Here is a 71751-nt window from a genome sequence, read left to right as displayed (position 1 = left end):
ACGGGCTTTGTTGCTCCATGGCATGTGGGATCTTCCTGGACCAGGGCTCGAACCCGTGTCCTCTGCGTTGGCAGGTGGATTCTTAACCACTGTGCCACCAGGGAAGTCCCATAAAGATTTTTTGAAAAGGGAATTTTATGAGGTTAAGCAGTGGAAGGAAGGGCCTAGGTATAAATTTGGCCAACAGTTGCCTGGGCAAAGGAGCTCTAGGGTGTTGAGTGAACCCAGCTCATCTCCAGTCCATTTTTACTAATATTTTTTTTTTTTTTTTTTTTTTTTTTTTTTTTTTTGCGGTACGCGGGCCTCTCACTGCTGTGGCCTCTCCCACTGCGGAGCACAGGCTCCAGACGCGCAGGCTCAGCGGCCATGGCTCACGGGCCCAGCCGCTCCGCGGCCTGTGGGATCTTCCCGGACTGGGGCACGAACCCGTGTCCCCTGCATCGGCAGGCGGACTCTCAACCACTGCGCCACCAGGGAAGCCCCATTTTTACTAATATTTTGAGGACAACAGAAAGCCCCTGAGGGTGGATGGGAACCAGTAAACATGCAAAGGTGAGGGGCTGTCCCTCCTGTAACCACGGTACGTCCTGTAAGACGCTGTCTGAGCTTGGCCCTGCTGGTCCTGAAGAAGCAAGCCGCCATCGTGAGAAGGCCTGTGGGAAGGCCCCAGGGCAGGGGACGGCGGTGGCCTCTCGGGGCCGAGAGCAGCCAGAAAGAAAATGGGACCTCAGTCCCACAGCTGCAGGGAGACAAATTCTGCCTGAGGGTCCGGCCCTGGTCAAGCCTCAGATGAGAACTCAGCCCACCTGACTGCAGCCTGGGGGCCCTGAGCAGGACCCAGCTCAGCTGTGCTTAGGCCAGCGTCCCACAGAGACCATGAGATAACAAATGTGTGTTGTTTTGAGCCACTAAGTTTGTGGTGATTTGTTGCTCAGTGTAGAAGAACGTAGGTGGTGAAGGAAAGGGTGGCGGGCTGTAAGATTGAAAATATTTTTAGAATCAGCAGTTACCTGAAAGGCGTTCCTGTGTCTGCTTTAGCAGGTCTTCACTGAGAGTAACCTGAGACCAACAGCGCCTCTCCAGGTCCACACAGGTGCTCTTGATCAGGACCAGGGGAGAAGCACAGCAGCCAGAGCTCAGGAATCTCCTTTAAGGTCTGTGCCAGTCGATCCTGAATGTCTGTACAAGTGGCAAATCCCCGTATCATCAATTTTATTGATACTCTCAAAGAACCAGCATTTGGTTTCATTGATTTTCTCTCTTTTTTTTCTGTGCTCTATTTCACTGATATCTGCTCTGATCTTTATTATTTCCTTTATTCTGCTTATTTTTGTGCTTAGTTTATTATTATATTTCTAGTTTCTTAATATGGAAGCTGATATCATTGATTTAAGGTCTTTCTTCTTTTCTAACATAGGTGTTTGATGCTATGAATTTCCCTGAGTACTGCTCTAGGAGAATCCCACAATTTTTGATATGTTGTGTTTTTATATTCATTAAAAACATTTTCTTATTTCTCTTGATTTCTCATTTAACTAACAAGTTATTTAGAAGTGTACTGTTTCCAAATATTTGGAGATTTCCCGGATATCTTATTCTTGTATTGGTTTCTATTTTAATTCTATTATGATCAGAAACATACACTGTATCACTTTCAATTCTTTTAAGTTTGAGACTTGTTTTACAGCCTAGAATAAGGGTCTGTCTTGGTAAGTGTTCCATGTGCACTTGAAAAGCATGTATTCTTCTGTGTCTTGTGGCGTGTCCTCTAAGTGTCAGTGAGGTCAAGTCGATGGCGGTTCAGTCTACTGTGTCCGCGCGCTTCTACTTGTCCTGCCTCCTTGGGTTTTGTAAGCAGCGCTGTTCCGTCGAGCTTTTCCTGAGTCCTGTGCTGGCAGCTGCTCATTATCTTGCACTTCTTCACGCGCCTCTTGTCTTTGATTTTGTGCTGAAGGTGATATTTGAAGCAATATTTGAGGGAATGATTGGCATTACTCTGATGTAATCCCTCCCTCCAGGAGGGATTTTTGTTGGTTTTTACTTCTTCCAGACACATGGTGGTGCTGGTTGTTTAGAATCCTGTGACTCCGAGTTCAAAGTCTGCACTTTCATGCTCTGCGGATTCTCGACTTGTGGTTGTCCTGGGCCCCAGGGAGCTGGATCTTGCCTGAGTCACCCTCGTTCCCAGGGTGCAGCCCCTCCCTAGGCAGGCTGTGGGTTTGCAGGGCCACCGTGTTTGTGGGGTCTGTAGGGCCTCAGCTGGCCTGAGGGCCGAGTCTGGGCTCCCCGCACTAGACACCGGTGGTCTTTGTTCCTCAGCCTGGCACTTTCTCACTGACTCTTGTCCCTTTGCTGCTTTTAGGATTAAAACGTGGTTCACTCCCCTTATCTGGTTGTCCTCCAGGAAAAGGTTAATCTGAAGTGCTCAGTTCTCCAGCCTGGGTCTGGAGCTCCCCATGGTTTCCTCTGCGTCTCTGGTACTCTTGCTTAGATATCAGATCTCCGGGCCAATTCCCTGATTTTAAAACGTGTTTGGTATCCATTTTGCATGTCAATTCTTGCCTTGATTTTCTGAACGATTTCTTCAATTCACTTCCAATCCTTACTGAAATTTTATTTCTGCCATCATATTTCCAGTTTGCAAGAGTTTCTCCCTCTCACTCTCTCTCTCTCTCTCTTTTTAAAAAGTTTCTATTGTTTCAACAACGCAATCCATGTTTTCTCATGTCCGAGGATATTCACAAAATTCTCTCCCTTTGAGCTCTGCTTCCTCTGACTTCCAGTCTTTCCTTAGTTTCGCTCCATCTTGCCTGCTAGAGGCTCTCATCAGATGTCTGGTGACCCTCAGCTCTCAGCCTGCACTGGAGAGGCCCAAAATGCTGACTATACCCAGGAAGGGTCACTGGGCTGGGGCACCCCAGTGTCAGTGTCCTTGGTTCTGGGCATTCGTGGGAAGTTTTCTCAGAGAAGTTCCATCCAAGCTCCCATCTGGAGGGACCAGGGTGCAGGACTGGGGTCTCGCCATCAGATATCTGGGTGTGTCCTCCCTGGGCCTCTGTCTCTGGAGTTCTGGGCACGTGTCACCACCAGAGCAGCTGCTCTGCTCCCTCCTGTTGGGTCCCCACCCCCTGCCCCACCGTCCCAAGAACGGGCCCTCCAGACATCCTAGTGAGCTTCCAGGTCTCCAAAGCCCATTTAAAAGTCAGTCCAGGGACTTCCCTGGTGGTCCAGTCGTTAGGACTCCACACTTCCGCTGCAGGGGTCGCGGCTTCGATCCCTGGTTGGGGAACTAAGATCCCACATGCCACGTGGCGCGGGCGGAATAAAAGTCAGTCCACTCATTTGTAGTCTGGCTGGGGTTTTAGCTTTTTGTCTGCACTGTACGGGACTCAGAACGGGGCGCTGTGTGGGTCCACACACTTGACGTTGAAGTAACACCCAGTCGAGAGCCGGCTGCCCAGCGAGGGCGGGAGGGGAGCCGACTTCTGTCTTTAGGATCTGGTCCTTTCAAGCCTGTGAAGACAATTCCTTGTAACAGGGGAGAAGCTTCCGCCAGCCCTGGCCCCCTGCTAGAACAGGCTGGATCACGTGTGCAGGATGTATCTGGAGAACAGAAACCTCAGCTTCGTATATCTGCCCTTGTTTCGTGTCTGCTCCAGGCGGCAGGAACCCCCCGTTTTCATCCTGCAAAGACTTTAGGAGGTAGCAGGGCCCCGAGCTCCAGGGTGTGGGCTCTGGGGTGGGCAGCTCGGGTTCAAACCCTGCCCTCCCCCGGCCACCTGAGCCTTGGACAGGACAGCTGCCCTCCCCGCGCCTCTGCTCTCTCAGCTGTCCCGCGGGGTCATGGCAGGACCCTGGCTGAGCTCACCTGCTACAGACCCTGGGGTGCCTGGTGGCTACAGGGGCGGCGGTGACTCCAGGCAGAAGAGGGAGCCTGGTCAGACCTCGGTGGTGTGGTGTCAGCCGCCGGTGTGGCCAGGGCCTGGGTACCACTACCCTGGGCCCCCGTCTCCACTCTCCCACTATGGCTCCTGACAGCCGTGTCTGCTCTGAGCTGCCGCTGACTGGCTGTGGGACTTGGAACAGAGATCTGTACTCACCCAGCTCCTGTTTCTCAGTCTGAAAGATGGAGCAGAAGGGCCACTTCTTTGATAGGGTGGGAGGTGGGCCTGAGTTCTCATCACACAGGTGCATGGGGACAAACCACAAGGTCCCCGTCTTGCACCACCATGTACCAGTCAACACACGTGCTCCCCAAACCCAGCACGAGCGCAAGAGCCACACACCGTCCCCCAGACTTAGATTCACTCACAGGTGCCTGCACCCCCCGCGCCCAGCCCACAGGCCCCCGAGCGGAGCAGGCATTCACGTGGACACCACAGCCCCAGGCAGATGAAGACACAGAGACGGCAGAGCCCGGGCCCCAGAGAGACACTCAGACGTCCCTGTACACACGCCACCTGCACAGAAACACATGGACAAACACGGCTCTGACACAAGGGTAAACCCCCTACCACAGACACGCTGCCCTGCACACGGGAGCCAGTCAAGACACGTACCCGGCTGCCGACAGCCCTGGCTGGCTCGCTGCCCATTGTTGCGGGAATGGGCACACACAGGCATGCGCTCGACACGGGAACACAGGCACACACACCCTCAGCTCCACCTGTGCTAAGACTGACGCAGTCTCAGGCGGTGGGGCTGGGTTCATCTCCCAGCCCTGCCCACGCTCTGCTCACCTGTCATGGGGCGCCCGACAGTTCTCTGGGGCAGGGGCCTGGCAGACGCGGCTCCTTACCTGGTCCCGAGCGCTCAGAGGGACTCAGGTTCTGCACGGGTGTTCGGTTGGGTCAGGGCAGGCAGAGGCTGACCAGGGGCTCCTGCAGCGTGTGTCTGGCTGACAGCTGAACCCAGATCTGGACGCCAGGCCTGCGGATCTCTCCATCCCAGGACTGTTGTGTTCCCTGCGACCATCCAGGTGCATTCCTCCCAGGACAGAGCTCTGAGGATGCAAAAGGGATGAGCCTGGCTGCAGAGATTCCCTCCACAATAAAGAGACCCGTCTGAGGGGAGACAGCAGTCGATGCCTGAGATGGAAGCGGGTGCCTCCTCCGAGGTCCCTGTTTCACAGGAACGGGAGTCTGGTCTTCTGGGGGAAAGCACAGGGGACCACAGTCTCCTCTGCACGGGGAGAGCGGCCGGGGGCTGGGCAGCCTGGGAGCCCACACCACCCGCCTCCCAGGCCACGAGTGTGTTTCCAAAGGATAACCGAGTCTTAAATGGGAGGCTGACGTCGGTCCTCAGTCACTTTCTTCTCACGTGAAAAGAGGCCACAGAAGGGAGAGGCAGGCGGAGGAGGACAGGGCCAGGCTCTTCCCCCCACCCCCCCGCCCGTCCCAGGGGCCGGTGCACAAGACACCCACACGGCCCGCAGCTCCTCCTGGGAGGCCAGGCCTCCGCCCAGGGGCCTTCCTGTCCTGTGATTAGCTCTGTCAGCCAGAGTGTTGGGAATCAGAGCCCAGAGGGAAACCTGCCTTCCCCCGCTGTCCTTGTGGGACCACAGACGGTGTGACAGAGGTAGGATGTGGGTGCAGGTGGACACCCTGCCATCCAGCGGCCGCTCAGTGAAGCAGAGGGGGCTCTGGTAGAAACCACTGCCCACCCCTGGCCAGAGCTAGGGGCACAGGAGCGGCCTGGGCCGTGCCCCAGACCCTGCTGTCCTGGGTGGGCTCCACGCTGCCTGCTCCGAGTGGCTGGGGCTCCCGGCCGGCCGCCTGGTCACCTACCTCCCTGCTCTCCGGTGGTCCACTGTGAGGGTCACATGAGGTGGACGGAGAAACCCTTTAGTGAGGCACGAAGAGGTATCGGCCCTAGGACCCTCCGCCCGGGAGCCCGCAAGGGGCCTCGGCCGCTTCCTGGCACGTGGGGCGCACACCTCGCCATCAGTCTCTGTGCTGAATCAGAGAAGGGGTCCCACAGGCTGCAGGGGACAGCTTACCGGCCCCTTAAAGGTGGGAGAGGGCCCTGCTGCCACTCCAGCTGCCCCGCTGGGCCCGGGTGGGGACAGCTCGGCTGTGTGTCCCTCTGCCCCGAAGTCATTTTACAGAAGTCCTTTACTCCTTCATCATTCAGCGGCGTTTGCTGGGTCCTCACTGGTCTCGGCCTGGGCTCTCAGCTTCAGATGCAGCAGCGAACAGACAAGTTCCTGCCACGTGGAGCTGGGGTGCTGGAGGAGGTGGATGGCAGGCTGGTGAGCAGGCCCTCCTGGGGCCCACGGGTGGTGACACGTGCCGGGTGCAGGGCAGGGCTGTGGCTCGTGCCGACTCCTGAGGGCCCAGGGGCACTGGAGATAGCAGGGAAAGGAGGGTCAGGCAGAGCAAACGGTGACTGCAAAGGCCTCAGGGTGCTGGGGGTGCGGCTCAGAGTGGGGGCGGCGTGGGCCTGGGGCAGAATCACGGCCGAGCTCAGAGGGGGGTGCCCCTCAGTGGTCAGTACACATAGCCTGCTGGTGTCCTCGGCGCTTGGCTTTCTCAGGGAGAAGCGCAGGGCTCTGACCAGAGGAGCGGCCAGATGCATCTTCGCTTTAAAGGAACGAAGTGCCGAGGGTCTGGTCTGGGGCTGTGGTTGCAGGTTGTAGAGTGTACTCTAGTGTGACTGTGCTGGGTCAGTCACATCCATCACAGGATGGATTCTGGGGCAGGGCTCGTGGGCTTGGCTGATGGATTGGACGTAGGTGTGGAAGAGCCAGGAGTCCCAGGCTCTGGGAGCAGTGGGATTGAGGGGTTCGGTGGAAGTCAGAAGTAAGTTTTCTGCGTGCTTATTTGGAGATGAAAGGACAGTCAGGTGGAGACGTGGACGTGTGAGACTGGAGTCCAGAGCTGGGCTGGGGGTGGAGGTGAGCCTTCGGGGGTCCGTCTGGGCACGATGGCATTTCCTCACGAGGCTGAGAAGAGGCCCAAGGCCTGGGGCCTCCCACGGCCGAGGGTGTGGGATGGGAAAGGAGCCTGGAGCGGGCAGGTTGGGGGGAGGAGTGAGCCCCGGCGAGGCTGGTGAGGTTGGTCTTCTTTAGCTGTTGATGGTGTCCTTAACCTCGCCTGGTCCACCGTGTTCTCAGGATGCCAGAGCTAATGTATTCAGGATGTAATTTTAAGTGATTGAGAACGTGGCCAGCCCTGATGACCGCGGGAGGACGCTGAGACGTGGTGGTGGTGTGGGCGGTGTGTCCACTCTCACTCTCTTCCTGCTGGGCCTGGGTGCAGCGGCGCAGCGGTGCAGCTGTGGGTTCCAATGCAGGGCTGCCCACCCTGTGGACCTCTGTCTGCAGCACCGTGGCCTCAGCTTCCCCCGGCTCTGCCTGCGGCAGAGAGGCCGCTAGAACCTTCCAGGGGGTGTGGCTCCGGCCCCACGTGAGCCTCCCTGGCTGCCCGCCCGCGCCACCCGTCTGCTCAGGGCTTGCTCTCCTAGGGCAGGTCTCCCCACCGCTGCGCCATCCCACCTCCCTGGGACCTGGCAGTGCCGCGCACCCACAGAGACTCACGGGTCGGATGTCTCTCCTGGAGGCCTGTTCGGCACGGGCTGCCTCAGGCTGCAGAACTGCTGGGACTTCTCGCTTGTTTGTTGACGATTTTGGCGCACGGTTGGAGATTTTCTTCTTGGGAGCCCAGGCATCCGTGGACAGCCCTCTCAGCTCATGGCCTCTGGTTCAACCTCCACTTCCCAGGGTCCTGGACCCCACGCCTCGTCAGCCCCTCCGCACTGACACCCCGGCTTCCCATGGCCCACAGCTTCCGCTCTTGGCCTGCCTGTTTCTTGGGTCACAGCACCCCTGGTCCCACCGCAGTGAGCGCCGCCCCCCCCCCACCTCCAGGGTTGGCACTCACCCACCCCCTGCAGAGCCCCCATCTCTGGCTCTGCAGCATGAGCTGCCTTCCCGGAAGGCTTCCTAAACTCTACCCCCCACCCCTTCTCGGAAAGCAAGCCACAGGCTGGCCGGACTTCCTGCCTCCCCCAGAGACCTTATCTTTACCCAGTAGTTCCTGCGCCAGGGCACGCTGAGCTCTCCACCCCAGCCCCACACCTCAAGGGCTCTCGTCCATCTCGGCTCCTGGGTCTTCACCTCCTTTCCTTCCAGCATCAGCATGGAAATTCCCACCTCTGCCCCTTGGTAACCGGCACCCTCACTTCCTCACCCCACGGAGGCCTGCCTGGCCCCTGGAGGTGCCTGGTGGTGTCTGCGGGGAGGAGGGAATCTACTCCTAGACGCTGCTCTCTGCTTCCACCCCACGCTGCCCAGCTGGCCCTTGTAGGAGACCCCCGACCACCACGGACCGTGTCCAAAAGGGGCTGCTGAGGGCTGCTTCTAGTTGACTTGGGTGATATTCCCACTCATTGGATTCCGTGTAAATTTTAGAACCATTCTGTCGTCTAGTCCCCCTCCTTCAATAGTTTAATTTGGGAAAATTTTACGTCTTTGCAAGACTGAGTCTTCTGTGAACTTGGTGCCTTTCCTTCCTTCCTTAAACTTTCCTTCAGTGTCACTCAGTTTTCTCATAAAACCTCCACCTCTTTCATTAGAGTAATTCCTAGATATTTAATATTTTTGTTGCTTTTATAAAGTGTATCTAGTTAAAAGAATTCATTTTCTGTTTATTCTCACATATAGAAAAACGAGTGACTTGTTTATTGACAAGTTATCCAGTTATCTCGATAAACTTTCTTCTGAGTTCTGCTAACCTATTTGTAGATGCTTCTGGATTTTCACATTCCCAGTGGCCTTGTCTGTGAGAATGACAGTTTCCAACACTTATGATTTTCTTCTTAACTTACTGCGCTGGCTAAGACCTCCAGGGCAAAGTCAGATAGAAATGGTGAGAGTAGCCTGTTTTTGATCTCAGAAAGTAGGACGTTGGCCGTCAGCTGTGTTCTGGTGACACTTCTTATCAGATTAAGGAAATTCCCTCCCACTTCTAGTTTACAAAGTCTTACCTTATTTATTTATTATCAAATGTATATTGAATGTTATATACTTTTTTTGCGTCTCTGAAGATGACTGTGATTTTTCTCTCGTAGTATTTCAATGTGGGAGTTTACAGTGATTTTCTAACGTTAAACCGACATTGCGCTCCGGGAGAAAAGCCACCTTGGACGTAATTAGTATGTTTTGCACACATTGCTGATTCTGTTGCTTCTGGGCCTGGGGTTTTCTCTGTAGGAGGCTTTTCCTTCTTTAAACACAGCATTCTTGAGGTGTAATTGACACACACTAAATAGCACACATATAAAGCATACAGTTTGGTCAGTTTCGACGTATGTGCACACCCAGGAAACCCTCACCACGACCAAGAGAACACGCATTTCCACCAGCCCAGAGCTTCCTCCTCTCCGCCCCCGCCCCCTCCTCTCCAGGCAATACTGACCTGTTTTCTGTCCCTGTCAGTCAGTTTTATGTAAATGGAATCATGTCCCTGTGGCCGTGTAGTTCACCCTTTTTATTCTGTTGTATGGATTTGCCACATTTGCCTGTTGACAGCCATTTTTGTTGCTTGAGTTTTCGGCTGTTGTGAATAATGCAGCTGTGAACATTCCTGTACAAGGCCTTTCATACGCACAGGCTTTAATTCCTCCTGGGTAACTACCTAGGAGTGAGATGGCGGGATCGCGTGGTGGGGTGTGTGTAACTCGCTGTGAAATGCCACACCCTCCCCGGGCGGCTGCAGACCGTGAGCGCGGCTGCCCCACGTCTTCACCGACGACACTAGGCCGGTCTTTGAATTCCAGTCCTTCTGACAGGCCTGTAGGGGCTGCATTGTTGTTTTAATTTGAAATTCCCCAGAGAGTTATTTGCCATCCATGTTTCTTCTTTGGTGAAGTTCAAATAATTTGCCTATTAGATCATTGGGTGATTTTCTTATCCTTGAGTATTAGGGTACATTATATCTTCTGAATATAAGTCCTTTATTAGATGTATACTTTTCAAATATTTTCTCTTGGTCTGTAGTTTGTCTTTTTGTTCTATTTCAAAGAAAAGTTTTAAATTTTGATGTAGTCCATTTATCTATTGGTTCTTTATTTTGTATTTTGGGGTCACATCTAAAAAATACTTGCATAATCCCAGGTCACAAAGGTTTTCTCCTATGTTTTCTTCTAGAAGTTTTATAATTTTAGATTTTACATTTAGGTCTGTAATGCATTTTGAGTTAATTTTTGCATATGGTATGAGGTATGGATCAAAGTTCACTGTTTTCTACTGAGCTGCTTTGATAAAAATCCATTGTCCATACATTTGTGGATCTATTTCTGGTCTCCCTATTCAGTTCCATTTGTCTGTTTGTCTGTCTTAACACAAATGCATTTTTCCTGATTCCTGTAGCTTTATAATAAATCTGAAATCAGGTGGTGTCAGTCCTCCAAATTTGTTACCCTTTTTCAAAGTTGTTTTGGCTCTTCTAGGTCCTTTGAATTTCCACGTGAGTCTTAGGATAAACTTGTCGATTTCTACAGACAAGTTTTCTGGAGGCTTTGGATGAGATTACATTGAATCTAGAGATCAGTTTGGTGAGAAGCGACGTATTAACGATGTTGAGGCTTCTGGTCCAGGGACACAGAACATCTCTTGATTTATTTAGGCCTTTAATTTGCCCCAGTGGTCATCTGTAGTTCTCAGTGTGTAGATCTTTCATGTCTTTCGTTGGGTATATTCCTAAGTAGTTCATATTCTTGGTGATATTGTAATTGGTATTTTCAAGTTTTAATTTGCAATTGTTTGTTGCTAGAATATAGAAGTACAGTTGATTTTTTGTGCATTGATCTCATGTCATGCAACTCACTTAGTGTCCAAAAAGTGAAGCAGAGACATGGAAGATACATAAAAGATCCACACCAAACTTCTGGAGATGAAACCAAATGTATGAGATGAAAGTTACACTGGATGGGACAATATATATATGTTAAATAAATTATAAGAAAAGATGAATATAATGTGTAAGGAGAGGAGAGTTTCAGTAAGACACGGATAAACAAGAAGAAAAACAAATGAAAATCTTCCAACTGAAAAATATAGTATTTGCTATTAAAAATCATTAACAGAATTAGTATCAGGTAGGATGTGAAATAAACGGATCATGTGAAATACTACAATATTAATTCAAGACACGCTGTCGTGGGTTTGGGATGCTTATTGTATAAGAAACATAGCTAAAAAGTCAACAGAAATAAAATGGAATACTAAAAAAGCAACCCAAAAGACGTTAGGGGAAGAGGAACAAAGAGTAGCTGGACAAATAGAAAACAACGGTATGGCAGACTTACACTCTACCATGTCAATAATTGCGTTTATTGTAAATGGACCAAACAATCTAATTAAATGGTGGAATGGCTGAAGAAACAAGGCCACGTTTCATGCTATTTATAAGAGATGTACTTTAAATAGAATGACACAAATAGGATAAAAATTAAAAGATGAAAAATGTATACCATGCAAACAGTAAGTATATGAAAGCTGGTGTGGCCACATGAATGGCAGATAAAATAAACCTCAAGATGAGGCGTATTACTGAGATTGAGGAGCGTCTTGTAATGACAACAGGGCCACCTCTCCAGAACGACAAGGTAATCTTACAGGTGAATGCAGCTATCAACAGTTTCAAGATACGTGAAATGAAAATGGACATAACTAAGAGCAGAAATAGACAAAACCACATCATAGTTGGAGGACTTACTGTTCCACATGCTCAACCATTGCTAGAAAGTGAAGACAAAAGAGTCAGTTATTCCTCGGAAAAGTAAACAACACTACCAACCAAAATGACCTAATAAAAATTCATAAACCTTACACTGAACCCCTGCACAGTACATATTCTTTTCAAGAGCACGTGGAATAGTCACCAATGTAGACTGTATGAGGCAATACAGTAACTGTCAATAAATTAGAAAGGGTTGAAATCATAAGAGTATATTCCCAGACCACACAGAATTAAACTAGAAATAAATAACAGAAATATATTTAGAAACTCCCCCAAATACTTGGAAATTAAGCAACATACTTCTCAGAAACCATGGGTCAAAGAAGAAATCACAAAAGAAATTAGAAAATATTTCAACTTGAGTGATGAGGAATACAAAACAAGGCTTTTGACAAAGATGACTTCACTGGTGAATTCTGTCAAACACTTAAGGAAAAATATTGCCAGTCACCCACAAATTGGAGACAAGGAATAGAGGAAAAGGAAATACTTCCCAAATCTTTCCATTAGGCCAGCACAGCCCTCAAAATCGACCAGGAAATACAGAGCAATATACTTTGTGAACATAATATTTGCAATTAGACTTTAGCAACATATGAAACAGATAATATAACATATAAAACAGATAATATAGCACAACCAGTTTCAGTTTGGCCCAGGAATGGAAGATCAGTTTAACATGCACAAGTCACCACAGTAATCTTTGACAAAACTGAACGTCGTTTTGAGCGCCAGAGATGGAGGAGAGAAGACGGATTGCCAGCAAGTCGGGTCACTCCTCTGGATGAGGGACAGCACGGCCCTGACAAGTTCATTACCCCATGTTTCCTTGGGTGGTTAGCTAAGGTCCCCCCATTCAGTGGAGGGGTGTGAAATTTAAAGAAGACTGTGTATTGTTAGACTGGGCCAGAGTCTCTCGTGAGACATGTAAGTCTCGTTCCCAAATCCCCCATCCCTGAGATAGGCTTTGGGTATATGGAAGCCAATAGCAGCCCCACCAGTGACCCTTTGGTCTCTGCCAGTTGGCCTTTAATACATTATACAGGAAACCAGGGTAGCGACATCAGTGTCCAACAAAACAGACTATGAGGCAGAAGGTATTATCTATACTAATGTCAACATGCCTGATAAAACGGTCGCAAAGTCTCTAAACGAAAACCTGATCGGCCTACTGGGAGACATCTGAAGCTACTAAATAGTGCTCTGTCCATCACGAAGTCAAGCCAACAAGCAAGTATTTTTAATAGCAAGAAAGACATTTGAATAACCTCCCCATCACAGCACATGTAGCTGTTCACGCGTTACCTGAACAATTACATAAATGGGCCTCATTTGGGCCAGTGCCTCTCTGACTATCTGTAGTAAGGAGTTGGTGTATTGCATGGTTTTTGTTATTTTGCAACCTGTTATGAGCCAATATTTTTTCAAAACATAATAGAAGTGACTTACTGGAAAAAAAATCATGTGCTTGGTAAGCACAGCAATGTCAAAGTTTCTATGTCACTGCTTCCTCTCAGTTTCTGTCCTGGTCTCAGCAGAGACAGAGCAGACCATTCACAGACAGCATCAGTCTGTGCGCCACACTTAAATTGCATGTACGAGCCATAAAGCCTAGTTGATTGTCCTGGGATGATTAATATCTATACGGGAAAAACAGATTTTACCCTTAGCCCTTACCGTACACAAAAATCAGTTCCGCATGGATTTAAGATGTAAATGTGAAAAGTAAAACTTTAAATATGGGCAACTATCTTTCTGATCTTTCCAGGGCAAGGACAGATTTTTAAACCCAAAAAAGTGCTAGCTCCAAAATATAAGACCAATAATTTTAAAGTATCCATTTATTTTTTAAAAATGCCATAGTGTGAAAAGGAGGCCCCCAAAGAGGAAACATATCATTGCAACACATAAAACTGAAAAAGGGTCATTAGCTACAATACATAAAGCAGTGCTACAAACCACGAGAATAAGACAGAAACCACAAGAGAAGAGCATGTACACGAGCAGGCATTTTACAGAAGATACAAGTCTGATGAATAAACATATATAAAGAGATTCTCTACTTCATTCATAATCAGAGAAATGCAAATTGGGACCAGAATTAAATACCATTTTGTGCCCATTAGTCGGGTAAAAATTAGGAACTCCGTTAGTATTAAGTGTTGTGAATGGACAGGAACACTTGGACATGCTGGTAAGAGTTAAATGGGTTCAAACACTTAAGAAGTGACATGGTGTCATGTATGACGTAGACCTTGAGACTCCTGGCCTAGAGATACTCCTGCAAGGTGTTCCAGGAAGCGTGCATTAACGGCCTGAGCATCGCTCTTTGCAGCAGCAGAAACATGGGAATAATCTGATGGGTAGTGGACAGTCCTGGTCACTGACTCCCAGCCACAGCTCACAGGGCGCCTAGAGGTAATGATGGAATCATTTCTAGAAATTCAAAAATAAGAAAAATGAAACAATGTGAAAACATTGGCAAGAAAACCACCGAGAATATCAGAAGGGAAATTCGGGGCAGTGGTCACCTCTGGAGGCACAGGGACAGGACGGAGGCAGGCAGGTGCAGCTGGAAGCGAGGTGCTCGTTCTGGGATTAGCAGCGGACTGCTTGGTGTTCACTGTTCTTATACCTTGATTTACATGAGGAATTCCTCATACATTCTTTTCAATGTACCAAGGATGATATGAAAGATAATAAAGGACAAGCTTGCTTTAGGCTTTTTCCTTTTGCCTCTCCTCTGGGCCCTCTGGTGGGTCCTGCAGTGGCTGGTCCTCTCTCTGGGTCCGTCCAGCTTCCACAGGCGTCACTGCCCTTTGGGGGACCCTTCTGTTGCCAAGCCCCACCACCGCTCTGTGCTGGCATCTCCTTTGGAGTCTCAGTAAGCAGAAGCCACACCCCTGGAATTCAGGAGAGCCCCTTCCTCCACCACGCGGGGCTAACTCTTCTGCACGTAGGGAAACTGTGTTGCTTGCTCCCGGAATTTTAAAACAGCACCTCTGAGATGAATGCAGAGCCAGGGGACAGATGAGAGAACACACACTTATAATCCCCAGTCCCTTTGATGTGAAAAATTCTCCTCCTGGGCCAAGCCAGCTCACCCTTTGGACCCTGGGAGGTTGTGTGTTCTCTGCTTTTGTTTTACTTGGAAGAGATTTTGGCTTTGTCAAGGTCATTCTTTTTAGCCCAGAGTGCATTAAATGTCACATACTCACCTGCCCATATTTCTATGTGGCTCTTCGCAAACCTTTTACCTACAAAGGAAGAGGGAATTTCCAGGAGAGCATCCTATTTTCAGCTCCAACTCTACTCCACTCCTTCTTGCTTATCCACAGCCTTTTGGGTGCCCAGAGAAGCAATACTTTTTACGTCTGTGGTCTAAGGATTCATGGCTACTGGGTTGCCTCTTAAGGAACTTCTGGGATAGTTGTGTGTCTTCTTGTGAGTAAGAAGGAACGGGAAGTCAGTGCACGAAATCAACCTGGTAGAAAATACTGTTACCACAGAATCTACCGCTAAGGAGAGCTTGGCCCATGGAGGGAGGTCAAGGAGCCTGTGGGGGTTACAGCCCAGGAGCAATCTTGAGGGGAAAAGGCTCACTGGATATTGCAAACATGTAGTCCATCCTCTCCCCGTAAGACTTGTTTGAGTGTAGATTTTACACTTCTAGGAGCCTGAATCCAAGAAAAAGATGTAATGTAAAATTAACAGGCAAAGAGACCAGTAAAGTGTATATTTAAAGGAAAATAATGACTTGATAAGATGGCTATAAATATTCATGCAATTGCAAAAGTTGACTTTCAAAAATAGAAGAAAATAGGAATTTCCCTGGTGGTCCAGTGGTTCAGACTCCACGCTCCCAATGCAGGGGGCCCAGGTTCAATCCCTCGTCGGGGAACTAGATCCCGCGTGCTGCAACAAAGACACGGTGCAGGCAAATAAATAAATGTTAAAAAAAAACAGAAGAAAATACACTTAAACATACTTAGAACTAATATTATGAAACTAAAATTCCTGAGTTGGGGCAGAGTGGTATATTGCATGGAAAGTGGAGAGGAAAAGTATGCTAAAGGTCTCTTTTTGCTCAGATCAAAAGAACTCTTCAGGTTAATAAGTCTATGTGTACTTTCAGACTTAAGGGTAATCATTAGTAGAATGACAACAGAACATAAAGACACCAAAGCATCACAGAAGAAAAGGAACAAACAGAATATGGCAAATCCAGCAAATAATAAGGAAAGGATATATGTCATAAAGCCATATTTACCAGCAGTCACAATAAATGTGACATAATTCTCCTGTTAAAAAGAAAGAATTTTTAATTATATCAAAGCTATTGGATTGTACCAGGCATTTCTCAAGGACAAAATGGCATAGAGATCTTAAAATGCTGGCATGAACAAAAGAAAATATGTGTCAACAATTATCAAAGGGGACAAAAATATGTTTCTGCTGCTAAAAGGTACAATTCGTTAAAAGATAAATCACCAGTCTTTTTTTTTTTTTTTTTTTTTTTTTTTTTTTCCTTTTTTGCGGTACGTGGGCCTCTCACGGCTGTGGCCTCTCCCGTCGCGGAGCACAGGCTCCGGACGCGCAGGCCCAGCGGCCATGGCCCACGGGCCCAGCCGCTCCGCGGCACGCGGGATCCTCCCGGACCGGGGCACGAACCCGTGTCCCCTGCATCGGCAGGCGGACTCCCAACCACTGCGCCACCAGGGGAGCCCAAATCACCAGTCTTAATGTGCATTGAATATATCAAAGTAACTTTTAAAATAAAGCAGCATTTAACAAAACATGATTATAATGTGAGAAATCAGCACAGCTTACTTAGAAATGACAAGATCACATTGATTTAAGACAAGCGTTAAATCACACGATTAAAAAGTAATTAACAGAGACAAAAATATAACAGACGTGTTTTGTAATCTCAAGATAGAGGTCTTTGTTTTTTTTTTCTTTTACTATTTATTTAGGCTGCACTGTGTCTTGGTTGCAGCAGGCATGCAGGATCTAGTTCCCTGACCAGGGATGGAAACTGGGCCCCCTGCATTGGGAGCGCGGGGTCTTAACCACTGGACCGCCAGGAAAGTCTGAGAAAGTCTTTTAAAGCATGATTTAAAATTTGAAAGCCATAAAGGAAAAGTTCTGAAATTTTTAACTACATAAAAATCTAAGTGTCTATATGACAAATCAAACAAGAGACTGGGAGAAATTATTTTCAACGCATAAAACAGGAAAATAACAAATATTTATTTGATATGGATATATAAAGAGTTCTAGGACAACCGGCAGTCCAGGGAGCGGGACCCATCGGAATCGCTGGGCGGCTGGGACTTGTCGCCGAACCCCCTGGCGCAGGGCCTGGTCTGGATCCTCTTGGCGTGCATTTCTTTACTGGGGGCCTCCGACTGGGGGCCAGGGACCAGGCAACATTTTTTCCGAACGTTCCCGGGCGCGGTACGACTGCCAGGGAAGGGATGGAATTCTCTTCCAAGGTTCACCGCAGGCCGCCCTCAGCCCGCGAGAGCAAACTGAGCAATTTTTGCCCTGTCCTCTTGGGTCGATATCACACCCTTTGCGCAGGAAGAAAGTTTCCTTTTTTTCCTCCCTCCCTGACGCCACAATGTTTTCATAAATGAAACAAGTAAAAGTATGATAATATTTAAAATAAACCTATACCTATTTTTTAAAAGTTCTAAAAACCTCATAAGAAATATATTAAACATGATGAGGATATGGGGAGGAGGAGGGGTGAGCTGTGACAGGGCGAGAGAGAGTCATGGACATATACACACTAACAAACGTAAGGTAGATAGCTAGTGGGAAGCAGCCGCATAGCACAGGGAGATCAGCTCAGTGCTTTGTGACCACCTAGAGGGGTGGGATAGGGAGGGTGGGAGGGAGGGAGACGCAGAAGGGAAGAGATATGGGAACATATGTATATGTATAACTGATTCACTTTGTTATAAAGCAGAAACTAACACACCATTGTAAAGCAATTATATCCCAATAAAGATGTTAAAAAAAAAGAAATATATTAAACACGAATATAAAAAGGGAAAAATATATAGATATTTTATTAAATTAAAAATTAAAATAGCTAATAAATGAGTGAAAAGCTGATGAACTTTATTGATCAGAGAAATGCAAAATAGAGTAACGGGATAGCATTTTCTCAGTTGTCAGTAACTGACAGCATCCAGTGTCAGAAAAAATGTGTGGAAATTAGCACGCCTATACTACTATGGAAGGATTTTGAAGTACTTCAACCTTTCTGAGGAGCAAGTTTATGTATCTATTCACATCTTAAGTCTGCATGCCTCGTGATCTAACAGCCTCACTCTCACAGAACTATCTTACGGAAATATATGCACTTCTGAACACAAATACATGTGCAAGGACATCATTGCAGCACTGTTTGTAATGGCAAAAGGTTGGGGGAAAACTAACTGTTCATCAACTCAAAATCGACAAAGTGGGCTTCCCTGGTGGCGCAGTGGTTGAGAGTCCGCCTGCCGATGCAGGGGACACGGGTTCGTGCCCCGGTCTGGGAAGGTCCCACGTGCCGCGGAGCGGCTGGGCCCGTGAGCCATGGCCACTGAGCCTGCGCGTCCGGAGCCTGTCCTCCGCAGCGGGAGAGGCCACAACAGTGAGAGGCCCGCGTAACGCATAAAAAAAAAAAAAAAAAAAAAAAAATCGACAAAGTATGAAATATTCACAAAATGAAATATTCTCCAGTCATTAAGATGAATGATGAAGAGTTGTATGTTCCACGTCTAAAAATACATACCTGGGGTAGAATTATTGCTAAGAAGATAATTTTGTGATTACTGTGATACAATTCTCTAGGAGGGAAATGTGTGTGTGTGTGTATTTATATAAGTTTTTAAAAATCGGAAGAATACACAGAAGACTGCTAACCGTAACAGGGCACACGCTATTAACTGATAATCTAACATCCATTTCCAATCACTTTCTTCTTTGAACACATCCACTTTTTAAAGTCTGGAAAAGCTAAATGCTCATATTCCAACCTCTTTTGCATATAGGAGTCGCTACGTTCTAACCAATAATAAAAGCAATTTCAAGTTTCCTGGACGTTTTTTGGAAAGCTCTCAAATAAGCGCTGACAAAGAGATAAAGGGAGAGGCAAGAGAAGCACTTCCAGAATGTGGTGGATTAAGAACTCTGAAAATCTGCTCCTTCATAACTGTGATGAAAACACTACCAAAATGTCAAAATAAAGAAAGATGAACACTGCCTCGGAGAACTGCAGGACATCATCAAGAATACCTACGTATGCATAATGGAAGCCTCAGGAGGAGAGAAAAGAAGAAGGGGAGAGAAAGACTATTGGAAGAGATAACTGCTAAAAACTTCCAAAGTCGATGAAAAACGTTCACCTGCGTATGCAAGAAACTTAACAAACTCCAAGTAAAATAAACTGGAGTGCCACACCTACACACCTCATGGTCACACTGTCAGAGACAAAGACAAAGAGGGAACCGTGGAAGCAGCAGGAGAAAGTGAGCCCCATGTGTAAGCAATCCTCCATAGAATAACAGTTGACTTCTCACCAGAAACCGTGGAGGCCAGAGGCAGTGGAATGACATAATCCAAGTGCAGAAAGAAGAATACAGTTGACCCTTGAACAACGCTGGGGTTAGGGGTTCCCACTCTCCACACAGTCAAAAATTCGCACATAAGTTATAGATGCTCCTCTGTACCCTCGATCCCTCCGTATCCATGGTTCCAAATCTGAGAACTCAACCAACTGCAGCTCGTGTAGCGTGGTAGTATTTACTATTTTTTATCGAGGTAATTTGCTGTGCAGTGTATGTAAGTTACCGGTGTGCGATATAATGACCCACAATTTTTTTTTTTTTTTGCGGTACGCGGGCCTCTCACTGTTGTGGCCTCTCCTGCTGCGGAGCACAGGCTCCGGACGCGCAGGCTCAGCGGCCATGGCTCACGGGCCCAGCCGCTCCGCGGCATGTGGGATCTTCCCGGACCGGGGCACGAACCTGTGTCCCCTGCATCGGCAGGCGGACTCTCAACCACTGCGCCACCAGGGAAGCCCATGATCCACAATTTTTAAAGGTTACACTCCAGTTATAGTTACTATAAAATATTGGCTATATTCCCTGTAGCTTATTTTATACCTAATAATCTGTACCTTTCCCTCCCCTCCCCCTCTATTGCTCCTTCCCCCTTCCCTCTCTCCACTGGAAACGACTAGTTTGAGTATTTACTATTTTTAAAAATCCACAAAGGGCTTCCCTGGTGGTCCAGTGGCTAAGACTCTGTCTGCGCTCCCAATGCAGGGGGCCTGGGTTCAATCCCTGATCAGGGAACTAGATCCCACATGCCACACCTAAGATTTCACATGCTGCAGCTAAAAATCCCACATGCTGCAACAAAAACAGAAGATCCCGCGAGCCACAACTAAGACCAAGCACAGCCAAATAAATAAATAAATATTAAAAAAACCCCATAAACCAAAACAAAAAAAATCCACACAGAAGTAAGTGGACCCACACATGTTGCTCACCCATGTTGTTCATGTGTCAACTGTACTGTCAGTCAAGAATTCTATATCCAGAAACACAATCCTTCAAAAAAGAAGGAGAGGGGGCTTCCCTGGTGGCGCAGTGGTTGAGAGTCCGCCTGCCGATGCAGGGGACACGGGTTCGTGCCCCGGTCTGGGAAGATCCCACATGCCGCGGAGCGGCTGGGCCCGTGAGCCATGGCCACTGAACCTGCGCGTCCGGAGCCTGTGCTCCGCAACGGGAGAGGCCACAGCGGTGAGAGGCCCGCGTACCGCAAAAAAAAAAAAAAAAAGAAGGAGAGATTCAAACATTCTCAGATAAACCCAAATTGTAAGGCAGGCCTGCCTTACAAGAAATCTTAAAGGGAGAACTTCAGGATAAAATGAAAAGATACTAGACAGCAATTTAAATCCACCTGAAAAATGGAAATTGACAGTAAAAGTAACTACATATGGCATAAATGAATTTTCATTTGTAACTCTTTTCTTCTAATTTAAAACACATAACTCAATAATTATAAAAGTGTCAATAGACTTACTATGTATAAAGATGTCATTTGTATGACAAAAATTACACTAAAGCGGGAGAGAAAACAAGGTCAAATTGGGGCAAATTTTGAATAATATTGAAATTAAGTCGGTATTAATAAAACTAGATCATTTTAAGTTAAGATGGTCATTGTAGTCTCCAGGGCAACCAATAAGAAAATAACTCATAATCATAATATAATAATATATATAATTTATAGTCTATTATAATACATTAATTATATTATAAAGTAATGTAATGTATATGAATATATAGCTTAAACAAAGAATGGAATTAAAATAGCATACTTGAAAATATCAATTTCATACACACACACACACACACACACACACACACACACACACACATGAATAGAGGTTAGAGGACCAAAGAAGACATCAGACACACATAAAACGAACAGAAAAATGGTAGATGTAAATCTTACCTTATCGGTAACTTTATTAAATGTAAACAGACTATACACTCAAATCAAAGGCAGAGATTGGCAGAATGGATGTTTTTTAATGATTTTTTTCACACGATCTATAAGGCATACATTTTAGATTCAAAGACAGCAAAAGGTTGAAAGTAAAGGATAGAAAAAGGTGTTATGCAAACAGTAACCAAAAAGAGCTGAAGTTCTATAGTAATATCCCACAAAATAGATTCTATGACAAAAATTATTGCTGGAGACAACAAGGATATTTTGTTATGATAAAAGAATCAATCCATCAGGAAGATACAGCAATTATGAATATACAGGTACCTAACAACAGAGCCCCAAAATTTAGATTAATCAAACACTCAGATAATTGAAAGGAGAAATAGACAATTCATCGATACTAGCTAGAGACACCAACCTCCCCTTTCAATAATGTATATAGAGAACAACGAGGCAAAATATCAGCAAGGAGATAAACGACTTGACCAACAATAAAGCCCAACTCGATTTAATAGTCATCTAGAGCAAGGGCTCCCAACCTCCGGGCCATGGACCGCTACCGGTCCATGTCCTGTTAGGAATGGGGCTGCACAGCAGGAGGTGAGTGGTGGGCAAGTGGCTGTATTTATAGCTGCTCCCCATCGCTCCCGTTACCGCCCGAGCTCCGCCTCCTGTCAGATCAGTGGTGGCATTAGAATCTCGTAGGAGCGCAAACCCTGCTGTGAACTGCGCATGCGAGGGATCTAGGTTGCGTGCTCCTTATGAGAACCTAATGCCTGATGATCTGAGTTGGAGCTGAGGCGGTGATGCTGGCGCTGGGGAGTGGCTGCAAATACAGATTATCATTAGCAGAGAGGTTTGACTGCACAGAGACCTTAATAAATCAACTGCTTGCAGACCCCTATCAAAACCCTATCAGTGAGTGGCAAGTGAAAACAAGCTCAGGGCTCCCACTGATTCTGCATTACTGTGAGTTGTATAATTATTTCATTATATATTACAACGTAATAATCATAGAAATAAAGTGCACAATACATGTAATGTGCTTGAACCGTCCCGAAACCACCCCCCTCCCCGGTCTGTGGAAAAACTGTCTTCCACAAAACTGTTCCCTGGCGCCGAAAAGGTTGGGGACCGCTGATCTAACACACTTCACCCATCAGCAGTGACATATACATTCTTCTCGAGGACACATGGAACATTCTCCAGGACAGCCTGTGGATTAGGCTGTAACAGGATCTCAATAAATGTAAAGACATTGAGTTCATACAAGGTATATTCACTGACCACAAGAGAATAAAATGAAATATCAATAACAAGGAAATTTTGAAAAGTAAAAAATATGTGAGAAGTAGACAATACACTTCTAAATAACAAGTGGGTGAAAGAAGAAATCACTAAGCAAGTTAGAAAATATTTTTTGGTGAATGAGACTGAAAACACAACATATGAAAACATAGGAGATGCAGCTAAAGCACTGCTTAGAGGAAAACTTATACCTGTAATGCATATACCATTTATACCTGTAAACACCTACATTAAATAAGAAGAAAGATCTCAAATCAATAACTTAACTTTCCATCTTAATTAAGTAGAAGCAGAAAAGCAAGTTAAACCCAAAGCAAGCAGAAGGGAAGATGTAATAAATTCTACAGTAGAAATCAATTAAATAGGAATACAAAAACAATAGAGAAAAAATTTAAATCAAAATTGATGATTTGAAAATATTATTTTAACATATATGGCTAGAGTGATCATGAAAAAAAGAAGGATGATTCAAATCCTTAAAATCAGGAATGAGAGTGAGAGCATCACAAGTGACCTTACAGAAATAAAAACATGATTCTACAGGATACTATACGGGATACTACAAGCACCTGTGTGCCAGCAAAATAGATAACCTAGAAGAAATGGACCAATTCCTAGAAAACCAACACATTTCTAGACCAACTGCCAAAACAGACTTAAGAAGAAATAGAAAATCTGAATGTACCTATAATGTTAAGAGATTGAATAAGTAATCAAAAAACTTCCAGCAAGGAAGATTCCAGGCTCACATGACTTCATGGTGAATTCTACTAAATGTTTAAGGAAAATTAATACCAATTGTTCACACACACTTCCCAGCTCATTTTAAGAGAGTTGTATTACCCAGTTACCAGAACCAGACACAGATATCATAAGAAAAAAATACAATGTCTCTTATGACTACACACTCAAAAGTTCTCAGCAAAATACTAGCTAACCAAATCCAGCAACACATAGAACAAATTGTATGGCATGACCAAGTAGGATTTATCTCAGCAATGCTAGGTTGATTTAACATATAAAAATCAATGTAACGCACAATACTTACACAGTGAAAGACAAAAGCTGCATGATCGTCTCAATGGATGCAGAAATAACTTCTGACAAAATTCAACCCTTTTCATCACAAAAACACTACACAAGCTAAGAATATGTGGGAACATCCACAAGCAGATAAAAGGCATCTACTAAAAACTCACAGGTAACATTATACTCAATGGTGAAAGATTGCTTTCTCCCTAAGACCAGGAACAAGACAAGAATGCCCGCTCTCACCACTTCTACTCAACATAGCCCTGGAGGTGCCAGAGCAATCATGCAAGAAAAAGAAATGAAAGATGTTCAAATTGGAAACAAAAAAGTAAAACTGTGTCTATTCGTAGATAATGTGATCCTGTATATAGAAAGTCCTAAGGAATGTATAAAAACTATTAGAACTGTATGAGTTCAGCAAGGTTGCAGAATGCAAGGTCAGTATACAAAATTCAGTTGTATTTCTAGACACTACCAATGAACTATGCATAAGTGAAGTTAAGAAAAGGCTCCATTTACAATAGCATCAAAAAACAAAATAGGAAGAAATTAACAAAAGAAGTATAAAACTTGAACACTGAAAACTATAAAACCTCACTGAAGTAAATGAAATCTAAATAAATGGAAAGACTTTCCCCCTCTGTGGATCAGAAGACTTAATATTGTACCATTGTTAAGGTGGTGTTATGGGCTGAATTGTGTGTCCCTCCCCTCCGCCAAATCCATATGTTGAACTGCTAACCCCCAGCACCTCAGAACGTGACTGTATTTGGAGACAGGGCTTTTAAAGGGGTGAATAAGTTGAAATTAGGCATTAGGGTGGGTCCTAATGCAATCTGGTCTGTGTCCTTATAAGAAGAGGAGATTAGGATACACAGAGACGGGGGGACCTGCGCACAGAGGAGAGGCCATGTGAAGAGGTAGCAAGAGGGGTGCTGCCTGCAAGCCAAGGAGAGAGCCGGAAGAAAGCAAACCTGCCAACATCTGATCTTGGACGTATCTTCCAGAACCGTGAGAATAAATTTCTCTTGCTTATGCCGCCCAGTCTACGGTATTTTGTTGTGGCAGCCCCAGCAAACTAGTACAGACAGCTCTTCTCTCAAAGTGATATACAGATTTATTTCAATCCCTTTCAAAATCCCACTTATCTGTTTTGTAGAAATTGACAAACTAATCCTAAAATTCATATGGAAATGCAAGAAGTTCAGAATATCTTCTTTAAAAATCTTTAAAAAGAAGAACTAACTTAAAGAACTCACTTCCTAACTTAAAAGCTTAACACAAAGCTACAGTTATCAAGACACTGTGGAACTGGCATAAGGATAGACATACAGAATAATGGAATAGAATTGAGAGTCTGGAAGTAAACCCTCACATCTGTGGTCAACTGACTTTTGACAAAAGTACCAAGACAGTTGGCACTCTTGGGGATTTCCCCATTCCTGAAGTTTGCTCTTTTCAACAAATGGTGTTGGGACAAAGGCTGCCCATATGCAAAGGACTAAGTTGGACCCTATCTCATACCATATACGAAACAGCTCAAAATGGATGGTACATGTAGAAGAAAACCTCAGAATAAATCTTCATGAACTTAGATTAGGCAATGATTTCTTAGATACGAACCAAAGCACAAGTGACAAAAGAAAAAATAGATCAACTTGACTTCATCAGGATGTAAACCTTTTGTGCTACCGAGGACATCAGCAAGGAAGTAAAAAGACAACCCACAGGACGGGAGAAAATACTTGCAAATTCTATACCCAGCGGGGACTTGTACCCAGAATAAACCATTTGGATGCAACTTCTCTGAAACATGTTTCCTCTGAGTTGTCAAAGTCCATGGTTTCCCTATACAATATTCCTTCTATGCCATTAAACGTATTGCAGGGTAGCTTTTTAAAAGATATCTGCTACTGTTCCAGGACTTTATTTCAAGTTGCTGCCACTGATTCTGCCAGTGTTGAAGGTGTGGCTCGCCGCAGGCCATGCCAGGGCACAGGAAGTTATTTTAAGTACACTTTAACCAAGATACGTGTTTACATTTGCCTTTTAAATGTAGGCACAAGTCTGATACACAGAATCAAAGTAAGTGCAGAAGAAATCTTTCAGTAGAAAAAAAAAACCTGAGAAATAATAAAAGAGAGTTGGCAGCACTTTTTCTTTCTTAATGGGACCGAAAATAGGAGAACTACCGCCGTAGGGAGAGTTTGTACTCTCACATCTTGCTTTATCCAGTTCTGCATTGTTTGATTTGTTACAAGGAGCATGTCTTAATTTCCTAATTGAGATGATATTTGTAATCTTTATAAACAATTGTTTAACTTCAATAAGGCCTTTCCATATTGTTTTACTAGTAAATTCTATCAAAATTTCAAAGTCCAGATAATTCCCTAACAATTTAAAGTATCCCAGACAATAGAAAAAGATGGAGAGAATTTTAATTGTTTCTAGAGTTAGCACAATTCTTATAGCAGATATAATAAAACATAAGAAACTGAAGCCCAATTTTGTCTCTGGCTATAGATGCACTACTAAAAACACTATTAACAAGTTGAACCCACAAGCATGTAAAGAGTACCGTTCCATGAAAATCTTGGCTGTGAAGCGGAACTATAAGACTGCTTTTATACGAAACAATGTTTTCATCCAGCATCATACCAGCAGGTTTAAGGAGAAAAGTCCTAGGATTGTCTCAATTAAAAAGATATTTCATTACCTCAGCACTCATCCCTGCTAAACACTCCTTGCTAACTAGAGAAAGAAGAAAATCGTCCCAATGTGATTGTCTCTTTGCTACAACCAAACAACTATAGACTTGATGGAGAAGTACCCATTCCCGTCAGGCACAAGGCAAGGCCACCTCTGTAATCCCAATTAGTCAACATTGTCCGAGAAGGTGTAGGCAACTGAATAAGATCCAAGACAAATAAAAAGGTCTTTGGCTTCTGCAAAGAAGGACTTAACAATGTCCTTACTTTCAAAAGACATCTGTACCTGCATTTAGAATTTGTTGTTGTTTGGCCCTCCAACGGCATTTCCACAGAGGACCTAGAATAGTAGGGCCTGGCCCCAGACCACCCAGGCTGCACCCCTGTGAGGTCTAGGTTCACCTGCGCCTGGCCTTGGGCCCCTTTGCAGGATGCACACGCTCAGATAAGCTGCCAGGTGTAGTTATTCTCGGCCAACCGGGGCCAGAGGGCCTTCTCTGCCTCAAGCGTCTGCTGTCCTCGCGCCCACCAGTCAGGGCTTGAATTGGAGCCCCAGGGAAGGCTGACCCTGCCCAGCCCTTAGCACCAGCAAGAGGGACAAACCAAGAAGAAAAATGTCGCGTGGACCCGGATGTCTGCCTGGCAGGCCTGGCAGGGTGGAAGAGGGCAGAGGGGGGTCAAGGTTGCTCAGTCTCCATCCTGTGGAACGCGCCCTGCAGCCCCACACCAGCCCCTGGGAGGAAAGACCAGAGCCCACGCAAGTTGGCAGGGCCTGCAGCCCAGCAGCTCATGGGCACAAAACAGGCCCGAGACTCCTGCCAAGGCCAATGTCCCTACATGGCACAATAAGTTAACAAGTCCAACACCAGTGATGTGGCTGCAGGTCTAGACGCAGAAAAATCACATTGCTAGCAAACTGGGAGGGAAAGTGGGTTAAAATTCAATATGTGGAATGCAGCCTCGGTTTTACATAAATAAATATACAGAAGGTGATTTTTGTGCACAAAGATAAGATATGTTAAAACATAAAGTCTACCAAAATAGTTCATTGATTTAAACAAACACAATAAAAATCCTAACGTATTTTTTTTTAATTTGAAGAAATGATTCTAAACAGTGATTATCCCCTAATTTTCTACATTAAAAATGTAGTTAAGTTTTTCAAAATTGGTCAACTCTTTTCTTTCTTTTTTTTCTTCTACTGAATTTGCCAGCTGATTTGACAGAGGGGAATAAATGTCAGATGCTGAATTTTCCTTCTCGGGCTTATGAATTTGGCTGTTGGTGATTCAGTGCCACTGGGGCTTATGAATTTGGCTGTTGGTGATTCAGTGCCACTGGGGCTTATGAATTTGGCTGTTGGTGATTCAGTGCCACTGGGGCTGCTCAGACAAACCTGCTCAGAGGTGAGACCTGCACCAGGAGATCAGGCACTCTGCCATGGAGACTGTCAGCACATAATTGATGTTGGTCCGTGTAAACACGACCGTACTCCTTCTTGTCCAATCAGTGTCAAAGGGAGGACAGGCCATCACCCCATGTTCTGACGTGTGGGTTGGTAGAGCTCCCCTGGGTGCCGAGTTTACTGACATTGGTGCAGGTGTCAGTAGCCAGTGCTGGCAGAGCCCAGGCGTGGCCAGGTGGGTGCCTGGATGGAGTTCTAAGCGGCAAACACTGAAGGGATTGGCCTTTGAAATGGTGGCCAACAGCAGCTAATAATAAACTAATATCTTGGGCCAGAGGAAAAGGAAGGTGACATTGGTTGGCTGGTCACCCTCCTTCTCAAGGATGCGCTATAAAAGCTGTGCCTCTCCCCAGGAGTGTCCGCATGAGTCGGCAGATCCCCGGAAGGCACCATGGCCGCCCTGGGCATCGTGGTCGCCCTGCTGGTGTGGATGGCCGCCCTGCTGCTCATCTCCATCTGGAAACACATCTACAGCAGCTGGCAGCTGCCCCCTGGCCCTTTCCCACTGCCCATCGTTGGGAACATTTTCCAGTTGGAATTTAAGAATATTCCCAAATCCTTCACCAGGGTAAGAGAAATATTGTTGATTTGAGGGAGGAGCATTCAGGAATTAGCTGTAATATGTGTGCATTCAATTCACTCTCAGACAAATTGTAATTCAATACCAGCTTGTTGTGAATTAGCTGAATTACCAGTAGCACCCAAGAGTGATGTTCAAAATATTTAGCGAGTGTTACAGCTCGGGTATGGAGCTCAGTGGGCCTTGGCCATGGCTGGCCCCGAAGGCCCTTGCTCGAGCAAAGCGTTAACTGCCGTGCTGTCGTTGGGTGGCTTGGCCAGGGCAGTGTGGCCGGGGCTGCTGCTCTTTGCCACTGGGATGCAAGGAGGGACACGCCTTGAGACCAGACGCACGCTAGCTGCGTGTCAACCTGCAGCACTCCGTAGACGCCAAAGAACAGGGGGAAAAGTGAAGTGTTTGACCCCCCACCCACCCACCACGATTGTTGTGAACAGTGAATGAGCTAACAAATCTAGAAACAAAATGCGTTACCGAGTCTATTAAATGAGTTAGTAAAAGAACGCCACAGGGCACGGAGCCGCTCTGAAAGGCGTTGAGGAGCTTCTGGCAGAGGAAGACGTGCTCTTGGGCCTCCGAACAGTATGGCTCCGGGGCCTCCAGCAGCGTCCTGGGGTCCGGGACCTTGACTGGGGACAATAGACAGTGGTGGGGGTGGGGGTGGGGGTGGGGGGGTGGGGCGGATATGGGCAAAGGGGCCTCAGGGGGAACAAGAGGAATCGGCCCTCCCAGTTTCTTGTTCCCCGGAGGGAGGGCAGCTAGGCACACCCAGGTGCGCCCTGCGCTGGATGTGTTCCCGGCAGAAGAAGCCTCTAGGGAGGTCTTCCCCAGATCACTCTGGGTTCTCCTGGTCAACAACAGCGACCTTGGGGGGCACGTTAAAGCGAGGCATGTTCCCCGAGTCCGCGGTGGCTTCACTCCCCGGCCTGGTGGCCTCCGCAGCTGGCAGAGCGTTTCGGCCCGGTGTTCACCCTGTACCTGGGCTCACGGCGCTTCGTGGTCCTGCACGGCTACAAGGCCGTGAAGGAGGTCCTGCTCGACTACAGGAGTGAGTTTTCTGGCAGAGGAGAAATCCCCGCGTTCCGGGTGCACCAGGACAAAGGTGTGTCCTACTTGGGGGGGGGGGCGGTGCGTGTGGGGTGGGGGAAGATGTTGGGGGGAGGTACTGAGATAACAGTAACAACATGCTAAAGACAGAAAGGTGAAGCGATCCGCAGACAACTCGGGTGAAGGTTGGTGCATTCACTCACTCAGTCATTGCTCTGCACCTTTTGATGGACCCAGAGTGGACAAGACCTGGAGCACCCACCCTCCAGCCAGCAGGACAGACGTGTTCAGAGAAATAGGACCCAGGGAGCTACTTCTGACGGCTGGGCCGGGCCTCCCTCCGCAGACCTTCCCGCCTCCCTGGGCCCTCAGTCTCCCCTGGGAGCTCTTTCCACTCACAGTTTCAACTACTCGTGGGTGTTGGGGCTCCATCCACCGAGGGCCCCTCACCTACGATGGGCACCCCGCTTCTCCATCGAGGGGGCCTCCCGATGTCCTACCTGGGGCTGTTCTTAGACCAGGAAGGGGGTGTTGAGACTTCCCAGTGACCCCGTCTCCCCAGGCTCACCTCTTTCCTCTGCCCCTCCCCCCTCTGGTGTCTCCAGAGCCCCTGAGTTCCCCTCCGGCAGGCGGAGGAGGCCTTGGCGGGGCGGGGGTGGGGTGGGGTGGGGTCTAACTGGTCTTTATCTGAGTGTTTTGCAGACTCCTGACTTCAGACTCCATCTTCCGCGTCTCCAAGGAGGTCCTGGAGCCTGGGTGGGGGCGCCCCTCCCCCACCTCTCAGCTCTGAAAGCTCCCTGCCCCACCTGCTGTCCTCCAGCCTCACCTGCTTGCCCTTCGTCATTTGCTCCCTGGTGTTTGAGATCCAAAGCAGATGAGGAGGAAACAGTGTCCCACCAACCCAGCAAAACTTGGAAGCCTCTAGCGCTTCCTGAGTCAACTTTGGTGATGAGCCTCTAGAAAACTTTTATTCGTTTTATGTAGAATTTTCAAACTGATGTGCTTACAGTTGTATACGGGCTCCTTGCCTTATTTTTCCCGTCTGCATTTCCGAGGTTACATCCTGCCACAAGCAATGGCATTCGATTGTCCCTCTTAGATATTGTGGGTGGGTTTGTTATTGGGGGCGGCTCAAAGCAAAATTAACCACCCTGATCTTTGTCATTAACACAAGAGGAGACTCACTGGAGGAGAGCCCCAGGAGAGCAGGAGTTCTGGGGCTAAAGAGCTCCATCCTGGCTCTGGGGACCCTTTATCTGCCAGCCCTGGTCCAAGTCATGGGCCCCTGAGAGCAGTCAGGCAGGGGCCAGCATCCACATCCTGCAGGTGGGACACAAGGGGCTTGCCTGCCTCCTGCCTGAGGGCTCCAAAGTGCTGTTTTTGTATGTCCCACACGGCCCAGGGCTCACCCTGAGCCTCGGCCAGGCCCTGGACCAGGGCTGCATTTGGTCCCCAGGAATAATGATGTGAGCATTGGTGATTACCAACAGTGTGGAGCAGCGGCTGCGTATTAAAGCGCCGAGAGGGCCGCACCCATCCTTTCAGTCAATCTTCACAAAGCTGTGGGAGAGGAGATTTGTTGCCCCATTTCAGCCTGTTTGGATCCCAAATGATGGTGCGCCTCTGGGTTCTGTCTCTTCCTCTCTCCATCTCTGTGTCTCTCTGACTCTGTCTCTTTCGCTCTCCATCTCTGTCTCTGTCTTTCTATCTCTGTATCTCTGTCTCCCTCTGTCTCTTCTCACATTTTTCTGTATCTTCCATCTTTTCTTTCTACACAGTTCTTGCCGGAACACTTTAAAATTAACTGCTTCTCTGCCCCTCCCTCCTTAACCACCTCTTCTCCTTATCACATGCCGTTCAGGGTGGTCCCCTGCGCCTCTCCTCCTGCCTTCCTTCTGGCTTCTCTGGTCCTCAGGACTAGGGGCACAGCCTCTGCTCTGGCCTCTGGCCTCCTCAGCACACGTTCCCTGGTCCCTGCCACTGCTTGCTTGTCTGCCCTGTGTCCTGGGTCAGTAACTTGGAAGGCTGGAGCTGCCCGAGGCCTGGCCGGGCTGATGGCATAGACACCCGCGAGTTTGGAGCATCCCTCCCCTAGGTTCCCTCTTGGGCTGCTGTGCCACGTACCCAGCATCCACTTGGCCCGTTATGCAATGTCCCACAGGAATCGGCACCAGGATACCTGAACACAGGACCCTGAACTCAGTGTCACCTGTGCTTTTAACCTGGTGAACGGCACCTGTAAATGGGTCTCCTTGGTGCCCACACACCCATCAGTAGTCATGCTGTCCATCCCCGGGCTTGACTCCATGGCAGCCTCCTTGGGTCACATCCCTCTCCTCCCACCCCTGCCTGTGCTTCCCCTGCAGGCCATCCAGGTGTCCCTTTGGGGTAGAATGAAGCCCTCCTCTGCTATACCTCTCAGGTCCGGCCAGACTTCCTTCTGGAATGTCCGGGGCCATGGCTTTCCTCAGGCCTCCACGTGCAGGAGGGAACCAGATCAAGATCTTCCTGGATCCAGAGGTCTCCGTGGTCCGGGGGCCCTGTGACCTCAGATTTTAGTAAGGACTTGCTGTGAAGCCACAGAGTGTGAGCTGAGGTGTCTATAGTGTGAGGGTAAAAAAAATCACTGGAAACAGGATCGCTTCAAGGAAATTAGTCAGTAAACAGGAAAGAGGCAGAGGTTTTTCTCAGTGGTCAGGTGTGGTTTCCCTCCTGTGGGGAGGACACAAGGCAGAGTGGGGAAAGCAAGCAGGCTGGTGGTTGCAGAGCTTACAGGGGCAACGGAGAAAGCCAGCCGACCCCAACGGCTTCTCTCCAAACCCAAGCATCTGTCACTGCGCGGGTCAGTGTGGCCCTGGTCCCTCCCGCGCAGAGCGCAGCACAAGGCGCCCATCGCTCCTGCCCTTTTCTCCTGAGAGGACAGTTTGCAGTGACAGCCCGCTGCTCCCTCTTCCTTAGGGATTATTTTCAATAATGGACCGACCTGGCAGGACACCCGGCGGTTCTCCCTGACCACCCTCCGTGACTTCGGGATGGGGAAACAGAGCAATGAGCAGCGGATCCAGAGGGAGGCCCAGCTCCTGCTGGGGGCGCTCCGGAAGACCCGTGGTGCGTACAGCCTGGCCTGGGCCCCACGACCCCTGACGACCGAGGCAGCTTCCCATGTTGGCCCCCAGATGCCACTTCACAAGCCGGTTTCCCCTCGAACCCAGGGAGCGGGCGTGGTCATCGAGGGTGCAGCTGGTGTGTCCTGAATAACTGACAAGTGAAGAAAACCCGAGTGGTTCCCAGTCACCACCCCCCGAGAATTCTCACAGTCCTAGGGTGTCTCTTCACAAGCACTGGAAACGGCCCTCCTGCCACACCCACGAGCGAAGCGCCCTGATGGCTCCCCTGTTTTCCAGGCCAGCCCTTCGACCCCACCTTTGTCATCGGCTTCGCGCCCTACAACGTCATCTCTGACATCCTCTTCCACAGACGCGCTGACTACAACGACAAGACGGCCCTGAGGATGCTGAGTCTGTTCAATGAGAACTTCTACCTGCTCAGTACACCCTGGATCCAGGTGAAGCACTTCCCTCCCTCTCGCCTGGTCTGCACCCGGCTTCAGTCGAGGGTTTACAGCAGGGAAAGGATAAGAAGGGGTACTTGTGTGTGCGGACAGACAGGCACACAAGACTAGAGAGCCTGAGTGCTCCTTCGGGACACTTCCACGCAGCTCACCTTTCCCCCTTGCTAACCTCAGGACACTTACCATTTCACTCTTTAAAATCAGTCCTCACCAGGCACACGGTACCTCTGCCTATGTGCTCACATTCCCACCACGGAACTCACACGACCTCGTAGAGTGGTGCCCAGAAAGATACTTTCAGCCAAAATATTCTAAACAATACAATAGCGACAGCCATCAGTTCAGCTTTGGAGAAGGTTATCTGCCTAGTACGCCAAATGCTATTGCATCTGGAAAAAATATATATAGTAAGAAAATTCTCTCCCTCCCTCCCTCTCTCTCTAGCTTTATAATAATTTCTCAGGCTACATACGTTACCTGCCTGGAAGCCATAGAAAACTAATGAAAAATGTGTCTGAAATAAAAGAGTACGCTCTAGAAGGAGTGAAGGACCATCAGAGGTCGCTGGAGGCCAGCTGCCCCCGAGACTTCACTGACACCATGCTGTTGGAAATGGAGAAGGTACCCTCACAGCTCGCAGCGTCCAGACCAGGCGGAGCCGGGCACTCGGCTGTTGTGAGATGGGTCTGCGGGGGCAGGGCGCGTCTTTCAGATTTGTATTACGACCTGCACTGCAGTGTCCACGCCGCCCACATCGCGTACATTCTGATGCTCTTAGTTTTATACAAGTACACTGGCTTGAGCGTGACCACCACACGTCAACACATGGCCAGCCTGCCTGGCCGCCCTAGGCTCCACTGTACTGTCCACTGTGCCGGCCAACAGGATGGCCTTTCTTGGGGAAGCCATCAGGGGGCTGTGGGCCCAGGTGAGTGGGCCCCTCATGTTGGCTCCCTCCAGCCCAGCCTCTTAACCACTTCTGATCAACTGACTAAAGACCACATGTCACCTGGGGAGAGGCCCGCAGTGCTCCTCGTCAGCACGTAACCCCCACGTCGTGCACGGACTCAAGGGGGCCCGGGCCTTCCGGCACCACCTCTCTGGCACCCCCCTGGGTCGCCCACCCAGATCAGTCAAGCTTCTCTTCTTTCCTCGGCATCACATGTGGCTCCAGAGCCACACATGAGCTCCACACCTGGCTTCCTGGAAGACTGCCCTTGGAGTCTGAGAGTCTCTTCCATCAGCTGGGCCTCCTCCCACCCCTCCCACCTCCCACCCTATGCCCAGCTCCCCTGTGACTTCCCTGCCTCCTGGGACCTAAGGCAGTGGCCGTGGGGTGGAATGAGGCTGAGGGCAGCCCTGCAGAAGCCCCACAGCTCAGCCCTGAGCTGCTGGAGGTCGTGGCACAGGGCCAGGGAGAGCCCCACCCCCAGGAGGGCCCTCGGTGCCACAGAAGGAGCACGGACCCCACAGCCAGGTGAGGGCACAGTCCCACCCGTGGGAGCCTCTGTTCCCTAGCCTTGCAATGGAGACGGTGGTGTCTGTGCAGGATGGGCCCCCTGTGGAGCTGCCAGGGCTGCCAGGTGCTCTTCTGCTGAGGGTCACAGGGTCTCTTTCTCATCCACCTGAACACCTCCCTGTATTGAGGCCCTATCTCTCACATCGCAGGAAAAACACAGTACAGACCCTGTGTACACTTTGGACAACATTGCTGTGACCGTGGCTGACCTGCTCTTTGCGGGGACAGAGACCACCAGCACCACCCTGAGATACGGGCTCCTGATTCTCATGAAATACCCGGAGGTCGAAGGTAGGACAAGTAACAGGCAAGGACACCGGACCACGTGGCCGTCACACCTGCACGGTCAGCCTGGAGCATTTAGGCTTCAGCTTCCCGTCGGCCAAACGGGGACTGCTTGTTACCTCTTGCAGCAGTGACACTGGGGTTGCTGGACGAATGCTTTAGGGGCAGTGTTCTCGTACATGACAGGCCCCGGCACTCAGCTCTCCCACACCCACTGGCAAACCCCAGATTGCAGGAAGAAAGCCCAGTGGAGAAACGCCAGGCTGGCTGCATCCACTCCAGGCCATGATCTGTTTATGACAGAGAAAAAATGTGCACACAGCCCCTGAGTCAGCCCCAGCCTTCCAGGCAGAGCTGAGAGGCAGGAGGGGGCAGGGGCAAGGCCTCCTGGCGTGTCTCACCCGATTGGAAGAGTGGGGATCAGAGGAGGAACCCCAGGAAAAGCACTGCAAGTCTGCCTGCTGCCCTGGACCCAGCCTTCCCTCCCAGGGCTCCTCCCCAGCACTGGGCCGGGTGGGACCCAGGGTGGATCAGGCATGGCTTTGGGGGCTGCATGCACAGAGCGCGAGGCACTAGAATCACCCGCATGGGCCAGTGGAGGCGATGTGAGCAACGCCACATATCAACAGGCCAATCAGCGCCAACCTCCAAGGAAAGAGGAGGTAAAGGAGCCATCGCCTGGGGCCAGGGTGCCCTCCCCGGCAGTGCTCAAGCCTGGAGCCCCCGCCCTGCGCTGGGCTGGGCACAGAGCTGGGGTGTGGGGGTCCCCACTGCAAGGAGCTCCTCACCACCCGAGCCATGCTGGCTGCGGCTGTGTGCCAGGTATGGGAATCAGCCCTTTAACACACTGTATTCTTGAGGGCTGATGGAAAGGGCGTGAGGTTATTTCCCCTAGGAAACAACCTGTCCAGGGTCAGACCTGGTCCGACTCCAAAGCCTTTGCTTTTCTACCTGACAGAAAGGTGATGCAAAAGAGCCGGAAGTCTAGGGAGCGAAGGCTCCACGGGTCTGTGGCAGCTCTGAGGGGGCTTCTGACCACTCTGTACTATAGGGGAGCCACAGAATCCAAGACTGTTTTAATTATGGATTATGAGGAATTTCTAATACAGAGAAAAAGACAAAAAGTAAATATGACTGACACCCACACATCCACTGCCAAATTTAACGTGTGTTGACATTTTTCAGTACTGGCTCAGAGCTCTTGGAAAGAAAGCAGGTTGCAGAGCCAGCCCAGGCCCCTCCTCGCCTCCCTGCCTTCCACCCACCCCAAACTCCACATATCCCTGGACTGCCACGTGAGATCCCTGTGCACGACTTCTTATATTTACCATCTAGTAAATATCAGCATACTGTCCCTCTTGTTACACGTGTTTAAAATTGTTACTCGGTTGCTATACTGCGGGAGCTTTGCAGTTCACTCAACAGATTACAAGGCCCACAGGCAACCTCAAACCCAGAGAGGCCAAGCGACTGCCGGAGGCTGCTCAGAAACACACGGAGCATGTCAGTTTCCATTTTCCATTCGCCTCCACACTCCTTACAAGCCTGCAACAAACCAGCCTGGGGTAACCATTAACACAGTTTCCCTCCAACTAGAGATCCCCAAGACCCTTTCTTATTCTCTGCTCCTGGCATGAAGACCAGAACAGGGCTAGCCATGACCAGCTAAGGTAGTGGAGGTCATGAATAAGTAACTACATAAATGCTGTAGACGGTTCCTAGCCTCACTGAGCCTGGTTCTTACTGATGCATGCAGATGAACTACCCAATAATCCGAAGCTCCATAAGCATCTACTGGGTATATGGACGGGAGCATGAACGCTGAGCGAGCCTGGAGTCATGCATTTATTCCATGCATATCTTCGCAGAGAAACTTCATGAAGAAATTGACAGGGTGATTGGGCCAAGCCGAATCCCTGCCATCAAGGACAGGCTGGATATGCCCTACCTGGATGCCGTGGTGCATGAGATTCAGCGATTCATCGACATGATTCCCTCCAACCTGTTCCACGAAGCAACCCGGGACACAGTGTTCAGAGGATACGTCATCCCCAAGGTCAGATGTGAGCCTGCAGCGCACCCCTGAGCACCACCCTGCTGATCAGCCGCCTGCCAGGGAACAGGACGGGGACCAAGGACACCTGCTCTTGGCAGATGCGGCTGAACACTGGGGGCCGGGCCAGCATCCCTACCCTGCAAAGTGCTGCTGCCCCAGCAGGCCTGTGGGGACCTGGTGACCACAGAAATAGAGGCAGTCTGGGAAGGGGCTCCTCAGACGGTGCCTGGGGTTGAGCTGTGTTCCAGCAGCAGAAAGAGACAACAACAGTAGCATCCAGCCCTGGATGAGTAGGTCAGAGGAGCTACTTCCCTGAAAAGATGAGAGCTCTCATTGCCATTTGGTCGTGACCCCCACCTGCTCTGTGTCTGCCCTCTGGCGAACTCCTTCCCCGGTTGGGAACATACCATCTTGTCTAACGTAAAATTCAACTGCTGGCTCCCAGGTGAAAGCCTGTGTTGTGACCAAGGCAGCCTCTCTTCCTTCCAGGGCACAGTCATAATTCCGACACTGGACTCCCTCTTGTATGACAGCCAAGAATTCCCCGAGCCAGAGAAGTTTAAGCCAGAGCACTTTCTGAATGAAAATGGAAAGTTCAAGTACAGTGACCATTTCAAGCCATTTTCCGCAGGTAAGAAGGGGTCACGTGTAGCCCCTTCCCTGGGGATCGTCCCTAACTCCTGCTCTCTGTTCCACGTGTGGTCAGCATCGTGCCCCTGATTTCTGTCCCCAACATGACCCAGATGTGTTCTTCCCTGTTCAGAGAGGTTAAATGACATCTTTTCACCAGAAGTCCTGGGAATGAGTTGAGATGAGTTCTTCTTGCCTTAGATACTTCACTTCATTCAGTGCTAAAACTCTTCATTTACTAGAACTTAGTGAAAATCTTTCAAAACTATATTACTGACTCTCCATAATTTTAAACAAGGGTTACTAAGCAAGTTTGAACGTTTGGTTACCTGGACTCATCGCAGGACCATCTAACCTTCCCAGCCCTTGGCTGCCTTTCCAGGGCCTGCCCTTGGTGTGGGTATGATGGAAGATCTGAAACCAACTCGACAACTTTAACACCAACACGAGAGCTTTGGCTTCCACCTGGGGCCGCTCTTCTTTCCTGTAGGACATCAGGCTGAGCGCTGGGCAGGGCCCATTCTCCCAGCCTAACACAGGTTCATGCAGCTGAGTCCTGGTGGTTGAAGCTGTGTGAAGGCTGGTCCCTGAGCACACCTGTCGCTGATACTCTTACACTGAAATCCACTCTGGGCTCCCTTTCAACAGACAGACGGGGGTCAACTCTGCTTAGGGTGGCCGTTGACGCACAGCCTCGTCCCACCCAGCTCTGCCCTTGCTGTGTGGCCCAGGGTGGTGTCTTAGTGTTGCTGTCACCTCCAGGAAAGCGGGTGTGTGTTGGAGAAGGCCTGGCTCGCATGGAACTGTTCCTGTTCTTGGCCTCCATCCTGCAGCACTTTAAGTTGGAGTCGCCAGTGGACCCCATGGATATCGACCTCAGCCCCATCGCAATTGGGTTTGCCAAGATCCCCCCCCATTACAGGCTCTGTGTCATTCCCCGCTCACAAGTGTGAGGCGCACGTTCTCTGAAGACCGCGGGTCCCTTGATGCTGGCCTGGAGGCCTGCTGCTTCCCTGTGCCCCCTCAGCAAGGCTAGCCAGGGCTCCACAGGGAACCAACTGGGCCAGAGAGGTGCTTTCCAGGCCAAGCACATTCTTCAGATAGAATTTGAAACAAAGTCCATAAAAGATTGTGTCAGACTAATTAAAGTAATTAAAGCAAACTATGACTTAGTTTGTGTTGGAGTTCCTAGAAACCATGATAAGTAAGAACGTATCAGTGTAGGTTAAACTAAACTCTTCGGCAAAAGTAGAGCTACCCAGTCACCAGAGTCAGCATCTCCTGTAAAGGATTCACAACAAGGAGTACAGACACTATTTTGCTGTTTGGAAAAAATAAAAATAATATACCTGGGCTTCCCTGGTGGCGCAGTGGTTGAGAGTCCGCCTGCCGATGCAGAGGACATGGGTTCGTGCCCCGGTCCGGGAAGATCCCACATGCCGCGGAGCAGCTGGGCCCGTGAGCCATGGCCGCTGAGCCTGCGCGTCCGTAGCCTGTGCTCCACAACGGGAGAGGCCACAACAGTGAGGGGCCCGTGTACCACACACACACAAAAAAATACCTTTGGAGGGTTTGTTAGCCACATGCTAAATGTATCCCCTGACGTCTTTCCCTAGGATGTGAAGTTATTCCTTTGGGCTCACTAGTAGCATTATCCTGTGCTATATTTTAAGATTAAAATATGTCTGAAAAGTCAGCATAGAGATCTCTTAAGTCTTTGTGCCTGGAAGCGGAACTTATAAGGATATGGGGACCCTTGTGCAGAATGAGGCAGAAACGAGGAAATCATTAATCAGCTCCGTGAACTAAACCTCAGTGTTGTGAAACAGAAGAATAATTTGGGACAAGAACCCTGTTCCCACCCAGAGGGCACACACCAGGAAACCCACTGTATGTCCAGACTTCCTGCTTTGACTTCCCCGTCAGTAAGGTGGGCGTGTCAGCAGTCCCGCTCCACAGCATAGAGTGTGAGGGCTGAACGGGTGAGATGCAGAGCTTTGGGACACTGCAGCACATAAGCCCCATGTTCCTGAGTAAAGTGAGTAAGTTTTCACAGCCAGCAGTGCAGCATCTTCCAGCTCTCACTGACCCTCCTGCTTCTCACTTATAAGGTCCTGTGATAACATCGAGCTCACCCAGGTAACACTGGAATCCCTCGCCTTCTCAGGATCCTTACCCTATCACATATGCAAAGTCCCACCTACCACGTTAGGTAGCATAGCCACAGATTAGAAAGAAGGAAGGGGTGTCGGGTCCCAAGGAAATCCAAAATCTCGCGAGCAAATGACAAGACCTTAAAGCCTGGGAATGATCCTCTTTGGATCATTGAAAGTCAGGCCATACTTGCAGTTCGTTTTATAAGCCAAGCGTCCCCTGACATCAGACAAAAATTATGAAAACTAGAACAGGGCCCGCAAACCCCACTCTCTGTCCTACTTGACACGGCCTTTAAGATCTTCAGCGACAGGGAGGAAATTTCCAGGAATAGGTGAGAACTAAGAGAGGAGGAAAAATTAAAGCGACACACGCTCAATACATGGCCGTTGCCACTGCCCAGTCCCCCACAACAGGGACCTACAGGAATCCCCTCTCCTTCTCAAAGACCACCGCTGACCTGCTACCAGTGCAGTCAGCAGGGGCACACTGTCAGGAAACGCTGCACCCTGCCACCCCATACCCCATGCCCTTACTGTCACCAAAAGGGCCATTGGAAAAGGAGTTGTCCCTCCCATCCTCAAGCGGGTAGGCCAACACCATGACCACCCAACACCCAGGGTATTTCAGGTCCCGGCCCCCTGGGCCAAAGTCAAGGCCAGTTTCCCCTGTCGGTGGTAAGTGGCCATCAGGAACGAGAAGTGGACTGTGCTCCGGATCTGGGGCTCCTGGGTGCAGACGACTGAAGGTGCCTGGGGCTCAACCTCCAGGCCCCTACGTTCCCCATAAGACCGGAGGAGCCCCGGGTAACCCTGGATGTGGCAGGGGCTACTATCAGTGTCTGATTGACACTGGGGCTACTTATTCAGCTCTGACCTCCTTCTCTGGTCCCACTCGCTGTTCCTCGATCCTCCCAACAGGGATAGATAGACAACCCTCTTATGGCCATTTTACACCTCCCTCACCCTGTCTCTTGAAAATACTTTATTCACACACTCTTTCCTAGTCCTCCCGGCCTGTCCTACACCTCTGTTAGGCTGGGACCTTTTAACAAAACTTAAAGCTACTTTATCATTTACACCAGTAAATATGGCCTTAACAGCCACCACGAAGACTACTCTAGCTAAAGTCCCACCCCATCCCCAAGTTGTCCCTAACATAACCACAATTTTTGGTTCCAACCCTCAAATATTAAGCAAGAAGACTGCAAAAATCTCAAGACATCTGAGGATTATGACATAGGGTGGAACCTTACTATTCCTTCTTTCAACTGGGCTTATAACTTTTCCTCTCATCCCTCAAAGGTTGCTTGCCTCTCTCCTTTAGCTGGAATGACTTTAGCTACTACCTGTGAGGGCATAGAACATTCCCGCACCCATTTAGGAGAACCCTACTTCAACATCACTTTAGACGTCTGCCTAGCCCCTACAAATCGCACCTGTTTCCTTTGCGGACCCAATGCCTATTTATGCCTTCCAGCCAACTGGACGGGGGACCTGTACCCTTGCATACATTATTCCTAATCTTACCCTTATAAATGACAGCACCCCACTTCCCTTATACTCTCAATCACGTAAACAAAAGTGGGCAGCCCTCAATGTGATATCAGTCCTAGAGATTATCATTGGGATAGAAACAGGCTCATCTGGACTTTTAAACTTTATTTTCACTGCCCGACAGCTCTTTCTTGAACTTACACAACAGATTGCCTACCCAGCAGCTCAAATTAACACTCTACAAGAACAAATAAATTCTCTAGCAGGAGTGGTTTTACAGAATAGGAGAGCTTTATACTTACCAATGGTTAAACAATGTGGGACCTGTGCAATGTTAAAGGAGGATTGCTGGTTTTTTTTGTCAACCAATTGGGCAAAATTCAAACTAAACTTCGGAATGTTATCAAAAGAGCTAAAGGGTTTTATATGAAGGGAGCCTCAGAGGGATTCAACTGGTGGGATCTCAAGACTAATATCTGGTCCTGGTTCTCTTGGCTAACTCCTCTTCTAGGTCCTATAGCAGCCTTCCTACTTCTACTGATCTTCGGGCCATGCATTTTTAACTTCCTTGTTAAGTTTGTCTCTTCTAGAATACAACCAATGAACCTCCAGATGGTAAGGTGACAAGAATACCGGCCAGTCAACACCCAGACAACACTTGAACAAACCTCCATCACATCCCATGGAGACCCCACCCCCTCTCTAGGAATAATACTCTGACAGAGAGCAGGCATCAGGAACCCAGGGCCCCTACGACGCCCCTGCCTCTTCTCCTAACAAAAAGTGTTCTGGAACGCCTGAGAAGGAGCTAGGCAGATAGGTAGACATGAGCAGGGTGTCCAACAGGGCCAAAGGATTGGCCCTATAAATAAAGAGAGGGGGAAATGTGGCACTCCAAGGACAAAAAACAAGGTAAACTCAAAGGGCCAGCATTGCCGGAACAAAGAGTTACAGGACTCCCATCGCTGTGTCACGTTGCGACCACTGCAATGTCCCAGAGCCTCCCAAGCAGCATGCCCTGTCCCTTTCCCATCCACACCGCCTGTCTTGAACTCCTCTTGTGGCACATACAGGCACGCATAGACCTACGTGTAATAAAATTTTCTATTTCACGTTTCCTCGTGGTCTTTGTTGACACAAAGTCCATAAAAGATTGTGTCAAACTAATTAAAGTAATTAAAGCAAACTATGGTTCAACAATATCGCGCACACAGGATATACATTTAAAGTGTTAATTTAACAAAGTCACAACAGTTGCAATCTTGGTTTACGTACTTTAATAAGGACAGACATTGTGATATTTCACGATTCATGCTGTAGTATGCAACTGTTAAAAAAAAAAAAAAGGACGTGGGATCCATAACCGCAATGCCATTATAGTTAACAAAAACATTAAAGCTAACTTATAGTATCATCGGATTCTCGGCCCCCATAAGAATTTACCCATTCGTCTCACAACCTCTCTTTCAGTTTCTTAAACTAGGACTTAATAACAAACCAGAATTCCACGTGGTTGCACGTGGGTCGAGACACAGTCTCATCCATCACATCCGGGGCTCAGGGCAGCAAGACCCATTACCCCCCGATACACAAAACGGCCCCCGACGGCGCCGACGGACGGAGACGCGTGTGGGACACGCACTCTCTCCACGCAAGGACGCCTTCCCGCAGGAGCCTCTGGGATGGAGTCTTACGGGTTTCTCCTGCGCGTGTGCGGCCCCGCCCACCTCACCCTCGTCCGTCCGGAACGTCCGGGCCCCACCGCGCTACGGCAGCTGCGCCCGCGCGCTGGCTGTCCTTCTGGGTCCCTGAAGGTGGGTGCAAGTGTGGAAGGCGGCCGCGGCGCGGGGACGCAGGGCGGGGCGGGGATGCTGCTCCACTCGGTGGGAGCGTAAAGGTCGGCGGGTGTGAGCGGCGCGGCTTGAGGCGCAGGTGCGGGCCGCAGCCTGGGCAGGGGCCGGGAGGCGATTGTGGCCTTAGGACCCGCTGGTCCAGGGCTGGAAAGGGCCGGCTCAGGCCGTGCTTCGAGTGTTGCTTGGTCAGAAGACGGTGCACTGCGGACAGCCGGGCGCCCGCCTCCGGAGGCTTCGCGACCTGGGGGTGGAGTCCAAGGTGACTGTGAGGCCGGGGCGGGTCTGCAGACGACGCGAGCGAGCGTGGGTGGGCTGCGGGCTGCGTGCATTGTCCAGCTGTGCCGCCGAAGCAAGCCTCCTGGGCGATGTCGTTAACCTCTGTGACATTCGGTTTGCTCACCTGTGACTAGCGAGTTGCCCCCGATTCCCGGGGAAATCAGTGTGAAGCGCATGAGGAGTCTTACTGGGTGGTGGTTGTTACTGGGGTCTCTCGGAGTCTTTTCAGCAGGTGAGGTGTCGGGTCCGCTGCTGAGCACCAGGTTTCGTTTACAGTTTTCACAAGACCTAGTTTCTAGGGACCGTGAGTGCCAGGGGGGATCGTTGGGCTCTGAATGACTGACCCCTTTTCTTTGGAACAAGGTAGTTATTGTGAAGCATGAAGGGGAGGCGCCCTATGAACGAAAGACAACCCCTGAAACCTGAACCCGCTTATTAGCGCTTCAGAGCAGAGGCAGAAGAATCACGGAAAGGAGGAGATTCTAGCTTTGCGTGGCCATGCAATTATTGACGCTTCTGCGCAGAGTGAACGAGATATGGGTGACGCTGCTTCCTCCCGAAGTTGTCAAAGACTGGGTGATAATGGAAGGTCCGAATCGACTTTCAGAAGGAGACCTGAGCTAGGCTGAGGCGGGTAGGCAGAGGCCAAAAGAAATGTTACTTATTGGAGAGGTCCCGAGGGTGTGGTCTGGGGTGGAGGGATAAGCTGTCACAGCTGAGAGAATCTGTCTATGGTGCTCCCTAAATATTCCCATTCCTTCATTCTACTCCCACTGTTTCTGTTATCTGAGCTCTCTCAAGCCTATTATACCGTCAAGTTTGGTATCTGGAGGTATGCTGATGCTTGCTCTTCCTAGCAGTTCTTTCTGTTAGTTCAGGAAGGCTTTGTCAGGGTATGTCTGCCTTATGAGAAAGATTGGGGAGTGAGCGGGGTGTGGGTGGAGGAGAGGAAAGAGGATTTGAGGACATGAGTGATGTGCCAGGCTCACGTGATTTTTTGTATACATCAGGCATCTTGACTTTTGGATAATATTATCCACTCTGCCACCATTAAGTCAAACACGTTTACTTTTGACACCATTTTTGAGAAATGCAGTCAACTTAAGAACAAATAATTTTTAGAAGACCTTGACTTAAACATGCCTGTCTTATTTTCCCTAATTCTTTCTGTGGACTAAGTGAGCTCCGGGGACTCAAAATACAAGTGTTTCCCACTTAACATCAGAAATCTGTGCTTGATAATCATAAATTCCACAGCACAATAACAGAAGCCTATTTTCCACTGTTTAAAATTAGCGTGAATCACACTTCACTCTAATTGGCTCCAAACTGATTTTTTAAAAATGTAAATAAAACACAGCATATGCCCCCATAAAATTAACAGACTCATGTTACGGTGTAAAAAAGTTAAAACATAGTTTTCTGGTCTGCACACAATTGCTTTTTAAAATTCACGTGGTCTCTTAGTGCAACAACCTTACTGAGGTCCATCCAGGTGACATTTGTTTTCCTTTCAGAAGTTCTACATGTGTTGTGAAGTTCTGTTGGTTGTTTTTCAGCATGTAATGTAAGACTTTTTTCCCCACGTAATTTTGTTAAAAACATTGAGTTTGGGGACTTAGACATATCATTTAGCATTTGCTCAGTAATGAACCAACCCAAATTTACTGACTTAAAAAATAATAAAAAAACATTGGGGGCTTCCCTGGTGGCACAGTGGTTGAGAATCCACCTGCCAGTGCAGGGGACACAGATTTGAGCCCTGGTCTGGGAAGATCCCACATGCCATGGAGCAGCTAAGCCCGTGCGCCACAACTACTGAGCCTGCGCTCTAGAGCCTGTGAGCCACAACTACTGAGCCCACGTGTCACAACTACTGAAGCCCGTGTGCCTAGAGCCCGTGCTCCACAACAAAGAGAAGTCACCGCAATGAGAAGCCCGCGCACTGCAACGAATTGTAGCCCCTGCTCACCACAACTAGAGAAAGCCCACGCGCAGCAACAAAGACCCAACGCGGCCCAAAATAAATAAATAAATAAGTATATTAAAAAAAGATTTGCTCAAAGTTTAGCATTTTGGGTTTTTTAAAATTTTTGTTTTGTTTTTACTTTTTAAAATTTTATTGACGCATAGTTAATTTACAATGTTGTGTTAGTTTCTGCTGTACAGCAGAGTGAATCAGTTATACATATGTCCACTCTTTTTTAGATTCTATTCCCGTATAGGTCATTACAGAGTATTGAGTAGAGTTCCCTGTGCTGTCAGTAGGTTCTTATTAGTTATCTCTTTTATATGTAGTAGTATGTATATGTCAATCCCAATCTCCCAATTTATTCCTCCCCCTGTCCTTTTCCCCTTGGTAACCATAAGTTTGTTTTCTACATCTGGGACTCTATTTCTGTATTATAAATAGGTTCATTTGTACCATTTTTTTTAGATTCTACATATAAGCAATATCATATGATGTTTGTCTTTGTCTGACTTACTTCACTCAGTGTGACAATCTCTAGGTCTGTGGTTCAGCATTTTGGGGCTAGGTTTAGTTGGTCAGTTCCTATGTTCGTGTTGTCATCTGGTGCCCTGACTGAGGCTGTTTGATTTAAGATGACTTCATTTACTTTTTTGGTGGTTTGTGCTGGCTGTTGGCTAAACCACATGTCCCTAACAGGCTAGCCCCAGAAGGCAAGCTGTAGTGGAAAAGTGCTTTTCATCTGTGTTTGCATCATATGTCCTTATTTTTTTAAAATATCTTTTTCGGAGTATAATTGCTTTACAGTGTTGTGTTAGTTTCTGCTGTATCCTATGTCCTTTTAACCAAAGCAAGACAAATGGCAGAGCCCACATCAGTTGTAGGGAACTTCACAGGGAAATAAATGCGGAGAAGCAGCCATTGTTTAAATCGGAGAATCAACCATTGTTTAAATAAAGCAACAACCATTGCTTAAATAAAGCAACAACCATTATTTAAATAAGCATTTTAAAAAATTTAAATTGATGCCCCTCCATTCACCTTCTCTTGCAGCTCTATTTCCAGAGTCCTCTGTGTGTTTCTAAGAACAGCAGGAAATGAATACATCTCTGGTGAGTTGTTTTTTTTCCTCAACTTGTTTTATATTTTACTATATGAGCTTTATGAGGGTCCTTAAAGTAAAATGGAAAAGTAAAACTAAGTAAGATTCAGCTTCAGGGCAATATACATAAAAAAGATAAAGGTGGCATGTGGATATAGGCGGGTAATATGACCTTAGAATGGTCCAAGGTGAGTGCAATGGCAAAAACACAGATACAACTGTTCTCTGAGCACAATGGACCCTTAGAAGAAAGCATGCTACGTTCCCTTGAGACATGAGAACTTGCATGCACAGATGTGTGAACAGTGGCTTAATTGGTCACATAGATGATGGAGTGGACAGTGTTTCACTGCCAGTCTGGAAATAAACACTTCATGCATTCTGCAATGGTGACACTTACCTAGTGCTGAAGCAGAAGTTGCTTAATCAGGTTTTTCTGGAGTTGCTAAAAGTGTGTGGTCCCAGACAGCTTTTGGAAGGCCCTACTTGATGCATGGATAAAACGTGGAATGTCTGGAGGATTGAATTGACTGCAGGTCCTTTAAGTAACTCATTTCTCTCCGCTAGTCTATGCATGCAGGTTGTATAGCAGACTGTTCAAGGCTATATTTTCTGGCAAATGTTTCCACTGCTCTTTTGCAGCTTAACCTACTCAACATGGTCTTAATTCATTTCTTCTCAAGCTCACCAATAACCTAAATTATAGTTAGGTTCAATGAATATGTTGTAGTCTTTGCCTTACTTGAACCTTCTGCCGTATTGAAGCTACTGTCCATGATCTCCTGGAAATTCTCGGCCATTAGCTTCTATTGTGGCCTCTCTGATGGTTTATTCCCGAATTCTTCTTTTTCTTCTGCTCCTGAGCGTTGCTCATCCAGGTGTTCAAACCTGGGCCCCATTCTTCACATGCTGCAGTTCTCCTTGACCTGTTTGGCCCTCTGTGATGTGACAGTCCTCTTTCTCTCCAGCTTGGATCTCTTCCCTACCTTTAGACCATAGGTTCAGCTCCTTGTTGAATGCTTTCTTGTAGCTATCCAGAAGGTATCACAAGCTCAACAAATCCAAAATGAAAACCACATTCTTCTTTCTTCCCATACATATGATGCTACTTTCATGGAGCCAGTGAGTCAAACCACCAAAATGGGATTTCTCCTGGACCCCTCCCTCTCTCTCAGCTTTAATCTCATCTAAGGTAAAGTCCTGCTACTTCTGTTTGTGCCTTTAATTTCGTCTGATGTCTGCATTGTTGCTCACCAACAAACACAGTAACTTTCTTTTTTACGTTGGAATTGTCATCCTTAGCAAAACCTGAAGGATGTGTTTGCTGTGATCTGGTTAGATTCCCCTCGAGCTGTGCTACTGGCCAGCATGTGTGGTGACAGCCTTAGGAGTCCAGTGGGAGAAAGAATTCAGGAGTTATTCAGACTTATTTTGAACAAGGGTCAGGACAAAGTTACACAAAGTCTAAAAACAAGGGTTACAGATATTTGTAATTTTAAACTTCCATTTATATAAATTTGTCAGTGATTCTGTCGCTTTTATTATGATATAATTGTGTGTTGCTAGTTCAAAAATGACCTTTTTCCAAACCCTGTTAAAGACTATTTAATTCTTCTGCTATTTCAGTTAATCACTTAAAAATGAATAGGGAGAAGTGCATGTGTGCATTATTCATAACTATGACTGTGGAGCAGAGCTCTCCTAATTGTTGGTTATTTTTTTATTGTGATAAAATATACATAAGCTAATGTTGGCAATTTCACCATTTTTAAGAGTACAGTCCAGTACTCGTAGTACATTTAGTTTATTCACACTGTTGTGTAATCATCACCACTAAGAATATCCAGATTCATCCTCCCCAGATAAAACTTTACTCGGGACTTCCCTGGTGGCGCAGTGGTTAAGAATCTGCCTGCCAATGCAGGAGACACAGGTTCAATCCCTTGTCCAGGAAGATCCCACATGCCACGGAGCAACTAAGCCCATGCGCCATAACTACTGAAGCCCGCATGCTGCAACTGCTGAGGCCTGAGCACCTTCTCCCGTGCTCTGCAACAAGAGAAGCCACTGCAGTGAGAAGCCCGTGCACCGCAACAGAGAGTAGCTACCACTCACCGCAACTAGAGAAAGCCCGCACACAGCACTGAAGACCCAACGCAGCCAAAAACAAACAAACAAAAAAAAACTTTACTCATTAAACCCTAACTCCCTATTCTCCCCTCCCCCAGCCCCTGGCAGCAACCACTCTAATCTCTGTGTCTATGAAGTTGATGACTGAGAACCTCATATAAGTGGAATCATGCAGTGCCTGTCCTTAAGTGACTGACGTATTTCACCTAGTGTAGTGTCTTCAAGGTTTATCCATATTGTAGCATGGTAAAATTCACTTCCTTATGAAGTCTCAATAATATTACCATTATATGTATGTCCACGTTTTACTTATCCATTAATCCATCAATGGTTTTATGGGTTACTTCGACCTTCAGGCTATAAAGGATAATGCTGTTATGACCATGTGTGTAGACATATCTTTTCTAGTTCCCACTTTTACTTTGTTTCTTATACACCCAGAAGTAAAGTTGTAGGATCACGTTGTAATTCTGTATTTAATTTTTTCAGGAATCACCATGTTGTCTTCCGTGGTGGCTGCACTATTTTCCATTCCCACCAGCAGTGCACAAGGTTTCCAGTTTCTTCATATTCTTGCCAACACTTGTTCTTTCCTGTTTTGTTTTGTTTTTTAAATAATAGCCATCCTAATGGGCATAAGATGATATCTCACTGTGCTTTTGATTTGCTTTTCTCTAATGACTAGCAATGTTGAGCATGTTTTTATGTGTGTATGGGCCATTTGTTTATCCTTTTTGCACATTTTTTAAATAGACCTTTATTTTTTTATAGCAGTTTTAGGTTCCCAGCAAAATTGAGCAGAAGATACAGTGATTTCCAGTATACTCTCTGCCCCCAGGCGCTCCCTCCCCATTATCAGTATCAGGTATTCATTTGTTACAATTCATGAACCTACACAGACATATCATTATTACCCGAAGTCCTCGGTTTACATTATAATTCACTCTTGGTACTGCACTTTTTATGGGTTTGGACAAGTGTGTAATGGTACGTATTCGCCATTATAGTCATACAGAGTGGTTTTATTGCCCTGAGAATCCTCTGTGCTCCTTCTGTTCATACCCTTCTGTAGTCCATAGCCCTTGGCAACCACTGGTATTTTTACTGTCTGCATAGTTTTGCCTATTAGAGAATGTCATATAGTTAGAACCATGTTATGTAGGTTTTTTAGATTGGCTTCTTTCACTTGTTAACATGCTTTTAAGTTTCCTCTGTGTCTTTTCATGGCTTGATAGCTCATTTATTTTTAGCACTGAGTAATACTACATTTCCTGGTTGTACCACAGTTTATCCACTCATTTACGGAAGGACGTTTTGGTTGCTTCCAAGTTTGGCAGTTGATGAATAAAGCTATTGCAAACATCCGTGTACTGGTTTTATGTGGACATACGTTTTCAGTTCCTTTGGATAAATACCAGAAGTGCACTTGCTGGATCATGTGTTGAAAGTGTGTGTTTAATTTTGAAGACAGTACCAAACCGTCTTCTAGAGTGGCTCTACCATTTTGCTACTTTGTTATGGCAGCCCTGTCAAATTAATACACTGCACTTCATTCCACTGCTTTTTTATTGGTTACTGTAAGGCTTACAGTATGAGTCTTTATCAGAATATACTAGAGGAGCAGTACATTACTTCACATAAAATGTAGAGACCTTTAGTAGTAGTACTTCTACTTTTAGTACATGTAAATACACATGTATAAAACAAAAGTACAATTACATATTGAGTCTACATACATTATGAGTCATTATATATATATATATATATATATATATATATAATCCTTTATATTTACCCACACATTTACCATTTCCAGTGATCCTGATTCTTTCCTGTGGATTCAGGTTAACATCTGGTATCTTTTTCTTTCATCCTGGAGAATGTCCGTTATCATTTTTAGTGCTATCTTCTGATGATGAATTAGCTTAGTTTATCTTTATCTGAAAATGTCTTTATTTCATCTTTATTTTTAGCATAGTTTCACTGGGTAGAATTACAGCTTGAAGGATGTTTCCATTCAGCATAATAAAGGCGTTCCCCACGGTTTCTGATAAGTCATCTATCATTCATGTGCAGATGTACCTGAGTGGGATCTTTTCCTTTGGCTGCTTTCGAGATCTTCTCTTTACCTTTGGATACTGGCAGTGTGACTGGTGTGCCTAGAGTAGTTTTCTTTTCTTTTTTTATAAATTAATTAATTTATTTTTGGCTGTGTTGGGTCTTTGTTGCTGCACGTGGGCTTTCTCTAGTTGCGGCAAGTGGGGGCTGCTCTTCGTTGTGCGCGGGCTTCTCATTGCAGCAGCTTCTCTTGTTGTGGAGCACGGGCTCTAGGCGCGTGGACTTCAGTAGTTGTGGTACACGGACTCAGTAGTTGTGGCGTACGGGCTTAGTTGCTCTGCGGCATGTGGGATCTTCCTGGACCAGGGCTCAAACCCATGTCCCCTGCGTTGGCAGGCGGATTCTTAACCACTGTGCCACCAGGGAAGTCCCTAGAGTAGTTTTCTTTGAATCTAAGCTGATCATGGGTCATTGAGCTGCTTCAGTCTGTAAATTCGTGTCTTTCACAAAATTTGGGAAGGTTTTAGCCACTGTTTCTAAAAATACATATTGTGTTCCATTCTTTCTCTCTCCTTTCTGTCTGGTGCTACAATTACGTATATGTTAGACTGTTATCTAGATTGTTTCTTAGCCTCTTTTAATTTTTTTCTCTCAAAAAGATAGGAAAATATCTACTGATCTGTCTTTAAGTTCATTGGCTTTCTTTTGCTGTTTCCAGTGCGATGTTCAGCTCATCAGAAAGTTTTTCATTTTTGTTACTGTAGTATGTAGCTCTGCAATTTCCATTTAATTGTTTTTCTAGTTTGTTTTTCTGTACTGATATTGCCCCACCCCCCCCCCCCACCAATACATTATTTTTTATCTTCCTTTAAGTACTTGAATGTATTTATGGATGGGTTAACTATGTTTCTGCGACGTGCAGCATCTGGGATACCTTGGGATTAGTTTCTAGTGATTGTTTATGGTCATTTTTTGTTTTTCTTCTTGAATATGAGTCACATTTTCCTCTTACTTTACATGTGTTGAGATTCTGAATTATGTACTAAACATTGTAAATCATACGTTGCAAGAGTTTTTGGATCCTGTTGTATTTCTCTGAAGAGTGATTTTGCTCTACAAGGCAGTTAACTTGGCTGGATTCAAATTCTAAACTTCATTTCTTATAGTGACCAGCAGCTGACTCTTCATTCATTTCCTTCAGCTTTGAGAGGCTGCTTTCTTGTTGGGCCCTCTGAGGTCTTCCACATATGTGTAGCTTAGCAGTCAGCCAACAACTGTGGTTGGTTTTGTGTGGAAATGTGGTACATTATGTTCTTTTGCTGCTTCTCTCCGAGGGCTACCCCCCAACCCCCACTGAGTTTTCCAGTTTTGTTGGCAGCCCTGAACTATGCCCTCTGACACCTAAGCCAGTAAAGCTTCAGCTTTCAGTTTCTTGATCTATTTGCAGATTGAAGATTGCCCTCTGGTAAAATGCCATAAACTTGCAAAATAGTTTGTCCTTTAATGGATCATTCAAATCTAGTTTCTGCCTACTTTTCGTTGTTCTCCAGTGCCTTTAGGCGACTGTGTTATAAATCTTGTCCAGCTTTTATAATAGTTTCCTGCACATTGTTAGTCTGGTCAAGCTACTTTGCCATTAACGTACAAGCCATGCTACATTTATGATGTTTATATTTTTAAATATATCTTCACTAGTTTATCTGGCCTGTCTTTATCATAGGGTCATTTTCTCTCCACTGGACTATTGGTCAGCTTTCTTAAGTCTCCCAATCTTATTACTATCCCAACTCAGTTCTTTCTTCCATGGGAATAATTCATCCAAGACAAGGGGCAGTAAATTATGGCATACAGGTCAGATGTGGCTACTACCTATTTTTGTGTGACCTGTGAGCTCGTTTTTTGGCTTATTACACCTTTTTTAAGCAGTTACTGTAAGGTTTGTGCTATTCATCTTTAATTTATCATAGTCTACTTTAAAATAAGATACCATTTATATAAGAACCTTAAAACAGTATACTTCAAAAGTTTTCTCCTCCCAGCTTCTGTGATATCGTTGGCATACCTTTTACTCCCACATGCATTCTTTTGTTTTGGCTGCGTTGGGTCTTCGTTGCTGCGCACGGGCTTTCTCTAGTTGCAGTGAGCGGGGTCTACCCTTCATTGTGGTGCACAGGCTTCTCAGTACAGCGGCTTCTCTTGTTGCAGAGCCTGGGCTCTAGGTGCGTGGGCTTCAGTAGTTGCAGCACATGGGCTCAGTAGTTGCAGCACACAGGCCCTAGGGCATGCAGGCTTCAGTAGTTGTGGTCTGTGAGCTCAGTAGTTGTAGCTTGCGGGCTCTAGAGCACAGGCTCAGTAGCTGTGGTGCATGGGCTTAGTTGTTCCATGGCATGTGGGATCTTCCCGGACCAGGGATCGAACCTGTGTCCCCTGACTGGCAGGCAGATTTTTAAGTACTGCGCCCCTAGGGAAGTCCCCCATATGCATTCTTATTTTGCTTCATATGGTCAATTACCTTTAAAGGAGTTTGAACATAAAAATAATATTATATCATAATATATTATACAATATATATTACATAATACAATATATATTATATATTTATTAATATATGTACCATTTTGAGTGCTCTTTATTCCTTTATATATACCCAGATTTCTATCTGATACATTTTTCTTCAGATTTTAGGCAATTTGATTATCGTGGTCCTTGTTCTAGTTAGTTACCTGATGTTTCTTGCTTGTCCAAAGTCTGGTCCCCAGAGCGCCCTCATGCCCTTTACCATCCCCGTTATCACCCTCAGGTTCAGTAATTCACTAGCAGGACTCAACAGAACTCAGAAAAGCCGTTGTGGGCTTCCCTGGTGGCGCAGTGGTTAAGAGTCCACCTGCTGATGCGGGGGACGGGTTTGAGCCCTGGCCCGGGAAGATCCCACATGCCGCCGAGCAACTAAGCCCATGCTCCACAACTACTGAGCCTGCGCTCCAGAGCCCGCGAGCCACAACTACTGAGCCTGCACTCTAGAGCCCGCGAGCCACAACTACTGAGCCTGCGCTCTAGAGCCCGCGAGCCACAGCTACTGAGCCTGCGCTCTAGAGCCCGCGAGCCACAGCTACTGAGCCTGCGCTCTAGAGCCCGCGAGCCACAGCTACTGAGCCTGCGCTCTAGAGCCCGCGAGCCACAGCTACTGAGCCTGCGCTCTAGAGCCCGCGAGCCACAGCTACTGAGCCTGCGCTCTAGAGCCCGCGAGCCACAGCTACTGAGCCTGCGCTCTAGAGCCCGCGAGCCACAGCTACTGAGCCTGCGCTCTAGAGCCCGCGAGCCACAGCTACTGAGCCTGCGCTCTAGAGCCCGCGAGCCACAGCTACTGAGCCTGCGCTCTAGAGCCCGCGAGCCACAGCTACTGAGCCTGCGCTCTAGAGCCCGCGAGCCACAGCTACTGAGCCTGCGCTCTAGAGCCTGCGAGCCACAGCTACTGAAGCCTGTGCTCCGCAACAAGAGAAGCCACTGCGATGAGAAGCCCGTGCACCGCAACAAAGAGTAGCCCCCGCTCTCAGCAACTAGAGAAAACCCCCGTGCAGCAGTGAAGACCCAGTGCAGCCAAAAATTAAATAAATGAGTAAATAAATTAAAAAAAAGAGTTGTTGTACTCATGTTTATGGTTTTGTACAGTGAAAGGATGCAGATTAAAATCAGTTAAGGGATCAGGCACATAAAGCAGGGTCCAGGAGTCTTCATGTGCAAGGTTCCAAAAACCTGCCAGTGGAGCCACGTGGACGGTGCCTTTTTCTCGCAGCAGCAGGGTTTGACAGTGTGCGTGGAATGTGGAGAAACAGGGAAGCTTACTTGAACCTTGATATCCAGCTTGCATTGGGGCTCTGTCATGTAGACCTGGTTGACCATCTGTGTGGCTGACCTTAATCTCTAGTCCCTCCATAGACTGAGCTCATAAAATGTGCTGATAACAAGGCCTCCCACCATTAATCACATTTTTAGCATAGGATATCTGTGTGACCCAAAGCTATCAGGTTAAACAAAGATATTTGTATCAGTCAAGACACTTCAGGGCTTATATGTGAAACCTGAAACCATAAAACTCCTAACAGAAAAAAGCTTCTACATTAGACTTGGCAATATTTTTTTGGATATGGCACCAGATGCACAAGAAACAAAAGCAAAAATAACAAGTAGGACTACATCATACTAAAAAGCTTTTGTACAGCAAAGAAAACACTCAACCAAATGAGAAGGGAACCCGTGAGATGAGAAAAATTTGCAAGTCATATATGATAAGAGGTTAATATCCAAAATGTAAGGCATTTATTACAACTCATAGGAAAAAATAACCAAGTCAAGAATGGGCAAAGGACCTGAATAAACATTTTTCCAAAGAAAACATACAGATGGCCAACATGTACATGAAAAGGTGCTCAATGTCAGTAATCATTGGGAAAATGCAAATCAAAACCACAATGAGATATCACCTCACCCCTGTTTAATGCTAGTATCCAAAAGACAAGAGATCACAAGTGTTGGTGAGGATGTAGTTAAAAGGAAACCTTTTACGCTAGGGTGGGAATTTATACAGCCATTTTAGAAGACAATATGAGGTTTTCTCAAAACTTAAAAATAGGGACTTCCTGAGTGGTCCAGTGGCTCATACTCCGTGTTCTCAATGCAGGGGGCCCAGGTTCAATCCCTGGTCAGGGAACTAGATCCCACATGCCACAACTAAAGATCCCGCATGCCACAGTGAAGATCCCGCACACAGCAACAAAGATCCCGCGTGCTGCAACTAAGACCCAGCGCAGCCAAATAGATGATAGATAGATAGATAGGAAGAAAGAAACAATAAGAAACCTTAAAAATAGAACTACTGTGTGATCCAGGAAATCTGCTTCTGGGAATATTTCTGACGGAAATGAAATCAGTATCTCAAAGAAGTATCTTAACACCCGTGTTTCTTGCAGTGTTACAACAGCCAAGATACAGAAATAACCTAAGTATCAGTCATCAGATGAATGGATAAAGCAAATGTGGTATATATATCTAGGGGAATGTTATTTATCCATTAAAAAGAAAGATTCTGCCATTTGCAGCAACATAGATCAACCTGAGGGCATTATGCTAAGTGAAATAAGCCAAACAGTGAAAGGGTACTTTACGGTATCACTTAACTGTGGAAGGAAAAATTTTAAAAGTTGAGTTCATGAAAACATTAGAACATTAGGTGGTTGTCGGGATGGGGGAAATGGTAAAGGTTGGTGAAAGGGTACAAACTTCTAATTATAAGATGAATAAATTATGAGGAACTAATGTACAATATGGTGACTATAAGACCATAGTTTGTAATTTATTGTTTAGTTGCAATTTGCCATGAGAATTGATCTTAAGTGTTCTCACACATACACACAAAGAGGGTAACGGTGAGGTGATGGGTGTGTTAAGTAACTTGATTTTAGTAATCAGGTCATAATGCATACATTTATCAAATCAGCAGGTTATACACTTTAAATATATATAATTTTATTTGTCAATTATACTTCAATAAAAGTGGAATAATGTAAGATTAGGTATAAAATTAAAAACTAATAAAAAAATAAATATGCCTTCCTCGGTGGTGGCTGGGCTGCTTTTTTTGATATGCCTCTTGTCGATAGTCTCAAGCAGCCTCTTTAAATCTTAAACTGTCAGTACTTTTTAGTTCAGTTTGGTTGGTTTTTGACAGTACAACCCTAAAAAATACAGTTGGGTTTATATCTTTGATTTCAGCCAGTTTGAGCTTTTTGAGACATACCTTTCTTTTTTTTTGGTATTCGTGTATCTATATACTTTTTAGACTGTAAGCTTTTGTTGTTTTCTTAAGTATTTCATCCTTAGTCTTTGCCGTTTTGTGCAGCAGAAGGAATGTATTGTGCGCCAGCTCAAGCCATTCTTAAGTTTTAACAGCGCCTGTCATAGTTATATGCTTCATTTGTTACTTTTCATACAGTTCAGTACAATTACTTTTGATTCCTAAAGTATTTCTCATTGTATTTTTTTCTGTAAGAACTGAAAGAGGCAACTTTTTCTGCCTTAACACAATAAAAGCTAAAGAAATGTTTTGAGAGTTTTCCTACTCTACAAGACCCCAATTTCTAGCTTCTGCTTATTTTCTTTCATCCCTCCTTGCAATCTGTTTTTTCTTTCCTCCCCTTAGCTCATCATTTTCCTATATTGCTTTATCAGAAGCGGTGACTAGTAGTTGAGATTTACTACTCACATTTTGATTTCCTGCCTCTTTTTCTAAGATTTTAAGTTCATGAGGTAAACATTATTTGATTTAAGAAGTATGACTCATGTGGCTTAAGTAACAGTAAGTATATAACTACCAGTTATCTTAAGTAACACCATCCTCACAGTTTCTTTGCACTACTTGTTGCCATTGCTGGTGTTTGTTTCTGTTTGGTTTGGTGCCAGTTCAGTTACCAGTTCGGTCAGGAAGAAAGGTTGCTTTCTCAGTGCTGTTACCTGTCCTTCATGGGTCGGCTTTAGTTTTGTTCCTTTCAGCATCATGCAGCATCCCAGACAGAGGAGTATTTCTTTCTGTCATATTGCTGAGGATGAATGTGGTAAAGGGGAAATACGGTGATCATTGTGTGACTCTTAAATAGGTTTTGTTTAGAAGTAATGCTTCCATTCACATGTCATTGGTCAAAGCAAGACAGGTGGGGAATTACAAATCTGTTTATATGTGAGTTCCAGTGCAAGGGGATATATACATCCTTTTACAGAGAAGGGCACTGCAAGGAGTGCTATGAACTGAATTATATTCCCCCCAAATATATATGCTGTAGCCTTAACTCCCAATGCATTTAATCAAGTTTAAATGAGGTCGTAGGGTGGGGCCGTTACTCCAATAGAATTAGTGGCCCTATAAGAATAGGAAGAGAGAGATCTTTTCCTTCCTTCTCCCTCCCTCCCTGCCATATATGGACTCAGCAGAAACACAGCCATCTGCAAGCTAGGAATGGAGCTCTTACCAGGAAATGAATTGGCTGGCACCTTGATCTTAGACTTCCCTGCCTCTAGAATTGTAAGAAAAGAGTTTTCTGTTGTTTAAGCCACCCAGTCTATGGCACTGAATTTAGCTGGACAGAAATATAACCTACCACATGTTTATTCTTAATTTTCCACATGAACTTTTAAATCAGCTTGCCATGATGTGTGCTACTCATTCACATCCGTGAACATGGTGTGTCTTTTCATTTGTTTAGTTCTTTTTTGTATCCTTCAGGGTTTTTTCCCTGCCTCATAAATTTTGTACATTATTTTGTTAAATGTATTGCTAGGTGTTTTGTCTTCTTGTTATTGTGGTTGTGTGAGTATCATGTATATGAAGGTTTATATAAAAGCCTTATATTAGTTATATAAGCTACTAACTTATTAAATCTTCCTATGTGGAGTACTTGGATGTACTTGGATGTCATGTGATTCTCTTCAGTTTTCCAAGTATGAATTATATGGGAACCATCATCATTTTCAGTGCTGTTTTTCTCTCTTTAATTGTGTTGACTGACACTACTAGTACAGTGTTAGTAACTATGGTGATGAAGCATCCTTGCTCTGCATGTTTCCCCATAAGTGTAATGCTGGCTTTCACTTGTGGCTAAGACATACACGTTTATCATGTTAAGGAAAAATCCCGTGAATCGTCTTTTAAGTTTTTTTTTATTACAAATGAGAGGGTATTTTTATAGACGTCTACTTAGCATCTAGAATTTTCTCCACTGAACTACAAATATAATGAGTTGTATTAATAGATTTCTTAATATTGAGGCTTTCTCTATTCCTAGAATAATTAAAAATTTCTTCTCCATTGTCATGGTCTGTTTTTCTTTCTCTGTCAGTAAATATCAGTGTTTCCTAAAACACCATACTTGTTCATTTTCTCCTTTCAATCTCTTATGTTCTGTTTGAGCAATTTTATTCACTCTGATGGCTTCAGCTACCACTAAAATATTGCTGTTTCCTAAATCCTTTTCTTCATCTTGTATCTCTCTCCTGAGCTCAAGAGCATATATCCATTTGCCAGTTGCACATCTTCACATATTTGACCACAGAAATTTCAAACTTCAAACATGCTGTGTCCAAGATCTGTATCTGTTCTGCAAATCCTATTCTTTGTCCTTATCCCAATATCAGTTTATAGCGCTAGTATCTACCAGCTTGTTGTGCAGACAGTCTGGTAGTAAAACTTTCCCTTCACCTTCTCAGAGCAAATGAGTACCAAATTCTTTTTCTTTTTTTCTGTTTTGGAATTAGTCCCCTGTTCTGTATTCATCTTCCTCTGTTACCTCTGTTACCTAGTATAGTTGGTCATTCCTCCCTCTGGTTTTTTCTCCTCTGATTCTCCCTTAAGCCCTTCTCCATTCTCCTGCTGGATGATGACTGTTAAAGGGCACATCTGGTTATGTAGCTTACCTCTCGTTAGCAGCCCCTCATTATTCACTCCCTGTTGTTTAGGAAGTGGGTCATGTTCACTCTTGGGTAGACATAAGCAATTCCTTAGGTAATAAGAAGAAAATTCTACGATGCATGTGTACATACTTTTTAAAAAAAATAGTGAGCACGTAAGGTTTTTTATTGATGGAGTTAGGTCATATATTTAAATGCAGGGTAACTTTATAATCAGTTCCTTGAATACCTTTACTGTCTTTATCTCTTATCTCAGCCCAGGAGCACCCACCTGGATGTGGTGCTGCTTGTACTTCTATTAAAGTGGCATCTGTTCTTTATGCCTCTCAGCTTGACTTCTGCTCTTGCCTCATATTCATGAGAACATGTGGTTCACACTGAACAGCTGACATGTTTAGCTCTTCAGTGAAGTGCAACCTGACAGTACAAAGTACAACTATTCTTTTTCTCCCTTGATACCCCAGGCTACCTTAAATATGTGTGTAACCTGGTTCATCTAACACATTATTCCAGGTAAGTGTTTGTACTTATGTCTCCATACCAGCTCATATGTTCCTTGTATCTTTGGCAATGAGGACCATTCCAGATTTATAAGGGAAACTATGATGGTACTTTGAAGAACTACTAAATTAACACAGACGTAGGGTATTTCTATGATGATTTCTCTTTATCCCACAATATAGAGTACAAAGCATGGTATGGTATATCCTGTGTAAGATAAAACACACACATAAGAATGAATTCCTAGACTTCCTGTTCTTTTGACCCAGGCTGATGCCTTGAATTGAGGAAAAATGTGCCATTACAGGGGTTGGTGTCATTTGAGGATGTGGCTGTGAACTTCACCTGGGAGGAGTGACAGGACCTGGATGATGCTCAGAGGACCCTATACAGGGGTGTCATGCTGGAGAACTACAGTAGCCTGGTGTCACTGGGTGAGCAAAACTCCACCAGTAATTGCCAAGTGCAAGCACGTTTTTCTTCATTGGTAAATGTACAGTTGTTTGTGAAATGAAATGCTACTTAGGTTTAAGATTCTGGGCCAGGAAGAACGTGTGTTCACCCCTCCAGTCAGAGGTTCAGATTGACCCTTCATTGCACTACTCTTGAGGCTGTGCTGTTGGCATTTTTCAAGAGCCCATGAAACATAAACAGTTTGGCAAAAGTCCTACAGTATTTCTCATCAACAGGGCATTGCATTACCAGGCCTGAGGTGATCATCAAGTTGGAGCAAGGAGCAGCACCATGGACTGTAAAAGAAAAACCCCAGACCAGGGTTTCCCGGGCCAGTCAGTGCACACTGAGCAGGGAGGTTGGGAAGACGAGTGCACAGCAGATGTTGGCCGTGCTGAGCTCTTTTTCACCAGTTGTTTTCTCCAAGTTCATACCTTGGGACAGACTTCAGTCTGCATGTATCAGACTCATGCATTATTCAGTCTCCAGATATGGCTCTCACATGTAAACCTCCCCCTTTTTGTTAATTGCTGAATATTTTCTTAGACTTACCAAAAACCGGTGCCCACCTGCCTCCTCTTGGAATTTTTTCTTGGTTAGTCACTGTCCCTAGATTCTCAGTAGGCCGCCTTTTTTGGTTTTTTAAAAATATTTATTTATTTTTTGGCTGCGTCACATCTTAGTTGCAGCACGTGGGATCTTCAATTTGTTGTGGTGCACGGGCTTCTCTCTAGGTGAGGCGCACAGGCTTAGTTGCCCCACAGCATGTGGGATCTTAGTTCCCTGACCAGGAATTGAACTGGCGTCCCCTGCATTGCAAGAAGGATTCTTAACCACTGGACCACCAGGGAAGTCCCAATAGGCCTCCTTTTTGTTCATTCTCAGAGACTGTTTTCTTTAGGGCATTTAGTCGTACATTCATTTATTCTTTTAACATGTTAATTGGGAAGTTTTACACACTGGTAAATTTTGTAAATGTGTGGATAACAGCAGTAATCAAAGAAATGTCCTTTTTAAAATTAATTTATTTTTATTTCTGGTTGCATTGGGTCTTTGTTGCTGCACATGGGCTTTCTCTAGTTGTGGTGAGCGGGGGCTACTTTTCGTTGTGGTGCACAGGCTTCTCATTGCTATGGCTTTTCTTGTTGCGGAGCACAGGCTCTAGGTGCACAGGCTTCAGTAGTTGTGGCTCACGGGCTCTAGAGTGCAGGCTCAGTAGCTGTGGCACATGGGCTTACTTGCTCTGCGGCATGTGGGATCTCCCTGGACCAGGGATCGAACCCGTGTCTGCTGCATTGGCAGGTGGATTCTTAACCACTGTGCCACCAGGGAAGTCCCAAAATGTCCTTTTTATATAGAGCTTATATTTTGTTGAAAGAGAAAAATGAAACAAATGTACATGTTTAGTAGTGAAATCAGAGCCACAAAAGTGTTAAACAAGGATGAGAGAGAAGATAATAAGAGTATGGTGTTTCCAGAAGGGTGTTAAGAAGGCACATTTAGGGGAGGTTAAGTGTTTATGTTGGTAGAGCTTACGTTTGAGATGACTGTATTCCATTTTGACATGGAACATATGCATGCATGTAAAATCTGGAGTAGAAGATGGACATCACTGCTGGAGATGCAAATTAGGAAATCATTAACTCAAGACTGGTAGGAGTTGAGGAGGTGGCCTATGGACCTATTTAGACCATGAGAGAAGTGGTCCAGGTACAGGTCTCATGAATCACTACATCAGAAACCATGAGGCTGAGAAGGACCCAGAAAACTGTTCACCGTGGAAAGCGGTGGCCTGTGACACGGGAGGATAAACTAGAGACTATGGGTCCAAGGCCAGTGAAACCAAGAATTTCATACTTTGGGAGTGGAGTTTGAAATTAAGATTTTTTTTACTTTCTCTTGTGAAGATCATTGTTTTTTTTTTTTTTTAAAAAAAGAATGAGAAGTATACATGGGACTCTAGTTTCAATACAACTAAGGGACAGCTGAAACTGTAAAGTACAGTAAAGTTAATATCTTCAGAAGCAGTGAATTATCAAGTAGAGTCACTCGCACCATGAAGTGAGGTGAAAATGCCTTGGCTGTTGGTCTCAGAAGCACCCAGAGAAAGCTTTTCGAAGATGGTGGGCACATGCTGGGTTTCAGAACCTAAATCCTTCAGACCAGCAGGGAGGAGTTTCACAAAGTGATGAATTAGAGTTTCGTGAACTTGTTAGGGTTCTGAGAAGCCAAGGGTATAGTGTTAAGTTAGGAATTTGCAGAAAGCTCCCTTGTCTAGCATGGAAAAAAAGATTAAGCCTTTGAAAAACCCACAGGTGCCTATAGGTGTTCCCCAGGGAGAAGTAAAATCTAAACAAACATAGGTGTAAAGTTCTTCTCTCTAAGCCGTATTCTTGTTTAGGTGACAGACAAGTGGCCCTCTCCCATATCCTGTAAGTAACTTATCCAGGAAAATCATGCCATCTTCAAAGCTGAGCTGTCAGAAAAGGGCTAGCACAAGTTACCCACAATTATAAGAAGAAAGGTAGAGATAATGAATGGAAAACCAATGGTAGATGAAAAGCTGTCAGCTGAAATCTACATTTAGACAGTAAGCAAATATTTTGACCTAATACTTCCTCATTGAAAAGAATTTAAAAGAAAAGAAAAAAACTTAAGCAAAACCAAACAAAAACAAAAAACCCAATGATTTGACATTAGAAAACCTATCAATGAAGGTTCTTACATTAATTCATTAGGGAGAAAAATCACATAAAATCAGTACCCATTATTGATTTTTAAAAATATTTATTTATTTATTTTTGGCTGCGTTGGGTCTTTGTTGCTGAGCGCGGGCTCTCTCTAGTTGTGGCGAGTGGGGGCTACTCTTCGTTGTGGTGCGTGGGCTTCTCACTGTGGTGGCTTCTCTTTGTCGTAGAGCACGGGCTCTAGGCATGTGAGCTTCGTAGCTGTGGCACACAGGCTCTAGAACACAGGCTCAGTAGTTGGGGTGCACAGCATGTAGGATCTTAGTTGCTCTGCGGCACGTGGGATCTTCCAGGACCAGGCCTTGAACCTGTATCCCCTGCATTGGCAAGCTGATTCTTAACCATTGTGCCACCAGAGAAGTCCCCCGTTATTGATTTTTTTAAAAAAATTTATTTATTTTATTTATTTATGGCTGTGTTGGGTCTTCGTTGCTGTGCGCAGGGTTTGTCTAGTTGCAGTGAGCAGGGGCCACTCCTCGCTGCAGTGAGCAGGCCTCTCGTTGCGGTGGCCCCTCCCGTTGCCAAGCTCGGGCTCTAGGCGCAGGGGCTTCAGTAGTTGTGGCTCGCGGGCTCCAGAGCGTAGGCTCAGCAGTTGTGGTGCACGGGCCCAGTTGCCCCGCGGCATGTGGGATGCTCCCGGACCAGGGCTCGAACCCGTGCCCCCCACACCGGCAGGCGGATTCCCAACCACTGCGCCACCAGGGAAGCCCTGATTTTTTAAAGAATCATATCCTGCTAGGATGAAAAGAAACTTCTTTACCTTTACAAACCATTCCATAGGAAATACTTATATGTGATTCAAAGGTATGACCTGTAATTATGTTTATCTCCTTTTAGATGTCCAGATTGTGGATGACATGATTGAGACCAGCCAGGAAAATCACGGTAGACGTTTGTGGCAAGTTGTAATCACCAGCAACGAAACGTCAACTAAGGGGACAGCTGACTTAGGAAAAACATTTAATTTGAGCCCAATTCATATTTCAAAACTGATGATAAATGATGGTAACTATTCAGAAATGAAGCCAGAAATGTTGAATATGTGTAAGAACATGTTTCTCCCTAGTGAGCCTGATGAGATGCATGCTGGAGAGAAACCGGAGGATAGTAATAGAACTGGGAAATCCCTCATATATGCTGAGTACCCTAGGCATCAGAAGAAGAATCAAACTCTGCAGCAACCTTTTGAATGTAACAGACAAGGGAGAGACTTCATCAAGGAAGCAATATTCTTTACACATAGGATGGTTCGTATGGGTGAGATGGCTTACAAATATAAAAAATATTGGAAGGCCTGTGGTAAGTCAGCTCTCATTGCCCAAGAGAGAACTCACATAGGGGAGAATCACTATAGATGTAACAAATGGGGGAATACCTTTTGTAAGAAACCAACAGAGTTGAATCTTCACAGAGCTGATCTCCAGGAGCAACAGCATAAATGTAATCAAAGTGGGAAAAATTTCTGCCAGAAATTACATCCCACTCAGCTTCAGAGAATTCAGTTAGAGAAAATGTTTGAATGTGATGTATGCGGTAAAACGTTCTATAAAAAGTCTAGGGCTTCCCTGGTGGCACAGTGGTTGAGAATCTGCCTGCCAATGCTAGGGGACACGGGTTCGAGCCCTGGTCTGGGAAGATCCCACATGCCGCGGAGCAACTAAGCCCGTGCACCACAGCAACTGAGCCTGCGCGTCTGGAGCCTGTGCTCTGCAACAAGAGAGGCTGCGACAGCGAGAGGCCCGCGCACAGCGATGAAGAGTGGCCCCCCGCTCGCCGCAACTAGAGAAAGCCCTCGCACAGAAACGAAGACCCAACACAGCCAAAAATAAATAAAATAAATTTATATAAAAAAAAAAGTCTAATCTCACTAAACATCAGAAAGTACACACTGGAGAGAAACCCTATGCACGTGATGAACGTGAGAAATCCTTCTGCCATAAATCAGGCCATACTATTCATCAGAGAATCCACACTGGGGGAAAGCCCTATGAATGTAATGAATTTGGGAAATCATTCTGCCAGAATTCAGCCCTCACTCTTCATCAAAGGATTCACAATAGGGAGAGACCTCATGAATGCAATGATTGTGGTAAAACCTTCCATAAGAAGTCAGTACTCACTGCACATCAGAGAACTCACACAGGAGAGAGACCTTATGCATGTAAAGAATGTGGGAAATCCTTTGGACATCGGCCAGCCCTCACTGTACATCAGAGAACTCACACAAGAGATAAACCTTATAAATGTAATGAATGTGGGAAATCCTTCTGTGTGAAGCCAAAACTCACTGTACATCTGAGACTTCACACAGGTGAGAAACCCTATGAATGTAAAGAATGTGGTAAAACTTTCTACCAGAAGTCACAACTCACTGTACACCAGAGAACTCACACAGGTGAGAAACCTTATAAATGTGACGAATGTCAGAAAACCTTTTGTGAAAAGTCAACCCTCAATAGACATCAGAGAACACACACAGGAGAGAAGCCCTATGGATGTAAAGAATGTAGGAAAACTTTCTTCCAGAAGTCAGCCCTCACTGTACATCAAAGAACTCACACAGGAGAGAAGCCCTATGAATGTAATGAATGTGGAAAAACCTTTTGCCAGAAATTACACCTCAGCAAACATCAGAGGACTCACACAGAGGAGAAATCACGTATGGCAGAGACTGGCTGTCTGTACACCCAAACTCACTTTCTTTTTCTTTGGGGCACACAGTTAGCCTGCATTTCTCAGCCTTCCTTTACTGTGGGTGGGACCATATAACTGAGCTGTGGCCAGGAGAATTTGAACACAAGCAATAAATATTAATTCCGGGCCAGGTCAGAAGAAAAAAACCAAAAACCTTCCATGCATTCCTGCTGACTTTTTATGCCCTGTGATTCTGAAGTGCAAATCTGCTCCCCACACCCCCACCCCAGTTTGCCTTGGGAGCCACTGGGTGGAGATGGCAACCACGACTTAAGACAGAAAAAATTGATTATGATTATGGAGAGCAGAAATTTTCCCAACTCTACCAAAAAAATGTTCATTTGTGCTTTACCTGAGTGAGAAATAAATATTCACTGTTGGGCCCTCCCATGTGTAATCTATTTACAACACTACCAGTCCATTGTGGCCAGTTCATTTTATGAATTTGAGACAGACTTCTGTGAGAAGTTACCAGTCCTTGTGTAGAAAATTCACACAAATTGTGTAGAAAATTCAACACAATTCCTTGTGGTGTCATCTTTCATCCCCAGTCAATTGATGGAAAAATCAAGTCATGTGAAGAGACAAAGAATGCAAGAAATGTAGGAATGCCTTTATCAGGCAGAGACAGCTCATTGAACACTGAGAATAAAGTAAAGCCTTGTAAATATCTTTAATGTGTCAGAGTTTTCAATAAAACAACTTTATGTACATCAGAGAATTTCTAATGAAAAGAAAACTATCAGCTTAGGTAATGTGAATGAAATTTTTCAGATAGAAATATTAATGTATTGAAAAATTTAAGACTGTAGACCAGTCATTCTCTAATGGGGATGATTTTGCCTCCAAAGGAACATTTGGCAGAGCTACTCCTGGTACCAGCGCAGTGCCACTTCTGCCTTTTCACATTCAGAGAAGTTGCAAGGCCCATGAAAGTTCTGAGGAGTGGAGAAATAGACTCTCCGTCTTTGATGGAAATGTTGCAAGAGCACATTGCAGAAGAGTGCGCAGGATGGGACCAGAAGAGTGCGCAGGATGGGACATGTTAATGCGACCATCTTTGGAAAATATAGTATGATACTGTCCACTGTATGGCCACAGAGTTCACATAGCTTCCACATACAAAAAATACTCTACTAAGTCTCCCCCAAATCTCATTTTATAAAGCTGTTGGTGCAGAAATCTAGGATCTTGTCATCTGTATCAGGTCTAGGTACACATAGGCTCTTTGGGCACAGTTCCGTGTTCGTGGTTGCTCTGAATCTGAAGATGTGTGACCTGAAGTGACCAGTCACCTGCCCTGCAAACACTCAACAGGCAATGGTAACACAGAGATGGGATACCAACAGCAAGTCCATTCAAGGGGCAGTGGGATGGGGAGGCACTTAGCCATCACTGGCTAAGTCTAGCAGGACACACCATCAGTTCCTTGATTAGGGTACAGTGTTTCAGGGGATGATTTCCAAGGCTCTGTGCTGAGTGAAGTCGTCTTCTCTTTTCCAAAAGACAAAGCCTGATTTTATAACTAACTAGTTGCTTCAGTCCTATTTCCTGCCCAGAGTGCTCTTTTTCTTCTCTTTATTCTTTTCCTCTTTAAAAAAAATTTTTTTTTTAATTAAAAAAAATTTTTTTTTCCTTCTTTTTTTTTGGCCATGCCACACAGCTTGTGGGATCTTAGTTCCCCAACCAGGGATCGAATCCCGGCCCCTGGCAGTTACAGTGCCAAGTCCTAACCACTGGACCGCCAAGGAATTCCCAGAGGGCTCTTTTCATTTGAACTGTTTTTAAACCTTTTATTTCAAATTGATTGAAATCCTTAAAAAAAAGTTTTGGGATTCACGATATGTCAAATTGTGATCCATTCCGTTAGATGAAAGCCACACGCACATTTCCTCTGGAACACATTCCCTTCCTCCACCTTGAACTGAAGCAGATGCTCACGTCTTACCGGTAGCATCTCTTCTCCCAGGCCTGATCCCTTGCCTCCACCTCAACCACTTCCCCCCAGCACTCGGCCCTTGGTTTCCCAGGAGCTCTTGTCACATTGGAAAACTTCGGAGTCTTCTTCCTCCTATTTTCCTTCTTTTATTGCTCTGATACCTTCTCCCCCCACCACCTTCCACCTCCTGTCCCTCAGTTTCAGCCTCCTTCTCAGCTTACCCTGTGTTTGTCCCAAGAGTTGCTAAACTTCTTGTTTCTTCCAAGTCAGGGCTGAGCCCCTTCCTGGCTTGCCATACCTTTCTTTGTCTTCTGGGTCTGTGGGTGAGAGTTTATCAGATGACTAATTTTGCTGTTGGGGGAGTATAGTAGATAATGTATAATGGCTCACTTAACGTGCAACCAGTCCAACACTGTGGCAGCAGGCCTTTGCTCATTAAATAAGCTTGAAAGGTAAAAGCTCTTTCCCAGATATGGAAGACCGCATAATGGCCCCCAGAGATATCAGATCTCAATCTCTGGTATCTGTGTATGTTACCTTATATGGAAAGAGTTGTACAGATTAAATCAAGGATTTTTTGATGAGATTATCTTGGGTTGTCCAGTTACACTCTAAATGCAATCACAAGTGTTCTTATAAATGAGAGAAGATTTGACACTTAAGAAATTCCTGAAACCACCAAGGGATAGATGATATAGAGTGATTTGGCCACAAGAATGCCAGCAGCCATCAGAGGCTGGAAGGGATAGATTATCCCCTAGAGTCTCTGGAGATTGGCCCTGCTGACACTTTGGTTTCAGCCCTGTGACACTGATCTTGAACTTTTGTCTTCCAGATGTGAGGGAGTCATTTCTTTTTATTAAACTATTATGTTTGCAGTAATTTCTTACACAGCAATGGAAACCAGTATCCATTGCAGCTAAAATCCTGTATCTGACTGAGGTTCCACCAAGCAGGTGTTCCCAGCATTAAGTGGTAGCTGTCAATGGACAAATCAGATGTTCTGAAAAACACAACAGAAGTACTACTGGCTCTCCTGGTGGTAATTGATTCTGCTGGGTGATTGTGTTGGGATTGCTAGCTTGGGGACCTGTCCACTCCTTAATTCTTGGTGGGAGTGTTAAGGTGGGTATCAATTTATTTTTGGATGGAGTCCCTATATTTGTCTTTGACTTGATCAGAGTAGGGGCTGGGTTGCCTTGCTTGGTTTTCCTGTTGTCTTCGTTTTGTATTCCAAAACACAGGTGAGACACGAGCTTGTGTAAGCAGTTTATTTGGGAAGTGATTGCAAACAGCAGGAATGAGGTAGTGGGGGGAATGACAGAGGAGAGGAGGAAAAGCCAGTAAGGTGTATGCTACTGAGCTGGTGACCACTATGAACAAGCTGACATCCATCATGTTGGGTACTCCGTAAGGAGCTGGGTCATGTACATCTCAACTGACCCAATAGACATGGGAAGCTGACACGTGTGTGTGTGTGTTGTGTGTGGCTTAACAATTGGCCGTTATCACTCTGACCCTGTTTTAATCCTATTGTCTTGCATGAGGTTGCAGAACAAGAGAGAGAATCCAGAAAGTTTTACAGTTTAGTTACAATTTCCTGGGAAGAAACGGCACACCGTGCAGGGCCACTCAGAGGTAGACAGAGGAGAGGGGGAACTGTGGATCCGGTGCCTGTACTGTGGATTCAGCAAGAAGGAAGGGGATAGGCATTGCAAGCAGGCTTAGGATTGGCTAATGTGAATATTTTCAGTGGACTTTGGGGCATTGAGGCTGTCCCTGACTGTTCTGCTACCTGGCCCTAGGGCAATTAGGGCAGGTGTACAGTAGTGCAGAGTGTGAGGGTACAACTCAGCAGGTGCTTGCGAGTGTGGACATAATTGGCCGTTTAAGAGGGTAAACTCATCTAGCTAGGGCCGCAAAATTGAGTCAATACTGAGCTCAATTATTTAGGGTATTGGAGTGGCCTGAATAAATGAGTGTAGGACATACATTGCCCTAAACAGCATAGGGTCAATTTCTCGGGTCAGTGTGGCAGGTCTGGCCACTATGTTGTTGGAGAGTATGGATTGTTAGTGAAGTCAGTGTAGAGATGCGTTGTATTCGTGTGTTAACTAGTAGAAAGCGGTGGTCATGGTGCTCATGGTGGGAGACTCTAGGTGGGAATTCGTGGTGGAAAGCTGGGGCAGGGAGTAGGAGGGGCACTGGGGAGTGTGTTGTCCTTTCCCAAGCAGGTTGAGGAATTGACTGATAGGTGGCAGTTGTCTCCTGGGAAAGGCAATAGTCTCCATTAATTTGTAGAACGGTATAGACAGGAGTAATCTCTACAGATTTCCCTTTAGGCGTAGACGTGTAGGGATGTATGTTTCTGCAGAGAGCAAGAGTATACTTGGATCATGGGATAAGCAGGCCAGGAGCTCAAGAAACACAACAGAATCCCTAATGTCAAAGGAAGAAAAGCAGTGAATGTCCTGGAGCTAGTTTGCCAGCACCTTGGGTGGGGCAAGTCTTGGGCATCCCCGGAGCAGAGGTTTTAGTGTCCAGGACAGAGTTGTCTCCACCTCAGGGGGTGATGTCATCTCCAACACTGAGCTCCTGGATAGAGCAATATTGTCTAGAATGTGAGACTGGGGTATCCTTTTCAAGTGGACACCCACTTGGAGTGGTATGAGTCTTATTTTTCTGACTCTTTGGCATTATAAAGATGCTGAACAACTTGTCTAATTTTAAGGCAGCGTTGGGCCTGGGAGCTTGACTTGCAAATATCTTTTAAGTTAAGGGGCTGTGGGTGCACAGGTAGCCAAGGTGATGTTGGCACCTGTGATGCTGTCATCATGAACCAAAGTGCCGGCACTCAACTGGCACAGTTAAAGACTCCATTAAAGATGGCCAAATCTGAGGTTTTAACTCTCCAAGGTTTTTCTCAGATGGGTGATGAGTTGGATTCTGTTGCAAATAGGTTTAAGTCATATGGCCTGATTTGGGTGTATGTTGTTAGCAGGGTGTCCGGTTGACAATTAAAATATCTGTGGCTGTGGAGCTTTGGCATTACCCTCTAGACAGGCCCTCTAATTTGGCCAATTTCTAGGTCCCTTTGCCTCAGCTGTTGGTTTGGATGGTGACAGGCTAGCCTGCAGTCTTTGGGTTGTAAAACCTGTATTAGTCAAAAGTGATGGCATGTGGACCTGCATTCACCATGTTGGCTTAAACCATGGCTTCCTTGGAAGGTTTGGGACTCTGGTTTGCAAACCAATGAAAACACCCAGACTGACAGTAAGGAGACATCCAGCAGAGTGGTTACAGCTCACTTGGCTGGCTTTTGTCACTTGATGTTGATTTTCCTCCAGCACGTATCAGTAACAGGTAGAGGTGTTCTGGTTTTATCCTTATGGAATATGGTTTTGATTTTATTATCTCCAAATGTGAATTTCATTTACTAAGTGGAGTTTTCTATTTATCTTTTCCGTAGTCCACACTGCTTGTGAGAACAGTCCTGGAGTACATGGAGATGTCAGCAAATTTGTAACCAAGCGTGTGGGCTCGTTTCCTGCTACACAATAGAAAAGACCAAATATCGAGACAAGTCTTTTGCAGAAAAAAAAAAGGGCTTTATTGCAGGGTGGCCAAGCAAGGAGACAGGAGGCAAAGTGGTGTATTTATCTTGGAAAGAGGGAGAAAGAGCGGCAGGGAGCTCAGAAATGATTGGTGAAAAGTAAGTGTAAGTTTCAATGGAAGTATTGAGTTCTCTGCCCAGGCACTACTGCTCTGCTCTTCATGTGTCATATGTGCAAATTCAGGGTGTTTGGTGTGTAGCAGGGGTTGAATTTTTGGCCTGTGACATCTAACGTTCACTATCAGTCACCCTAGTCCCTCAATGTGCCTGTGCATCAGCAAGTTGTTTCCCTATCTGTGGTTTCCCTGGTGTTCTTGGTGTATCATTTTGTTTCTACTACATGGACCTTGTAAATTACAGGCTATGGTTTCACAAGGGGCTTTGAATTAAGCGATTAAGGCCTGGGACAAGACAGAGACCCATATAAGGTGTCCATTTGCTGGAGTGGAATTTGAAAAACTGTCTGAGGAGACCATCATGTCTCTCAGTTGAATCGGCTATCAAGAACCTATCAGGAAGATAGAAGTGCTATTGAAGGCCTTTTTAAAGAGTCTAACATTGTGTATTCTGAGAAGTGAACTATGTGCCTTGGTTAATATCAGTAATGCCTGCAACCCCAGAAGGAATGAGGGTAGGGTTAAATGTGGATGTGGATTTGCCTTCCCTGTACACAATGCTTCGGCCCAAACTGCCATCTGCAGAGTTAAGAATTCCTATTCACTATCATGATCTCATACACAGCATTACTTCTGATTGAAGAGTTCCCTTAACAACAAAAAAAAGTTACGCAGTGGGCCCAAGTTGTGATGGAATTCACTGGTCTTACCATGCTCCCGCCATCCTGAAGCAGC

At 46.1% G+C, this 71751-nt stretch overlaps 2 protein-coding genes across 2 annotated transcripts; both read left to right on the top strand.

Annotated features, from left to right (window-relative positions):
* Window positions 1-28037: 28037 nt before the first annotated feature.
* On the top strand, window positions 28038-38620 carry CYP2E1 (cytochrome P450 family 2 subfamily E member 1). The gene is made up of 9 exons (XM_065894493.1): window positions 28038-28344; window positions 29296-29455; window positions 32359-32508; window positions 32805-32965; window positions 33416-33592; window positions 34640-34781; window positions 36644-36831; window positions 37321-37462; window positions 38224-38620. Exons 1-9 carry the CDS (start codon window positions 28168-28170, stop codon window positions 38412-38414), a joined length of 1488 nt encoding a protein of 495 aa, XP_065750565.1. The 5' UTR covers window positions 28038-28167; the 3' UTR covers window positions 38415-38620.
* Window positions 38621-42793: 4173 nt separating this feature from the next.
* LOC136136542 (zinc finger protein 717-like) lies at window positions 42794-68128 on the top strand. The gene is given in 7 exon segments (XM_065894729.1): window positions 42794-42994; window positions 43092-43229; window positions 59762-59888; window positions 60144-60242; window positions 63492-64215; window positions 64604-65318; window positions 68123-68128. Coding segments are annotated over 7 exon segments (2010 nt in total).
* Window positions 68129-71751: the final 3623 nt, after the last annotated feature.

This window comes from Phocoena phocoena, chromosome 16, assembly GCF_963924675.1.
Source record: "Phocoena phocoena chromosome 16, mPhoPho1.1, whole genome shotgun sequence".
In the NCBI taxonomy this organism is placed as follows: domain Eukaryota; kingdom Metazoa; phylum Chordata; class Mammalia; order Artiodactyla; family Phocoenidae; genus Phocoena; species Phocoena phocoena.
The sequence above is the reverse complement of the archived record's forward strand: the minus strand, read 5'-3'. Positions and strand labels throughout refer to the sequence as shown.

Coding starts and splice junctions, on each gene's coding strand:
- CYP2E1 (XM_065894493.1), top strand. CDS start 28,168: ATGGCCGCCCTGGGCATCGTGGTCGCCCTGCTGGTGTGGATGGCCGCC. Junction 33,593..34,639: donor TGCTGTTGGAAATGGAGAAG/GTACCCTCACAG, acceptor CTCACATCGCAG/GAAAAACACAGTACAGACCC. Junction 36,832..37,320: donor GAGGATACGTCATCCCCAAG/GTCAGATGTGAG, acceptor TCTTCCTTCCAG/GGCACAGTCATAATTCCGAC.